The following is a 71,455-nucleotide window of genomic DNA, read 5'->3' on the forward strand; positions in this document are numbered from 1 at the left end:
AAAATCATTTAATTTTCTAAATCGATGTCATTTAGAGCAGAGTCTATATAAATAGCTAAAGTTGATCAAATGAATATCATCTGAATTATTTTCACATTTAAAATTTTTAAATGAAAGTTAGTAAAAAGGACATTCCAGCTTATCAAAGGAATGTTGTCTAATTTAATTTCACGTTTAAAACATATTTTATGTAAAATAAATACAAATTGTTTGTAAAAACTTACTTTTTTGTAATATATAAAAACATATTTTGTTTTATTAAAAAAAATTAGAAAAATATGTTTTTTGTAATTTTTTATTATTATTTATGTTTTAACGATTTTTTATAATATAAATGAGTTTAGAAAAATATAAACCAAGTGAACGGTCACCTCGGTCATTCTCCTTTTATTTTCTTGCCAATTTTTCTATTTTTAAAATTAGTTATAAAAATGGTTCTTGTGATTTATCAAATATCACGTATTCGTTCTATTTTATACCTAAAAATACCAAATTACCTTCACATCTTAGGCACATGATATATCCTAACGATTGAATGGACGGTGTGAGTAAAAATAACACTCCTTGCAAGTTTTGCAACCCACAACAACCATTTGCATAAAAAAAAATTAACAAGGACTTTGTTTGTAACCTTAGTAAACCATTTTGACCATTTATGTAATTTTTTCAAAATCTAACAATGAAAATCAATTTTACCAAATATCATGTTCTCATTAAATTTGACATATGTCATTTTCTAAGAGCTTTTGAATTATTTCTTTTTCACTTGTCATTTTCTTAAATTTTTTATTTTTCTTAAATTTAAAATCAACATTTTAATACGATTTATATATGTGAAATAGATTATTCTATTAAATTTCATAATAAATGCACTACAACCTTTATTACTTGTTTTACTTATTATATTCTTTGTATTTATTTAAAATTATTATTTTAAAAAAATATTTAATGCTTATAGTTTTATATTAAAATTTTTTATAAACTCGTATAATACACTGGTCTCACACCTAGTTATGTATTCAACAAAAAATTAGTACAAATCATTCTTATATTTATCATTTAAATTTTAACACAAAAAAACCTTATACATAAAACACATCATTCACATTTTAATATAAGAAAATTATGCATTCACGGCTTAATATTGACCTTAAACTTATACATTTCACATATTAATATAAGTATACATTCATAACTTAATATTGACCTTAAAATTATATATTTCGCATAGTATTGACAATTTAATATAAGAGCATTATACATATACAACATAATACTTACCCCCATTCCATTGAGACATTTATCAAACACTTTGTAACACCGTAAAAATTTAAAACAATTTTTCGCATTTTCAAACACATTTTTTACAAACTCATTCATTCATAAAATGTCATAATATCATGTCTTTGTTTCACAAAACACCTCCCAAGATCGAAATACATAAAATCTCATGTGTGTGTATGAATCAAGCCGGCGCCTTCCCGCGATCATCACTGGTACCTGAAACACATAACACATAACACTGTAAGCATAAGCTTAGTGAGTTCCCCAAAATACCACTCTAACATATATTAGCCACTCGAGGCTATAACTCTGTTGACCCTCAGGTCAATGTGTCTCAGTGGGGCCCTCCAGCCCCAACTCTCTATGGGCCCTCTGGCCCTAACTCTATGGACCCGAAGGTCCTAACTCTATGGACCCACCGGTCCTACTCTGTAATCTCTGAATCATGCATATCACATACAATAAATCACAACACATAAATAACATGCAAATACACTAGCACATAACTTTAAAATACACTCTCACATAACTCTGTTACCACACTAGGTAAAGTATAGTGAGAAGACTCACCTCAGACGTCTCAGTAAATCTCTGACTCGGTAGAAATATTGCCTAGTCTCCGCCTATTCACATAAAGTAAATACTCTTATAAATATAACTCTCGAGACTAGACTCGACCTGCCATTGGCACCCTTAGAAGGGTAAAAGACTATTTTACCCCCCTCCCGACACAAGTACTCCATTGTTGACCAAAACCTAAAAGTCAATAAAACTCAACGGTCATACTTTGACCTTACTCGCCGAGTGCACCCTGGTGACTCGGCGAGTTCACACATGTTCTCTAACACTTGGTCCCGCTTGGCACGCTGAGTCCCTCCCTATGCTCCACGAGTCATACCAGGCATGAATCGCGGGGCCACCCCGACTCAACTCGCCGAGTCTCAAGAACAACTTGGTGAGTACCGCCTTGAACTCCAGACCTCTAACCCCCTTCTAGCTCACTAGGTCATCCCCCAACTCGGCAAGTCTACTCATTGAGCAATTTACGTGAAACCCTAATCCTACTCGTCGAGTCCCAAGAACAACTCGGCGAGTTCATGCCATGCACAAACTCTACTGACCTCCTGAGGTAAGATCTGTTTCCCTAAACCATAGATCTGGCCTCCCCAAGCATGAATGTCACGTAAAGTCCAAAACTTGATGCTTATATAACAACAACAAGGCATCAAAAGGAGATTTAGTCCCAAAAATGGCAACCTAAGTCCAATAACCCCAAACTGATCCATAAAGCTCCAAGGGTTAAGGTCTCTGGACCTCTTTGAGTCTAGATCCAAGGCACAAACTCGAAGAGGGACCATTTGCTCCACATAATCACTCTCCAAAGGGGTTAGAAAACCCTAACTTTAATGATCAACACCAAAACTGAAGGAGGTTCGAACTATTACCTCAAAATGAAGTCTCTGAACTCTGGGACTGCTAGAATCGCACCTCCTCTTTGCTCTTGGCCACCTCCTTCTTGCTAAACCAAAGGTACAAGGGTCAAAAGTGATTTCTTCTTCCTCACAACGATTTGGCTCACTTAGAGTTCTCTCAAGGGACTGGTAGCCGCAATGGGAGGCTATAAGTGCCCTTAAATAGGCTCCAAACCCGGGGGATTAGGGTTTCATTAAACAGCGTGGACTCGCCGAGTCCGGACGTGAACCCGGATGAACATCCGCAACCCTACTCGGCGAGTCTTGGCTCCAACTCGCCGAGTTCCTCCACAAACTCCAAAATAATTAAATAAAATAATATACATGGAAATTCGGATGTTACACACTTTCTGTACATACTTATGGAGGCTGACGGGAGAAACAAAAATAACAACGGTGCTCAAATATGTTTGAATGATTGTAGTTTGCATGAGGCTGTTGGCGGTTGTAGGGCAAATCTAAGATGTCATTATCCTTGACTTCATATCGATAAGACCACACACATCATATCTGATCAGATTCGAGTTAAAATTCGAATATTGACAGAATTCGAGGGGCCACCGGTTAAGACCAACGACAATGGAGGATATTGACAACGGTAAGGCAGTGAAAGTTGAGCAATGTTACGGGGGTAGGATATCGATTGTGCAGGTTTGGATTCAGAAAATAGATTTAGATATAGAGCTAAAGTGGTGGTAAGGCAACGAGGATGTGTGTGTGTGTTTGTGTGTGTATTAAACCATTCAAAGTTTCTTGTAACATATATAACCTCAAGTAATTATTTTATTAACTTTAATTTGATAAATTTCTGAATACAACAAGTGCTACAGTTACATGAATATGCTTCAATAATTAGAGTATTAAGCATTTTTTAAATACTTAGAGCTCCCTAGTATTTATATATTTTTGTATTTTTTTTCTATTCATAATGTGGAAATTGTTATATATATTAGGCATAAAAAAAATAATTATACCACCCCTAAAAGTTTTAGGTCTTGGGCAATAGCCCATGTTGTATCCCACCTAAGTGTTGGAAATATGTTTACTAACATAACAATTTTTACAATCCAAATGTTATATAAGCTTATATATTGAGTTGCATAAAAAGTATAGTCTATGTATAAATTGTCAATGATTAATAAATAGAGACTAGTTTATTGTTCTATCATTAATATGATAGTTTAATTAGAAACTAAAATAATAAAAAGACTAGTTTATTATTCGTCATTTATATCATTTAATTAAAAACTAAAATAATAAATGGACTAGTTTAGTTTTTTTGAAACCGGCAAATATATATTATAAAAAAGCCCAACTAGCAAGGTGCTATAGGGGAAAAAGATAGAAATTTACATGAAGGGGTAGCAGAAGAACAAGAAACAATTTACAAAGAAGCAGGAAAAAAGAACATCTCAACATACACCAAAAATGTAATCTCCAGGTTTTTAGAATTCTTGCCGGATTCCCCCCCTCAACAGAAGGTATATATGTTCCAATCGACCCATTTAATGAGGTAATTTGAACTTCTATGTTTAAGCCAAATGAACACCATGCCCTGTATATTGACAGCTGTCTTAGTGGGCGGTATCTTGATTTGTTTGAAAGATCTTTCGCACCTTGCTTTCCATAACCACCAAATTATGCCATAGCATATACTCACAAGTATTTTCCTTTTCTTTGGGCAATGTCCCCACGATCTAGTAAATTTTATGATATCCTCCACTGATTCGCAATGGGGGAACTTGATCTTACACCACCTCATAATACACTCCCAAACTGTATTTGCATATGGACATTTAAAGAACATGTGAGACACCGTTTCTTCAGTATCAGAACATTGACCACAGTTAACATCTACCATTTGTACACCTCTTTTTGATAGGCCAATTGTAGTGGGGATTCTCTCCATAGTTGCCCTCCAGACGAAACATATCACCTTGATAGGAATTTCAGGGATCCAATCTATAAGTACAGTGTTGCATAGATTTGGATTGGTGTCCATATTTTATCTAATAATGCCAACATGAAAGTCGTCGTCAGGGGAAGACGTACAGATCCACTTGTCGGGCCTGTTGTTCATTCGAAAATCACCTATCCAGGATTTGATAGTTGTTAACTCCCTGCTTTGGTCTACATTATTGGGTTTTGATTTCCAGCCCCATTTTAATTCGTCACTTCCAATTCTATCCGCAACCATACAACTTTTTTTCTTTTCCAATGCATATAGTGCAGGGAATGACGATTTGAAAATTCCTTTACCACTCCAATCTTCCAACCAAAAGAACGTGTTTTTCCCATCATTGACTTGTTTTTTCATCACAATCTCCAGTGGATTACCCCTTTTCTCCAATTCTTCCTTGATGTTGTCAATGTTTTTCCATACACCACATATCGACTTTTTTGCAATACAGTCAATCGATTTGTGTTTTAGATTATGGATTCCACGTATAATATGACTCCACATGGAATTGGGATCAATTCTATACCTCCACCACCATTTCATGATTAAGGATATATTGAAAGTCCTTACTGATCCTACTTCGAGCCCACCCGCGTGTTTTGGTGCTATAATCTTTTCCCAGGATACCCAATTGATTCTTTTTTGAGCCCTTGTCTCTCCCCATAGGAATTTTCGCCTTAATTTTTCGAGAGTATGTACAACCCCAATTGGTGCTACAAAAATAGAGAAAAGTAAGTGGGAAGATTACCCAGAACTGCTTTGATCAAAGTAACTCTTCCACCGAGTGACAAGCTTTTGGCATTCCAGCAATTAAGCTTAGTTTGGAACCGCTCAATCACTGGCTGCCAGTTCTTCTTGAGGTTCATGTTGGCTCCCACAGGTACACCAAGATAATTGAATGGGAGTGAAGAAGGTTCACATCCAAGAGGAAGGGCCCATCTAGTTGTTTCCTGTATCGAGACTCCGACTCCAAATACTTTTGACTTATTAAAGTTCACCTTGAGACCAGATGCTATATGGAAGCATCTAAGAATCCTGGCCAAATTTTTTATGTTATTCTTTGTCCAATCTCCCATGAATAAAGCGTCATCTGCGTAAAAAAATGTGAAACAAGAACGTTAGATTGCGGTATCTTAATTCCATGAAAAATCCCTTCTTCACATGCTGACTTCATGGCCACGTTTAATCCTTCCATGGCAATAATGAAGAGAAAGGGAGATAATGGGTCCCCTTTCCTAACTCCCTTCTTCATTGTAAACTCTTTTGTTGGGGAACCATTTTTCACTAAGAATGATAATCTCACAAAGAGATTAACGTATGCACAAAGCGGCTATTAGGGTTTATGAAAACGCACGCAATATTACAAACTGATACAAAAGATTATATACTACTATTCTAGACAATCCCTATAAATCAGGGATATGCCAGCTAACTAATCTACGCTAACTATGGAAACAAGATAAATACAAAAACTGTTACAACGTGCTAAATAAAGATATATATTGATCAACTGAGATGCTGATGTTGATGCTGACGCTGAGTAATGCGCTGACGCTGATAGACTAATTTCAAACATCATCATATTTCAAGGTTTGACCTTACAATCTCCCCCAATATGATGATGTTCAAAACCAACTAGATTAGAACACCTCTGGACAAGAATTCTTCATACTCAGCTTCAGCTTCTACTTGTTTCTCAGACACGTGCACAGGCTGTGGTGGCTCGGTCTGTTTCAGCACGTTCCCCTCAGATACATTCTTAACAGAATCAGTTTCTCCCCCTTTTTGAGCATCATCATCATTTGGGCCAGGGGTAGGAGTTGACAGAATAAATCCTTTCAGTTGTTGAACATCAGCTTCAATACGAAGGAGACGCTGACTCATGTCTCGAGTCAGTGTAAGAAGCTCATTAAAGGCTAAGGATGGGATTTGGATGAACTGAGTACCTGAAAGCTTTTGTGATTGATGCTGCTCCCCCTGAGAAGGGTGCTCCCCCTGAGATGGTTGCTCCCTCTGAGCAGATGGCTCCCCATGAGCAGATGGTTCCCCATGAGCAGATGGTTCCCCATGAACCGAGTGAAGTTTTTCAGTGACAGAGATGGTATGGTGAGAAAGTTGAGGAGAGATTTGACCATCTCTTGGACTAGGATCATCTGGAATGTCAGCATTAGTGTCGTTTATATCATCAGCTCCTTCGTCAGTGTCAACGTTCAATGATGGAACTGTATAAGGATGTGCGATCCACTCTCGCATTCGATCATAAATGTTGATGTCATTGGCTAGAGGATCATCTTGGTACATTCGAACTGACATTCGTGGACATGGGATGGGGTTTCCAGAGTGTGAGTAATAGGCCTCAGCGAAAAATTTGTCCAGAACAAGAGCAATCCAACGAGGAAATGGAACATGATTAGCTCTTACATTGGCACGAAGAAGTTGAACAAGCTAATCAAAGAAGAAGGCCCCATAATCAAGACGTTTGTTGAGAAGAAGAGAACATACCACTTGTTGCTCAAAAGCACTCAGTTGATCACCACTATGAGATTTGTGGCCCACGCACTTGCAAAGTGCTCCAGTGAAGAACTTCCATCCCGGAGTCATACACTGACGCAGAATGAGATTTGATCGAGTACCAGCTTTGGAGCAGGGATTACTCTTCGTGAAGTGGATGAGAAGGTAAATAGGGTTGCCGCCATTGAAGAAGGTTTAGATTCTAGGGTTTTGAAAAGAAACGAAGGAAATTTGGATAATGGAAGGAAGGTTTGAAAGAGAAGGGAAAGAGGTTTAAATAGGGGACAAAACGGGTTTGAAAAGGTAATGATTATCTTCTTTAAAAATAATTGCGTATCGTAACAAACTGTCAAATCAGAAAAATAGCCGTTGGGTAAAAAGAGTCGTTGAACTGAAGATGAAACGACAATCAGTGTCTGCGGAAGCGCTGAGATCAGTGTTACAAAAGTTTCATGCTGAAAGATGGTTTACCGTCAATTCAAGGTACAACTTGCTTGTTTAAGGTTAGCAAGGTGGTTGGTGCGTGTGATAGATACTAGTTTGATTATCTAACCATCGGCACAGAGTGTTGTGTCTTTATCAGTGAGTGGTTCGTCTTATTGAATCATTAGACACTGAGTGAGAAGAAGGTGAAGAGAGGATTGCTGCGTGTGATAGACCTTGGTGTTTTGGTCTAACCATCGGCAAAGACTGTTAGACTCTCATCAGCGTGTGTTTTGTCACACTGAATCACAGAATCAGTGTAAGATTGGTAAGAAAGGATAGTTGCGTGTGATAGACCTTGGTGCTTTAGTCTAACCATTGGCAAAGAGTTTCAAGTTGTTATCAGTGTATGGTTTAATACAGTGAATCATTCAACTTTAGTTTAGAAGATTTGTAGAAGAGAGAGATAAGAGATCAAACCAAGTACTCAGCATGAGAATATCATCAGAATATCATCATCAGCAGCAAAATATACATCAGCTTATAAGACAATAGCAAACATTAGCAAAATTAATTACAAAGTAATCATTCCAAGTTCTCCAATAATGTGAGCAGTTGTTTGAGTGTCCAGGGCCTTGGTGAAAATATCAGCTAGTTGATCTGAAGTCTTGACATGTTCAAGAACAACCTTGCCCTTCTCAACATTATCCCTAATGAAGTGATGTCTGATCTCGATATGCTTTGTCTTTGAGTGCTGAACAGGGTTCTGTGTGATTTGAATGGCACTGGTGTTATCACAGTAAATGGGAGTCTTAGTGAATTTGATCCCATAGTCTAGAAGCTGATTCTGAATCCATAAGAGTTGAGCACAACATCTTCCAGCTGCAACATACTCAGCTTCTGCAGAATTACTCCCAAGAATTTTCTCACGAGAGTGTGGTATTTGAGCAGAAATAATATAATTAGCATTTTTTGTGAGATTTAGCCCAAATTTGTAGCACAGTTTGTTCTTTGTTCAAGAGATCTTTAACATTATCAATTTCAGCAGACAAAGATGAGTTTGAGAAACTAGTGATTCTAATATTTTCCGGAGTAGAATCAATAATGTTATTTTTCATGGATAATTCAGTTTTAAGAAGATCAATTTGATTTTGCAAATCCCTTATTGTTTGATTCTTCTTAGAATTAAGAACACCCAAATACTCAAACATTTTGATTTTTGCATTCATTGAATAGGAAACAAAGTTTTTAACCTGATACATTGAAGGAGAATCAGTGTTGTGCTTCCTGGAATTTTCAACCGCATCAGATATATCAGCATCAAATGAACTTGTGTTGTCTTCACATTCATCAGCATCTTCTGTTTTAGCCATCAGACATTTAACTTCATCATCTGATGACTCCTCATCAGTCTTCCACTTTTCTTCTTCAGCAACAAGAACTTTATGTTCCAAGTTCTCTGCTTTCAGCTTTTCAACCAATTTGTTGTACTTCTGCTTCCAGTATTCGTCCGAGCTTTGGGTTCTTTGCTTGCATTCTTTTGCAAAATGGTCAGTGCTACCACAGTTAAAGCACTGAGCTTTCCTTTTCTTTTCAGTAGCAGGTTTCTTGTCAGCATCTGACCTTTTGAAGGATTTCCCTTTCATCTTCTTCTGAAACTTTGAGAAATTATGGCCTGATTTCTCAAAAGTCTTCACAATGAACGCCGCACTAGCAACAACCTTTTCCAGACTATCAGTATCACTTTTAGTAGAATCAGTTTCTGAAAAGGATTCAGTGTCTGGCTCGGATTCTTGCCTTTTGGTTGAAAACAGTGCCACTGATGACTCATGCTGAGCATCTTTCATCAGCTCCTTTCTTTGGAGCTTTGATTCCTCATAGTATCGAAGATTTCCATAAAGACTTTGTAAATCCATTGTGCTGATTTTCTCACTATTTTTCAGCACATCAACATGATTTTCCCAACCTGCACCCAAAGAATCCAAAAACTTCTGCACTAGAACAGTTCGATGCTTTAACTGATCTAGTCTTCGCAAATCATTAACAAGAGTATTAAATCTGTTAAAGGTTTGAGTCAGGGTTTCACCTTTCTTAGCAAAAAAATGTTCATACCTTTTGTTTAGATCATTTATCTGGGTAGCCTTGACTTCCTCGGTACCTTCAAAAGACACAGTCAGTGTGTCTATCATTTCTTTTGCTAATATGCAGTTTTGAACCAGCCCAAAGATATTGTATGGCAAAGCATAGCTGATTGCTGCCCGAGCACGAACATCAAGCCCATTCTTTCTTTTATCATCAGATGTCCAGTTTTCTTTAGGTGTTTTCTTCATGATACCATCAGGAGCATTGTTTTTCAGAGGCTGATACATCAGAACATATGGACCATTATTGACAATGTCCAACATGTCTTCATCTACAGATTCTAAAGCATACAAAGCTTTGATTTTCCACATAGCAAAATTGTTTTCATCAAATGGAGGAATTTTAGTAGAAGAATGATTTGAAGAGTTTATAGAAGATGATGATGAAGCCATCTGTTTGATAAGAGAACACTGCTTTGATACCAATTGAACGACCCAAAGATCAAACAAGTTATCAAACAATGACAGAAAATAAGAACAATAAAGATTCACAAAGAAAAACTTTTCACTAAGAATGATAATCTCACAAAGAGATTAACGTATGCACAAAGCGGCTATTAGGGTTTATGAAAACGCACGCAATATTACAAACTGATACAAAAGATTATATACTACTATTCTCGACAATCCCTATAAATCAGGGATATGCCAGCTAACTAATTTACGCTAACTATGGAAACAAGATAAATACAAAAACTGTTACAATGTGTTGAATAAAGATATATATTGATCAACTGAGATGCTGATGTTGATGCTGACGCTGAGTCATGCGCTGACGCTGATAGACTAATTTCAAACATCATCATATTTCAAGGTTTGACCTTACAATTCTTTTTTGAGCCCTTGTCTCTCCCCATAGGAATTGTCGCCTTAATTTTTCGAGAGTATGTACAACCCCAATTGGTGCTACAAAAATAAAGAAAAGTAAGTGGGAAGATTACCCAGAACTGCTTTGATCAAAGTAACTCTTCCACCGAGTGACAAGGTTTTGGCTTTCCAGCAATTAAGCTTAGTTTGGAACCGCTCAATCACTGGATGTCAGTTCTTCTTGAGGTTCATTTTGGCTCCCACAGGTACACCAAGATAATTGAATGGGAGTGAAGAAGGTTCACATCCAAGAGGAAGGGCCCATCTAGCTGTTTCCTGTATCGAGACTCCGACTCCAAATACTTTTGACTTATTAAAGTTCACCTTGAGACCAGATGCTATATGGAAGCATCTAAGAATCCTGGCCAAATTTTTTATGTTATTCTTTGTCCAATCTCCCATGAATAAAGCGTCATCTGCGTAAAAAAATATGAAACAAGAACGTTAGAGTGCGGTATCTTAATTCCATGAAAAATCCCTTCTTCACATGTTGACTTCATGGCCACGTTTAATCCTTCCATGGCAATAATGAAGAGAAAGGGAGATAATGGGTCCCCTTTCCTAACTCCCTTCTTCATTGTAAACTCTTTTGTTGGGGAACCGTTGACCAATACGGAGGCTTTGGAAGAGGACAGACACCCATATATCCAGCTTCTCCACTTATCACCATATCCCATTTGCATCATCACAGAGTCCAAGTATTCCTAATTAACGGAATCAAATGCTTTGTCAAAATCTACCTTGAAGAGCAATAGTTTCTTTTTTCTTTCTTGGCCCAAGAGCAAATTTCATTGACTAGTAGAGGCCCGTCGAGAATGTTACGTCCCTCAACGAAGGCTGTTTGAACCTTATCAATGTTATATCTCACTACCCCTTTTAGTTTATTAGCAAGGAGCTTAGTTAGAATCTTGTACATGCATCCAATTAGGCTAATCGGACGATAATCAGAAAGGGTGAGAGGATCAGGGACTTTTGGGACCATGGTTATGAATGATGAGTTACATCCTTGAGCAATTCTCCCCCATCTTTCGAAATGCTTAACGTAATTGAATATGTCATCTTTCAAAGACTCCCACTGATGTTTTATAAATTTAAATGTGAACCCATCCGTGCCCAGAGCTCCCCCACATGCCCAAACTGCATTTTTTATTTCTTCCATAGTAAATGGTGCTTCTAATTCCAAACTGGTTGATTCTGGGAGGACACAGAATTTATTACTGATAAGTTTGGGTCGTGATGGCCATTTCTCCTGAAATTTGTTCCTGTAGAATATATACACTTCTTCTTTGATATCATTCACCTCCGTATTCCAACAACCATTAATCATGAGGCCATGGATGTTGTTTTTCCTGTTCTTATTTTTCATGTACCCATGGAAAAAACGGATGTTTTCATCCCCGTCAACCGCCCATCTAATTCGGGATTTCTGTTTTAGATATAGGATTGCAAATTTCTCCAACTCCATAATTTTTTGTTGGCCATTCTTCCTTTCATCTATTTCAGATGTGGTGAGACTTCTGGATTCAACTATAGTATCTATATTATCCATTCTGTCTTTGAGTTGTTTAAGTTCAGCTTCTTCTTTAGGGATATTCAAATTCCTCCATTTTTTGATCTCGTTTTTCATGTGTTTAAACTTCGCCGCAAGGTAATAATCAGGTGGTCCATACCCTTTAAATTTACTCCAAGAGTTTAGCACAAATGAATCAAACCCATCTCTGTGTATCCAATCATTGAAGAACTGAAACGGACAAGGCCCAAAGTCTAGATGAGAAGTTGATAGAAGGATAGGGAAATGATCTGATAACTCACGAGGAAGGGCGGTAATAAAGGTCGAGGGGAATGCGTTCACAAAATTTGAGCATACCAGGAACCGATCCAGCTTGCTAAGTTTTAGATCAGATTGCCTGAAGCAAGTGAATCGATGGCCTCCCATTCGAAGGTCCACTAAATTCATATCCCGTATGAACTTGTTGAATTCCCGTGCACTTGAGGGGCAGAATTGCGAATTAAATCTTTCTTCACGACTCCTGACTGCGTTAAAATCTCCAAATACAATCCATGTACCTTGTTTCCCCATTTTTATTTCAATCAATTCTTCCCATACCTTTTTCTTCTCCGTCAAGGTCTGTGGCCCATATACGTTTGCAATAACTGTTACGCCTTGAATTCCTTTCCAGTACCCGATGTTCATAAGGTAGTGTCTTGATTTAATTGCTTCAATGTTGTTGAAGATTTTGCAGTCCTAAATGTTAAGGAGGCCGCCTGATCTCCCAGTCGCGTTGGCCATATCACAGCCATGATCAGGGTCACCCCAACAACCTACCACGTCAATGTTATCGGAGTCAACTAGTTGTGTCTCTTGTACCCTAAGGAAGGAGATTTGGTGTTTGTTTTTCAATCTTCGAACCCAGGCAACCTTAGGTTCCTCCTCGATTCCTCTTATATTTAGAGACATTAAATTCATAGGTTGATGTTTGTGGCACCTGTTTCTCCAAGGACTTCATTCAAAATCGGAAGACCTACCGTGATTTCGAACCCCAATTCTTGCCCAATTTGCACTGTTCTTTCAACCTCCATTGAAGAAGTTGTGCTACTTTCACATTGGTCTGCCCTGATTATAATGTCTCCATTGTTGGGTTCAACTCTATTGAGGTCGATAGAAGTATCTTCATCTCTGGAAGGCATCTGGGGATTACTCTCAAGCGGTTGCACCGAACCAACCAGCATATCGAGATCGGCCATCGGTTGAATGTGTTGTGTGGAGAACCTTAATGAATCGCAGTCTGTCCGTCGCCTTTTTAGTGATGCTCTACCAGTGAAGATACCATAGTCCTTCGGGCCTTGATTTGGAGTTGGGCTGGGGGGTCCAGTAGATGTGAATGGACCAAAGCATCCATTAAGCATCAGCCCAATAGGTTGATTCGTTTTGTTGATTAATGCACAAGATTTATTAGGGGTGTTTTCTAGAGTCAAGTTATCGTTAGGATTAATTGCTTCCATGTCTCGAGGAGACCTTTCATCTTCATATCCAGCGCGTGGTGACCTTTCACCTTCTATACCACCAGAATTATTTTCCGACCGTGATTAGGTTCCCGGCAACTGACAAGTGTTTTCTGGTTCAGTCTCCATTGTTTTGTTGACTCCTTCTAAGTACCGCTTATCCTGCTTTAAATCATTGGCTTGTTCATTAAGGTTCTTTATTTCTCCTTCTTCAAGGTCATAGTCATCACCTTGGACCCATGTGTCTGAGATACCATCATCATCATCTTCTCCATCTTCTTCTTTACTTGAAGTTTTTTCAGTCTCAAATGGGTTCTTAACATTGTCAAATTGGAAAGGAAACCACTCCTCATCGAACTCGGTAATTTCGATCTTGATTGTGTGCCCCCCAATTGATACCACAATTTCTTCATTAATTCTACTCCCGGTCTCTGTTAGAATGCCAATTTTTTCATGTGACAAATCGACACGATTAGATATATCGTCATATGGGGCGATTGTCTTCCCAAACGTTCCAGCAATGTCTTCAAGGTTCTTCTTTCCCCAGTATTGAATTGGAAGACCTACTATTCTGATCCATGCCACCCTTTCGAAAGTCAGACATTGGTTTTGATCCCATGGTCTGACCCAACTTAAGTATTCTTCCCATCTGTCTCTCTTTTCAAGGAATGACTTGGCACCCACAGAATGTTCGAATACCAACAGAACTTTCAACCCTCCAATATACTTAATCTCGAAATGTATTGTCTCTTTCAACGCGAAAAGCACAAGAAGATGACCCAAATGGGTTAGAGAGAGAGCCTCCCCAACCAATGAAATTTTCTCATCTTGTTATTTATCTCTATGTATGGATGAAGCGCTAGGATTGGCTTTGTGGTTTTTGCCAGAACATCATGAGGAATGTGATCTGTCTTGCCTATCCTCACAACCTCTGCAAAGGTTCTTCTTTCTCGAGTTCCGACTGGTGGGATAGTGCTCCTGTTTGTCATAGATGTTGGTCTCGATGTATTCGATCTGTGCACTGTAGCCGCCACCCTTGTTGGGGGTGCTTTTCGCGAATACTTCACCAGGTTAACTGATAACTCCTCTGTTGATTCTTTTTTCTAGTTCGTATTTGTTCTCCACTCCTTTGAATCTGACGAAGAGAAAGTATTGACCGTTTTTCCCTTACTTTCCTGGGTAGAACACATCAGATACAGCTCCATAGCTTTGAAAAGTACTCCAGATCTCCTCTCGCCTGACGTCTTTAGGAACGTTGGAAACGAAGTATGTAATCTCATCATTATCCTTGATGATCGCCGATTTCTTCTTGTGTCGAACCTCCGTCCATCTTCCGTCCATGGTGGTCGTTGAACGTGTTTTTAAATGGACTAGTTTAGTATTCATCATTTATACAATGGCTTTACTAGAAACCAAAATAATAAATAAACTAGTTTAGTATTCGTTATTTATATGATGGTTTAATTAGAAGATAAAATAAATGTCGAAATTGACTTGTAATTAAGCATAGTTTGTATTATGAAAGGTTGTTATTTAAAGAAGTGATTTGTATATAACAATTTTTCTCCATATATAATAATTTATATTTTATAGAGTTCTAAAATATAATATTTTAAAGCATAAAGTATTGTGTGGTGAATAAAAATTATTGTCTACAAGTCCGCTACTTATTATCTATGGTACTCATCTTATAATCAATTAACTTTGTTGGCAAGTCAATCACAAAGTATACTATTAATACCTATAAGCTATAATAATTTTATTCATATAACAACGAAGTTATAAAGCCTAAAACTCTTCCATGACTTCTAAATATACAATCAAACTTCATCTCTTTCCTTTAGGGGCAGTAATTGTAGATTGTCACCGTTAGTTTCTATATCTGTACTTTTGCTTCCCGGCTCTAAACGGTCAGTATTTGGGACAAGAAATATGAAACTCAACGTTGCAATCCTCAAAAAGTTTCTAATAAGAATCACGAGCCATAAGTTTGCAAAGTCAGTTCTCGTGACATGAAACACATGGAGAATTATCGCGCCTCCCCACTTGGAAGACAATGAACCGAGGCTATCAATGCTCATTAACAATGCAAAAAAGGTGCCCTCGATACCTATTGGGCATAAAGTTGTGCTCAATACGATCATTGGCATCCATCTGACTCTGCTCACTATCTGGGAAACACATTCTTCCAAGACCACAAATAGGTAGTCGGGAAGCCCAATAGCAAGGTTCCACCGTAAGATGAACATGAGGTCAAGCATCCCTGAGAGGCCGTATACCAATTGAGCAAAAAAGAGTAGGTTTCGAAATGAGTAGTCTTTGAGGAGCTTGTGATAGATCAAAACTCCAACAATAGAAGCCAATGCTCCAATTGCATGTACCATTCCAACCAATTCCTGCATTCAAATAGATAAAATTAGAAAAAATATATATATGTTTGTGTAATGATGATGCAATAAAATTTAAAAGAGAGTACCTGAGAGAATGCAGGGCCAGCTTTAGGGTCAGTGTACCAATAAAACTGGCCTTCGTGTGTACTAAAACTAAGAGCCAAGGAAAGGTACATGTAAAGAGATGGCTTCCACACTTGTGGGAATTGTATGGTTTCATACATGCCTTTTAGTGCTCCTCCTAAATTCTCTATTATTGCCTGTGTGAAACAAAAAGATCCTTCAGTAGACTTGAATTCACAATATTCACCCGATTAAATAAACTATTACGATATCTACATATAGTATGAAAACATATGTGAAGATTCTCAAACTCTAACCTGTTTTTTATTTGCAGAAGAGTCATCAAATGTCTTCTTTTCATAGATCACAAATCCCAAAAATATCTGTGATGCTGCTGGAATTGCCAGAAGTCCTAAAGCAATCTTTACACGATTACAAAGAAACCATATGTTAGTATTTTTGTTCCGTGTAAAGTTTCATTAAAAGTTACATCTAAATTAAAGATCTAGTTTTTGATAAGTTTTTTTTTTAGAATAACAGTCACTGTAAAAAATCATGATATTAATTATCAATTGATCTTTTTTTTATGTATACATGTACATCCAATAAGTTTTTATCAAAATTTATAAGTTTTGTCCTGTGACTAACTTTTTTATGTTTTTAATTACCAATTAAATATTTTATTAAACTATATGCAAAATAAAGTACCGTGTTTTTAAGTGAAATAAAATAATGCAGTAGCATTTCGTCAAACTTCATTTTAAAATTTTATATTATTCAACAGCTCACACTTGTTGAATTATTTATTACGTTCAATATATTATTTAATGGAAATATTTATATGCGTATATATTTAGTATAAATCCAAGCATGGGCGCCACTGTCTTTTAACAAAACCATAACAAAATAAAAATGTAATTTTCAACTAAAATTAATGTTACTATCATACTCACGTATTTCATGATTTGATAAACAAAATAAAGTAAAACACACTTGGGAACTATCAAAAAGTTATATTTTCACTAAAGTTTGTAATAATATTAAAAAGTTAAGAGCTATCGGTATGTAATAATAATAATAATAATAAATAAATAAATAAAAATTGTACATTAAAATGAATACTTTTGTTTTTCTTGTTTTTTTTTTGGTTAACTTTTTTTTCTATTATAGAAACTAACCTAACCTGAGGGCCAAGATGATGAACAAAGAAGCCACTGGTGGAGTAACCAACGAGGGCACCGACCGACGAGCACACCCCACAGAGGCTCTGCATATCCGGAGCCAATGCCTTCATCTCTATACTATTTCTCGCTATGCAAGCATCTATGGTCACATCCGCCATCGCCATTCCCGCTGCAATCGCTATCAAACACCACAACGCCGCACCTACTCCCACCCTGTGCCACCATGGTTGCTGCCACCACCCCTACCACTCCCGCCACAATGAAGTATGGCCGTCTCTTGTACCCCATCACCGGAAAGACATCGGTCATGAGACCCCATATGGGCTTCATGACCCATGGAATATGGTACAATCCTATGAAGACTTGTACCTTCGAGGGTTGTACTTTCTGAACGTCTTTCCAGTAGTAGTCGGTGACAACTTTGAAGAAGGAGGCTGAGAAGCCTTGGCTGAGGCCATAAACGAGGAAGATTCCGAGGATGAATGATGGGTTGAGTTCTGAAGATAGCATTTTTAGCCATTGTAATGGTTGGAGTATGAGTGATGTTATTGGGCGGAGTAACTTTGAGTTGGTGGATGGTGGTGGTCGTGGGTGATGCTGGAAGGCGGCGACGGTGGTGGCTGAAGAATGGTTAGATGAGTCGATGAGATGTTGGGTCTCTAAGTTGGACATTTTGAGATCTGATCCCAAATATTATGACTTGGGAGGTCTTCAATAGATTAGGAAGGATAATTTAATTTAATTAAATTGGAGAATTTTTAATTTAAAGAATTTGGAATCAGGCAATCAATTTTGATTGTGTTAGATTAAAAATTTGTAATGTGAATATAATTCATGTGGCATGATTCATAAAGGTCATTTGAATTAATCAAAATGACCTTCACATCTTATGAAATGAGAAGATTGTAAGTGATAACTCGGATGCTCTTTTGTGTATGTAAGGATGTTTGTTTAAATATATTAATTTGATATCCGATAATAAAGATAAAACGTGAACAATTTCAAATAACTCACAAATAAATCAAGAAATAAATCAAGTACGAAAAAAAGTTCGGAAATTAAATATGAACAAAATTAAAAATTTGTTACTCTTTTAAATTATTATACGATCACCTTGAATAGCAATGATGGAGATGATCAACTTTATATTTTTAGCATTCACAAGTTTCAATTTTTAGTTTAAATCCATAAGGGTGGTGGGTGTGGACAACATGTTAAGACATGTTATCATACCTAAATTTTGCCAACTCATATGTCATGTTATTTTTAACACCATTTGATTTATGTAGGAAATGGTGTTCAAATGTTATAACATGTTAAGAGATACAAAGAGAGAGAGAGAGAGAGTGAGATAATGGCTTTTGATTGATTGATTCTCGCGTTACTTCCCGTAGTCATGGTAACATTTCTTAACATAACACCAAATAACATTAGAGGGGGCGGTGTTCCGGTGTTATGGCGTCGTTATGAGAGATACCGAATAGACTAAACAAGTTAATATTTGTGAATACGTGAAGGGCTTAAGGCTTTTTATTTAGGCTAGACCTAGTAATATGATAAAAAAGACTTATGATAAATTAATATATAATTCAAGATATATACTAAAATTAAAAAATATATTAGTAAACTATAAATATATAAATATGAAGTTATTTGGTTCTTATTTTTGTAACCAGAACCAATAAAAAAAAAATAGGTTTTAAAAAAATAAATAATAATTTATTTTTAATCAAAACCCATCTCAAAATCCAAATAGTCAAACAATATAATGTAATCTAAATTGTCCAACAAAATTAATGTCATTAATCCGATCTCAATACAAAATTGGCTGGTTCAAGTAGACATCACCAATATGTGTTTGAACAATTTGCTATGTCTCGAAAAGCTTTAAGTGTTTATTGATGGTGATAATTTTGAAAAAACCAAACTTTTAATCAAAAGAGATTAATATACAGTCAATTAATAAAAAAAAGCTAAAAAAGAAGGAGAAGATAAACTAAATTAATAAATATATAATATTATATTTAGTTACTCTAAACTTATAATTATTAAATTTAGAAACTTGAAAAGGATGAGATGAAATGAAAGTGATGAAACACAAATGGCTTTGCCTTATTTAGTAAAAGATTTAAGTTATTGGCATTGTTTTAGCAGGCCAAATTACTTTACTCTTCCACTTTTAGGACACTTTTGTTGATGAAAGCAATGACGTGTTATTGCTTTGTATTATATTTATTTATTTATTTATAAATTATAGAGAAAATCACAAAATGGTTTCCTTGTTTAATTTAAAATTATCACTTTAGTCTAAAAACTTTTGGAATCATCATGGGTCCAAAACTTTGATTTTGTTGCGACTTTGGTTCAATATATTTTAAGCTTCTTTATAACGATGATTTCTCTCTTTTTTTACTTTCTAATTGTTCACATAAACAAACTAAGAGGATCCATAATTGGTAGTTTAATAGAACAGTTGAATGAGGTGTCATGCCTACTTGTCATTCAATAGATACAACTCCACCATTGTTAAATGCTACATTGGCATTCAATGAATTTTGAGTTCAATGGTCATTGAACTCTTCAATGGGAAAAATAAAAGTATTTAAATCTTTAAATAAATATTTTTTTTAATGTGTTCGATTGAATTTGTAGAGTTTAATGCATTGTGAGATGAAAATGAATAGAGTTGTATAGAATAGTGAATGATGATGTGACACTCCATTAAACTTTATAGAGTTCAATGCATTGTGGATGCCCTAACACAACCACCATCATTTATCGGAAAAAAATATGAACAACCACTACCACCACTTGTGGGAAATAACCGCCACCAACCAAAAAACACCGCTATTAACCGAAAACCACTGCTACCAACCGTAAACCATCGCCACCAATTCAACACTACCACCAGCATCATTTTTCCAGCAATGACCAGCTGGTCCTCCATCGATTTTCATAGATCTGAAAACTAAATTATGATGCCAAATTTGCTTGTGCCACCAAATATGTTCATCATCGGCGTCTGTGGTCGAGTCTAGCGATGGTCGTCCTTCTTCGGCTTGATCTATAGTCGAACGACCACCGAAGCCGTCACCTTTTTTCCTCGGCCGTCCTTCTTGTTTAAGCTTGCAAACCCTTCATCAGAGCCATTATCTTCCCCAACAAACCCTCGTTTTAGATCTGGAACAACAACATCGTCTTCGTCAAGTTACGATGTCTCTATCGAGTTACCAGACGACTCAACTGATGCGAAGGGAGAGGTGGTGCTGCTCAGACACCCTCTTTTTCGGAACCCTCAATCGTCGGATCTTTCGCATCTTCGTCTTTCATTCTTCTGAAAATCAGATGAGATATAGGGTTTATGAAGAGAGAGGGAGAGAGGGGGGGGGGAGAGAGAGAGAGAGAGAGAGAGAGAGAGAGAGAGAGAGAGAGGAATAGGTGGAGGTAGGGATATGGATTTTCCCGTCGACGCATTGTTCTAGATCTCCGACGAATTCTCTGGCAATGCTCCGATAGTGGAGGGGACATATAATGTGAAGTGGGCATAAGGTGTTAAGGATAAGAGTTAAGTAAGTGCATAGGGGTGGAATGTTTCTTTTTGTATTTTTTTTTATTAGAAAAATGTTAAAATAAATATTAAAAAAAAATAGAAAAAGAAACACCAAGGGCAAATTCATGATTTTAAATATTTCTAAAATATCTTATACCAACCTCGCAAAAAAAATCAAAGTTTTTGACCAATGGTATTAATTTAAAATTTTTTGAATCAAAATAGCAATTTTTAGCTAACCACACGAATCATTTTTGTAATTTTATCTAAATTAGAACATAAAAACCACTATATATTTTGTCATAATTCAAATAACAAGAAAATTATTATATATTTTGTCATTTTTTCCGATTTCACAGCCTAATTTTAATTTGTACTAAAAAGCCACTAATTTTTTATAAAAGTTCTATCACAACCATTATGAAGTGCTAATGTGTGCCGTGCTTTCCAAGATCCGTGGCGTATAGATCAAAAGACTAGACTAGATGGTGATTTTTTGGACTTGTTTGCTTGGCCCACAAGCAATCCAAAATTTTGTAATTATAAATGGATTTTCATGTACAAATTATAAGCAGAAAGTGTATGTATGTATGTGTGATGATTGTGTATTTTTTTTCTTCGTCTAATAAAATTCCCTATGATTTGCCGATAGAGTAACACTAGTAACATAGTTACTTTGATTGTATGAGTCATGTTAAATCTTTGTCGTCTTAATTTTATTTCACATATTTATTATTCGGTTTAACGTATCTTTATACTTAACATTTGGTATTCAATCCATTGCCACGAAAGCAACCATGGAGTTAAGGCATATATTCACCCCACTTTTTAACTTTTCTTGGACACCCTTTACACATTTTGGGTTGAGAGGTTTCTTGGATAGGCTACAAGAGTTAATTTGGACAAAAAAAAAAAGTTGAAGTTGAATCTATTTTGCGTCATGTGTGTTATTTGCATATTGCAACAACCAGTCATCTTTTCAACTCTTGTCATGTAGCTTTCTTAATTTGATCTAAAAAAATTTATGGCGAGATATTACTAACCCTTACCAAAACAAGATTCATGAATTAATTAGGTGGTTGAATGCTTCGGGTCTTAACAAGAATCAAATAATATGTCTTGATGCGTTGGTTCTTACTATACATCAATATGAGGGATTTAAATTTACTAAAATGATGTGGTGTTTTGATCTACAATATCAAGAAAAGGATAGACAAAATTGTTTATTAATCTTATTTTTTGGTTGTTCATATGAAACCTAAGTTTATAAATTAATAATATTGGTTCGTCACAAATCATCATCATTGTTATTTCTTATTTGTAATGTTGAATTTTTTACAAATTAAATTTGATTAACACAAACACCCTCTCAAGATCTAAGAACACAAACACCCTCTCAACATCTAAGAAGTGATCATGTAATAGATAGGAAATTGTTTAGGAATAGCTATCCAAGTAGATCTGATTTCACAAGTAGAATTTATTTTGGTCTGATCTCAAATCCTTGAATGATAAGCCCTGTAAGTTGCTCCCGTTCGTTAAAGGTAAATTCAAATGCTAAGTTGAGAGAAGTAGGAGTATCTGCTTTAAATTGAGATATCTCAACTTCCATCCACCCATCTTTCCTTAGTCTCGGGAGGCTGTCTATTTTGGGTCTATACAATGGGTTCTTGTTTTGTCTTTGATTACTATCTTGATCACCATCTGTCAGCATGATGAACAGGATTGTTGGGCTGGTTAAATAGATCAAACCAACTTCACTGAAATTCGGAGAGTCTCTGTTGATATCCCTTACATCTACAGGACACTCAAGTGTCCCCTGTCTAACGTCTGGCAATTTGTACACAAGGTAAGTTGCGTAGGGCGTGTTTAATGATACCATATGGAAGTTGATATGGCAGTTTATACGTAAAACCCTGCCTGATTCACATTCAGCCACCTTCTCGAATCTGCAAATATATTTAATTAATTAATGTTTTCATTTGCAAGTTTCATATATAACCAAAATCAATTATGTAGCTACATACCTTGATTCATGTACAGATATCCAACGAAGACACGCAAGCTGTGAGAACCTTCTGGATTCCTCATCGCAGTCTTCTAAAACTGCTCTTGCTGATGCCATACAGCATTTGATTCCATCTTTATCAAGAGAAAACAACTGTAGGAACGATTTCAACAATCAAATACAGTGTTTGCGACAAATTAACCTTTCCTTTGTTACTCTTTAAAATTTAAATTAAGAACGAAATAAAAAAGATTATTATTTACCATTTGGCCTCTGTTGGTAAGAATCCCGTTTGAAAGAAGCATGTAGATTTCCTTGTTAGTAATGTTGTATGGAACACGATCCTTTGCTGATTTGATTATGTACTGATAGTCGGTTGGTAGTTTTTGTTCCCAGTTTGTATTTGAATTGTCTGCTACTACTACTACTGGTTCTTCTTCTATAGCCTGTAAATGAAAGTAAAATTTAGTTTTATGCAAAATGCCGTAATCTTGATCATGTTATGATCGATGATGATGATGCTTAAAAACTACCTGCATCTCGACAGGCAAGAACTGGATGCCTTCGAGTAACATGATGTTATAACTAGGAATTCCTTCGAGCAAAAGCTCAAGCTTTGCGACTTTTCCATAACTAACAAACTGGCACAGTTCAATCATCATCCACCCATTTTCGGTCCAGTCTGCAAAGTGGGAGAATGATGATTCATCTGCGTCTTTAAATTTGTATTGTAAACCAACAAATGTCGGTTGAGAAGACGTGATCTCTGATGATTCGTTTAAATGTGAAACATCATTAAATCTATGAAAAAATTTGAACACCAAGTATGCTGCGTATGTGATTCCTGGTGACAATAAAATCGTTTCTATATCAACCTCTATCTGCAAATTATGTGTTCCTTCAATCTTAGCTACCTCAGAAAACCTGCGTGGGAGAGAGGAGTTATGCATCATATATAATATTGATCTATGTATTTGTGTGTGTATACAGAGCTGATCATGAGTCATGAGAGAACCTCGATGCAGAGTAAGGAATCCACTCCACAGTTCCAGGATCTTGGAACGAGAACTCTGATGCAGAAATCATCTCACAGTTGTGTTCGTTCTTGCTCAAGGAAAACCACTAGACATTTAGAAATATCTCAAATTAGTACCAAACGAATTTATTATTATTTGTTGCTAATTCAGTTGGTAAATTAATTATACATTTATCAATTATGGTCATCAAAACTTTAAAGAAACAGAGCAGTAAATTACCCTTCTACCCCAATCAACACGAACTCCTGAAGATAGAAGCAATTTTGAGTTCTCTTTTATTTGTGTAGACTAAGGATTGTTCTCTATCAGCCATCTCGATTATTTCTTCATACTCCATGGGTTGTCCACTTTGAAAACTTTCCTGCAAAACAAAATGTCAATTATTAATTAGCATCTTATGATTAGGAAAACGGATAAAGGATAACTACTACTATACTTGCCTGATATTCAAGTGCAAGCTCAAGTTCTTCAAGGACTTGAGCCATGGTCGGGCGTTCTTCACGCTCTCTTTTCAGACAACGATATGCAATTGAAGAAAAGGTTTTTAAAGAATTTGGTTCCATTTGTTCCTGTAGACCATTAAAGATAATATCTTCTAGTGTCCCTTGTTCATAGCTCTGTTGTGCGAGTTTTGTCAATAATCGATGCTTATCATCGGGTCTCCCAATGCACAACCTCCCACAAAGGACTTCAAACAATACTGCCCCAAACGAGTACACATCCGACTCCTTTGTCAGAATATTTGTCTCTGCATACAACGGATCACAATACCCAAATGTTCCAACTGCATTGGAGACAAGAAAGGTGTACTCTTGATTTGCAGGGCCCATTTTGGACAACCCAAAATCGGCTATTTTAGCTTCCCAAAACTGATCTAAGAGAACATTCGCGCTTTTCACATCTCGATGCAAGACTCTTTGTTGTGTCCCAAGTGGGTTGTGAAGGTACTCCAGTCCACGAGCTGCCCCAATGCATATCTTCAGGCGTTGAGCCCATGTGAGAGTGGTGCTGCTAAGGTACTTTTCGAGGCTACCATTAAACTCATACTCATAAACAAGAATCTTTTCCTCCCCTTCGTCACAGAAACCTAAGAGAGAGACTAGGTTTTTGTGTCGATAACGAGAGAGCATCATTATCTCCATTAGGAACTCATGTTCACCTTGTCCATGTCGTGTGTCTAACCTCTTTATTGCGACGGTTTTTGTTAGCCCATCAGTGGAAGTTATCTCTGCTTTGTAGACCTTGCCGAATCCACCCACCCCGATAAAATTCTCAGGTCCAAAGTTATTAGTGGCCAATTTTATGACATCAAATGAGATTTTGAGGTGTTCCAACTGTTTCAGCAGCGCCATAATCGATTTCAGAAAGGGGAGGGGAGTATGAAATAAAGGTATGGCTTAATTGGCTCCCAGAGGTATTTATTTTAAACTTCTTATCTCTTGAAAAGTTTCCGCGTCCAGATCTAGCTAATAAGCTATGGGAAGGAAGAAAAATCGTTTACGTTTTTATTCAATGTGCATCGACAAAATACTTTGAATTCTCTTCTATTAATTTGCATACAAAAACCGTTTACTTTGACTTTTATTTTTATGGAAGAAAATGAAACCATTTACTTTGACTTTCAGTATCTTCTTATCCGGATATCTAAATTTTAGTCCAACTATTAAAAAGTAGACATTCTGGTTTCACTAGTTTCCAAAACCTATACCAATTGTATTTGGACGGTTGAATCGAACAATTTAGAGCATCACATGTGAGTTTTTTGCTAAACATCTCATCTCAACAAAATAATAAAAAGCTCAAAATATCACTACAATAAAAAATAAAAACTTTTTTATTAATGTTTTTTATGAATAAAAGATAATTAATATTACATTACATATAGACCCCATAAAAAATTACTAAACAAGCAATTAATTAAGTTTTCTATTGGTTGAAAGCGACGAGTCCCATACACTCCAATTTTTTTAGATCCATTTATGACATTTTCTTGAGTTCTTGTGACAACTTTGCTTTTAATGCTCAAAATCGTCAAAATGCAAAACATATTATTAATTTTTATTTTTCAGAATTTGCAAGGGTATTTGGAATTTATCTTATTATTATATTATTTCAAACACCATATTTTTTTCCCGCAGATGTTATCAAAGGCTTTAGCAGGATTTATCTTATTAATTGTCATATTACTTTTAGGCCAATGGTTACTTTCTTCCCTCGTCTTTATGTTTTTGTTTATGTGTATGGTATATTTATGTATGTTTGAGTTACTATATTTGGGGCAAGGTTGTCAAGATCGAGATCCTACCTAGGATTGTTTATGGGTTTGCAAGATCGGGATCGAGATCCTAAGATCCCACAAAATATAATATAATTTTAATTTATATTATTTAATCATGAAAAATATTTAAACAATTTAATTTTTCGTTCAAAAATCATAAAAACTTCAAAATATTAGTCATAAGTCACAATAAAAAATGATAATGATAGAATGGTAAAGGGTAAAAGAAATAAAGTGGTAAAAAAAAATTCATTTACAAAATAATAATAATAATAATAATAATAATAAATCAAAGGAAGGTAGGATCGGATCGGATCTCGATCCTACGATCTTACGATCCTACCTGCGATCCTACCCCAAATACGATCCTTTTACGATCTGGATCGTCTTTCATACCTAGGATCGTAAGATCGTACGATCCTATGATCAGGATCGCGATTTTGATAACCATGATTTGGGGTTTAGAATTTGTTCTTGTTCTGGCTTCTCTCGTTGCCTTTTCTTGTAGTCTTGAGGTTGTTTTGGCCCATAATGCGTCTCGTACGTAGGGGTCATTCTTCCGCCGTGCTATTTTTTATTTTTTCTATTAGGAGGTGTTTGGCATAGGGAAATAAGAGAAGAGAAATGGAATTGATTCCATTTCTCTTGTTTGTTTTGCACTAAAATATAGAGAAAAGAGAAAAAATTAAATTCCATTTCCATTCTATCAATTCTTTTTTTCATAAAGAAATCGGGAGAATAGTCTATTTAATAAAATTTAATAGAGGTACCCCCACCCCTCCTTTGTGTTTATCAAAAAAAATACATTGAAAACCCATCTCTCGTACCAAATAATGGATTTTAAAAGTATATCCAAAGGCCCACTCAATCTTTAAAAACTTGGATAAAAAAAATTAAGAACCACCACCAATTCGGGGAGTAATCTTTGATTTTCTTTAAACGCCCACACATCCCTGTTAACAACTAGTAGATCTCATTTCACAAGCACAATTTATTTGGGTCTGAGCTCAATCCCTTGCACAATGAGCCCGATAAGCTCCTCCTCGTTGTCACAAAGGCTCAATTCAACATTTATGTTTATAGTACGAGTAGTAGCATCTGTTGTAAAGTCCCATATCTGAGCCTCCATCCATCCATCTTTTCGTTGCCTCGGAGTGCCCTCGATTTTAGGTCTATGCAACGGGTTCTTATTTGGCCTTTGATTATGATCTTGGTCACTCTTTGCCATCATGATTAATGGGATTTTCGGACTGGATAAGAAGACAAACTGCACCTTTTCATCTTCCGAAGAATATCCATCGGAATCCTTTACTTGCAGAGGACATTCAAATTTCCCATCGCTTACTTCTGGCAATTTGTACACAAGGTAAGTTGCATAGTTTGTGTTTGGTGACATCATGTGGGAGTTGATACGACAATTGATATTTAATTCACTGCCTGATTTACATTCGGCCGCTTTCTTGAATCTGCATCACTTACATGTTGTAAAAAACACACCAAAACGATATGCATCAATCTTGTAAGAAGGGTACGTACATCGATTCATGTAGAGATATCCAACGAAAGCTCGTGTCTTCGTTGTCTTCGTTGTCTTCTAGAACTACTCTTGCTGCCACCATACAACATTTGATTCCATCTTTATTAAGAGAAAAGAACTGTACATCAATGATTTCAACAATAAGCGTTAACAACCCAGAAGAATACAATTTGTTATCAATAAATATTTCCTTTGTAATTAGAAATTAAGTAGGATTAGTTATATATGTACCATTCGGCCTCTATTCGTAAGGATCCCATTGATGAATAGCATGTAGATTTCCTTGTTAGTGATGTTGTATGGCACATGATCCTTTGCCGTTTTGATTATGTATTGATAGTCACGTGGTAGTTTTTGTTCCCAATTTGTATCTATCATCGTATTAGAATTGTCTACTGTTACTGGCTCTTCTTCTATAGCCTGTAAATGAAAATTAAATGGATTAATTCAAGGAGTCATAATCTCATGGAGTATTTATGATGAAAGGATGTATGATTGATGTTTACCAACTCCACAGGCAAGAACTGGATGCCTTCAATTAAGATGCTATCACGAACATGAATGCTATCGAATGAAACCTCAAGCTTTGCGGCTTTCTTATGACTAATGAATTGGCACAGTTCAATCAACATCCATCCATTATCTATCTGCTCTGCAAGGTAAGAGACTGAAAATTCACCTGCATCTTTAAATTTATATTGTAAACCCACATATAGTGGTTCAAATAACATCTCGGATTTGACTGTATGTGAATCATCAGAATCATGATCAGAGTTATGATCAGAATCGTCAGAATTATCCTCATCAAAATTTTTGAAGACAAGGTATGCAGCGTATGTGATCCCCGGTGTCAAGAAAATCGTCTCTATATCAACCTCTATATTCATATCCTCTGCTCTTTCAATTTTTGCTACCTCTGAAAACCTGCACATGAGGGACAAATTAAGGAGTTAGCCAATCATATACATATGTATCTATGTATGTGTCTATATGTGTAACATGGATAAAGAGAGAAAGAGAACCTTGAGTTTTGGTCAGGAACCCATTCGATAATTTTTGGATCTTTGAATGAAAACTCAGATGCAGAAATCATCTCACAGTTGTGTTCGTTCTTGCTCAAGGAAAACCACTAAACATTTAGAAATATCTCAAATTAGTACCAGCGCACATGAATCTAACTTTGTTTATTGCACTTAACCAAATTAAAAAGTACTGTTTTATTACATTCCTTGATAATTCAGTTGGTAAAATGCACATTTACAAATTATATATGGTCTTTAGTAATATACTAATATTTCATTAGTGTTAGCAAATTTTATAGGAATGCATGAAGTTTCTAACAGAGTTCATCATAAGTTTAAGAAAAATTAAATTACTCTTCTTCCCCAATCGACAAGAATTCCTGAAGATAGAAGCAATTTGAGTTCCCCTTTATTTGTGTAGACTAAAGGATGCTCCCTATCAGCCATCTGGATTATTTCTTCATACTCCATGGGTTTCCCACTTTGAAAACTTTCCTATAAAACAAAAAAAAAATGTCAGATTTAGCATCTGCAGATCGAATTTGTTAACTATGATTAAGAAAACAGATAAAGGAGAAGCACTACTATACTTGCCTGATATTCAAGTGCAAGCTCAAGTTCTTCAAGCACTTGAGCCATGGTTGGGCGTTCTTCACGCTCTCTTTTCAAACAACGATAAGCAACTGAAGAAAAGGTTTTTAAAGAATCTGGTTCCATTTGTTCCCGTAGACCATTGAAGATAATATCTTCTATTGCTCCTTGTTCATAGCTGCGTTTTGCCATTTCTGTTAACAAGCGAGGCTCCTCATCAGGTTTCCCAATGCAAAGCCTCCCACAAAGGACTTCAAACAAAACCACCCCAAACGAATATACATCCGACTCCTTTGTCAGAATATTTGTCTCCATGTAAAGCGGATCACAATACCCAAATGTCCCGACTGCATTGGAGACAAGAAAGGTGAACTCTTGATTTGCTGGGCCCATTTTGGACAATCCGAAGTCGGCTATTTTAGCTTCCCAAAACTGATCTAAAAGAACATTCGCACTCTTCACATCTCGATGCAAGACTCTTTGTTGTGTCCCAAGTGGGTTGTGAAGGTACTCCAGTCCACGAGCTGCCCCAATGCATATCTTGAGTCGTTGAGCCCATGTGAGAGTGTTGCTACTAAGGTACTTTTCAAGACTACCATTAAACTCATACTCATAAACAAGAATCTTTTCCTCCTCTTCGTCACAAAAACCTAAGAGAGAGACTAGGTTCTTGTGTCGATAACGGGAGAGCATCATTATCTCCATCAGAAACTCATGCTCACCTTGACCATGGCGTCTGTCTAATCTCTTAAATGCAACGACTTTTGCTAGCCCCCCGTCTGTGTCTGTGTCTGTGGTTGTGGTTGTGGTTATAATCTCTCCTTTGTAGACTTTGCCGAACCCACCAACCCCGACAAAGTAGTCATCGTGGAAGCTGTTGGTGGCCAGTTTTATGGCATCTAATGAGATTTTTAGGTGCTCCAACTCTTTCAGCATCGCCATAATTAGTTTGATATGACAATCGCACGATTTCGGAAATATAGGAATGAAATAAAGGTATAACTCAAAAGGTTTTTACGTTGCTTGTTATGGAAAACAGGAAAAGTCTCTAATTATATTTGTACCGATGATTGGAAAAGCCGTTTACTTTGACTTTGCATTTTGTTCTTATTGTTTAGTCAAAGTCTATGTCGACATGATAACGTGAGTAGAAGGCATGTACAAACCTTTTTATGTATTTAGAATTCTATAGATTTAAATAGATCTTAATATTATCCATTAAACATTTATATAACACCACCCACAATTCGTTAAACACATATTTAATCTTAATTATAATTTTATTTTTTCTATTGAATCATTTAATGATCATTCAACTATATTTCATTTCATTATTCACATTTCATTCAACTTTTATTCACTCCTAGTTATGACCATATTCAACTCTTATACTCGTTGCATTATGGATGCTCTTGGTATATTGTTATATAACCTAGTTGCGTTTGACAAAAAGAAATCGGAAAAATGACAAAAGTGTGTATTTGGGATCCTTAAAACAATTGGAAAATGATTTTAGGACAAAACTAATTCAGCCAAAACAGATACAAATATTTAATTTCAACCAAAAACACATAAACTCAAACATGAACACATAAAACTAGTGATCATTCTTGCATATGCAACCTAAGGAACTCCATTTTCATTGTCACTCCTTGGAGCCATAAAATTTTGAACTATAATTATAAATAAAAATACTTTTTTATTTTTAAAAAAATACAAAAAGAAAAATAATTGAAGTTTTGAAAATTTTATAAAGATTAATACTATTGAAAACTAAATGAATAAAAGTAATTTATAATTATAAATATATACTACTTCATTCCCGGAAGGAGTAAAAAAAATCCTACCATGGAATGAAAATCAAATGAGAAGGAATAATTATAAATAAATATCATTCCATTCCCGGAAAAAATGGATTAAAAAAAACTTCTCATAATAGAATGAAAATCAATCCTCAATCTAGAAGGAATCACATTCCATAAGAAATAAATCAAAAACAGACCGGAACTTTTTGGATTAGACCGGTCATACCAGATAATCCTCATGAGTTTTTTCAGACGAGATTTTCAAAATCCTTGAGGCTGGACCAGATTTTTTTGTCTGAATTGACTGGGCTGCATTATGCAACTCTAATAACATGGCACTGGGTTTCCATGTCATTTGTCACGTCACATCATACTCTATCTCACTTCGTCATCACAAAACCCAATTAGAGCACCTCCATCGGTTCTTACAAATCAAATTTGAAATGCCACATAAACATAATATCTTGCCACATCATACAAGATCTTTCACAACTTGAAAGTCTTTCAAACGAATCTATGGACCCCATTTCATATAAATTATACATGTGTTATTTATAAGTATTTCTAAAATGAGCAATATATATATATATATATATATATATATATATATATATATATATATATATATATATATATATATATATATATATATATATATATATATGTTTTAACCGGTTTATGAGACTTGTAAAGTTGAATTTCACTTTGCCCATTAAAAAAGACAACACATTTCTAAAGAAAAATTAAACATTTTCAAAGTGTCCACAACTCGAAGATGGATACATACCACTGTCAGATATATGAAATCTTCTAAGTTGAATCGGTGGTCAAACCGATTGTACCAACGGTTGAACCGGCTGAACCTACAATCGAACCGGAAACCAATCAGCAGACCGGTTCAACTAAAAAATCATTTTTTAAAACATCGATATATATTATTTTAAATGTATTTTAAAATTTATAAATTAGTGATGTGTTAATAGTGTCCACTTTGAAAGATAGTTGATATTGCATGTGAGATGTGGCACAATTAAAAGATTAGTGGCATTGCATTGATATGGATAACCTTAGAATCACCCTCGTTTTTCTCCAAAAATTCTTGTCCCCTTGTAACTTTCCCAATGCATATAGACCATGCCCTAAAAACTAATAATGAGGTAATTGTTGATTTCTAGAAATTGTAACCACCCCCCCCCCCCCCCCCCCAAAAAAAAAAAAAAAAAAAAAAAAATCTTGTCCCCTTGTAACTTTTTGAAAATTAATGTTTCAAAAATTGGAAACTTGAGCATTTTCTTAACAAAAGTTAGTGGTTGGATAAAAGATGAAGTGCCAGACAGAATGATTAGGATTGCAAAATAATGATATTTCCTACCAAAACAAAACAAAAACCAATAGAACCATCAAAGACTTTTGGTGCCTTTCTTCATATCAAAAGTCAAAAACAACACTCTTAAAAGCACCACCATATGCATATTAACATTCTCGTATGTATGTCTTATAAAAACCCTAAATGAACCCTATTTAACCACCATGCTATAATTGTATACCAGCAGCTGTTGATTCTGTTAATGAATTCATAGCACTCTCCCCAACTTCACTCTTACAAAGAGGACACGAAGCATTAATCTTTAACCATTTGTCCACACAATCTTTGTGAAAGAAGTGACTACATAGCAGCTGCCTCAGTTCATCATTGTTTGCATACTTTGCCAAACAAATACAGCACACCTATTACGTAAAATAAATGTATAATTATAAGAAAAAAAATTGATAATAAGAACCAGAAGGGCAATAACGTCTTTTGCATAGACAATAAATCAAGAGCAAATCCCTGTCCCACCTTTTTGGATGAGACAAGGAAAAGCAATTTTTGTCTAAGTCCAATGCAGTACAACCTGTTATGTCATGTCTTGTACTGTGTCAGTGTCATTACTTACCGCGTCTTCTCCTGAAAGGACACATTCATGTTCTGTTCCTGCAGCCACAATCCCACCTTCAGTTGTACTTTCATGGGACCCTCTGTTACTCCCGTGTTTATGTTTCTTGATTTTAAATTTGTAAGTAGGCAAAGAATTAATCGATTCAGAAGTGGCTCCTCTATTTTGTGAAAGATCTTCCCTGATACCCATGACTGAAATAATACATGGAAGGCAGCAACAGATTGTGGCACACAAGATGAAAGGCATTGCATACCCAATACAGCTAAAGGCAAGAAACACTAAACATAACCTGTCAAAAACCAATAAAAATAAATAAATTATAAGCTATAAGGGCAACCATAAAAACGATAGAATGATAAGAATGACACCTGTACAAGTTGGGTGCATCAGAAAGAGAAGAATGACCTCCAAAGATCCACACATTCCCAACAACAAACCAGACTGCGAAAAAACAATCCAACCCCATTTTGAAGTATTCAACAAGTACTTTCAGTCTGCAACACAAAATGAAATCTATAAAACAGATGTTGCAAATGGAACGTTGTTGACAACTACATACTACATACCTTGCATTCAGCAATACCCTTACAGGTCTTGTTGTACCAGTGGCATTATTAGTGTCACCTACAGAAGACCTTGCATTTGAAGAAGTTAAAGAGGTGGCCATGGCAGAAAGGAAATTTGGGGAAGAATTTTGGCGAGGCTGAGCTGGATCTTGTTCTGATGTTTCATTGCGATAATAAAAACGCCAAAAGAGAAGAGGAAGTGTTGCAACACATCCAGATGCATAACCGATAACCCATGTAAATAAAGGAGCACGAGGGTGCTCATGTCTGGACATGGACAGAACCACAATGGCTGCTATTATTTGGCTCATTGTTATAACCAATTCAAAACATATCCAATATCCAGAATTCAATGGACTCCTACGACGACCATTTGTCCCATTTGCCCTCCTAGCAAATGGTGTATTTCTTGGATTTGTCACATTGGTAGTAGAGAAAGAATGCTGAAAAACAGGATCGCTTACACTGGTTGAAGGGAGGTTTTCATTCTGCTGTGCGTTTGACCTGTTCACTTGTCTATCTTGTGTTGAGGTAGAGGAAGAAGAAGGTTCAGTTGTTATATCAATCACATGCCCATTGTCCTCCCTGGTTTCTGCTCGCTCCATTACGTCTTGTTCCTTCTTTGTTTCAACTTTACAATGTAGTCCCAACACACAAACGCCCATCTACCAACTACAACTTAGCAGAGAAATTTTCAGATGAACATTCTCCTAATGTAAACCCTAATCAACACGCAAAACCTAGCTTCGGAATTCTGATCTTTCTAATACGTATTCAGAGAAAACGACCAAGTAAGTAAACAACGGATCAATGAAACAACTGGTGTCATCAGAACTCACAATTGAAAAACCCTAGTAGTGCAAAACATCAACTTCTTGCGTATTTGAGCTGATTTTATGGGAAGAATCATACGCGAACAAAGAGGAAAGACTAACCAGTGAGTATGCGATTAAACTAGCAAAGAATCGGAGGGATTTGCGGCGAAGTTGTGAAGATCAATCGTTCAATTGAATAACAAACAAACACCCACACACATAGTCATTAATCGTTTCTTTCTCTTTTTCTTTTTCTTTTTCTTGGGCCGATAGATACAGAAATTATAATATCGTGTCAACTTTGACTTTTCCGTATTGCTCGATATGACTTTGGATATTCTTCGGTTTTAATATGCGTCAGGATCGATGTACAGCTAACAATGCACAAGGTATAATAATTTTTAGGATCATTTATGATTTTATCTCTTTGGCAAACATCATCTCCATTTTCGTCCACATTTATTCCAACATAAAACGCAATAATCCATAAAACACTGATATTTTATCAAAATCAATAAATACTTTAAATAAAAATATTTTTTAATGACTTTATATCGTATATTGAAATATCAATGTTAAATCTCATATAAATTTAAAAGTAAAAATTAAATAAACTGTCCATATGATTTGTTTCAATCGACATGTTTATCTAATTTTTTTACTCATGCGGTCTCTTTGGTTCGATTTTTGGTTTGATTTTGATCTTTGATCAAATTAAAATGAGTATTTTCTTCTTAAAACCATTTTATATGTGAAGTTTGTTTAATTACTATTTAATATATTACATAATAAGGACTCAACGGCCTACAACAAACTTGTCCGAAGACCCATCTTATGGGGTGTACCTACATCAAGGAGCAATGACATTATCATGTTTTTTGAACAGTAGACCTTTATGAAAATCTGTACCTGAGCCACTAAACTTTTATGGTGAAGACAACAATGTTATACATCATGATGCATGTGATAAATATGTTCCAAGATAATTGTTTTTATTTTGAATATTTGGTACTAAGTAAATTGGTCAAATGTGAGAAGGATGTTAAACTAAATTTGTTAAATTGTTAAATCTACTTTCCATAGATATTTTTGTTTCCAAATATACTTCAAAAATTACATAAAAAATGTTATTTTTCATGTAACATAACATCACACAATATGTTTGATCCATCATAACTGCAACATTACAATACACTTGTAGAAATTCCATAGTTGATTACAACATGTGGTTAATTAATAATCACCACTTACAACAAGCACCAAACGTTGCATCCAAACTAAGATGATAAATTATCCAAAACAGGAAATACAAAAACTCCCAGAAAATCCCGGCACATAATTCATCACATTTTACAACACCAATTTCACAGGTTTTCTGGAAGTTAACGTTGCAACACTTTTATACTGACAAAACAAAATTAAATTACTGTTATTGATGATTTATATTAATTATTTAATTTTAGTTAAAAATAGGTGTTTAGTGTTTACCTTCTGTTGCTTGTACTTTTGGCGTATAGCATGGAGAGGGGCTGCATTGTTAAGTTGCAAATCTTGAAGGGCCAGAACTGTAATTTCTAGCTCGGATGCCTTGTAACCGGTATAATGTTCTAAAGTACCATTCTGCAAAACAACAGAGAATAAATCAATTTTATAGTACAATAATTAATAACCAAAGATTTATATTCTGCAAACAGTAAACTGACCCATGGATATTCATCATGATCAAGTGTCCATTTGGCTAAAAACACGGCTGAAGCAGCAATGAGGGATGGTAGAAACTTTAGGAAACTATACTCGATTAGAGTCAACTCTGCTAAATAATTTGCCAGATATTCCAGTTCTATAATAGGCGCCTGTAAATAAATAAATGCAGTTTGTTACACTTTTGTTTGTAAATTCAATTTAATGGAATATAGAGTTTGTATTAACGTACCTTATAAGAACTTTGTGCTGCTAGAAGAAACCTCCTGAAAAATAAAATAAAACAAGTCAGTTTCATTGTATTTCTTATTTCCATTTTGTGGGCCCCATACAAAATACATAGAAAAGAAGATTGAAACAATGAGTGTTAGTTACTTATTACCTAAGGAACTTCTTTGTAGTTGGAAGAGATAGCTGAAAGCTTATTACATCCAGTATTTCTTGCTCCATCTCCAATACCTGCAAGATTTAACCTCGGTCATTATACACAGTATACTACAAGACATGACATGATATGACAGTATTCACTTTATCATCTGATACACAGAGTCTGTAAAGTACAATCTTACAGACTCTGTGTATAACAGATGATAGAATATATCTTTGATAGGACAAGTTGACATACCTCTCCTTTTGTGTAGGTGCTATCAGTGATAAAACAGAACTCTTCAACACGTGGGGCAGAAATTTCTTCATACTTTCTTAAACCAGTAATTAAAGGATAAATATGATTAGATTACCATTTGATGAATGTATTTATTATTTAAATAAAAGCAATGAAAAGTGAACTTACGAGGCAATAAGCATGCTGGTTATACCAACCAATTGGAGTCTTCTTTTTCCAATGTTTTTCTTGGAAAGATAGTGATCGATGAGAGCAACTGTTAGGTAGAATGTTTCTGAAGCTAGTCCATACTCTTCACAAACCTAAAATTCAAACACCAATATAACAAATGTTAGAAAATGGAATTTCTGAAATGCAGAAATTTCAAAAGCTAACCTCCACAAGCCAATCAATTAGAATACTCCGCATTTCTTGTGTGATTTCCAGCTGCACTGTTTTCATGTAATCAACAGAATGCCTCCACTTCAGCTGTGAAAAAAAAAAGGTACTTTAGAATAGCATAAGAAAAATATTTTCTTTTTTGGGAAACAAAGCACATGTAGTGGTTATTGGTTAATTGAAGTTTTGTTGATTGTTTTAGTCTTTTAGATATAAAAAAAACATAGACAAAGGAGGTTATTAACCGATGAAGGGAGGTCAACAGCTATTCAGACCTCTGCTGTGCGTAAATTGCTATACACTTCTGTAGCATACAAGCTGCACATTTGTGGACCCTTGTGTTTGGAATCAATGTCAATAATGGATTCATCATTTAAGGCTTCTGTTGTTGTTTTTCCCTGAGGGCCCACACAAACAGATGATGCCACTGCCACTGCCATCATCACCCTATCATTCTTCTTAGAAGTACATCTTTTGACCTCATTGCTAATCTGATAACAAAAAACATTATGTTCTTTAATATGTTCTATGGTTTGTCAAAATTTGATAGAAATATCGAATATGTACCTGAAGTCTAATTCCATCAGTGAGTTTTATGCTGGAATGATTAAAGGGATTGTTAGTGATCTCTTTGAGAACAGCTCTTCTTTTGGATTGGACAATAGGGACAACATCAGTAGATGCAGACTTGTTGTTATCTGATGATGCTCTTTTGGTTTTTGGTTGAAGGATCTGTTTGTGTTCTTGTTTCACTTTCACCACAGGATGTAGTGGTGGCAAAAGCAAAACCCCTGATGTTCCTAAAGCTTTAGCACGTGCTCTAGTGACACGTGATGTGGTGCATTGGGTATTAGCAACAGGAATATTTTCTTTATTCATGTCACTTAGACTTAAAGAAGAGTAGTTCATGATGTTATATTGACTTGCTTCCTATGAATTCTGCATCTAAAGCGTTCGTATTTATGTTAGCAACCCTTATTGACGCGTCTCTATTTGATAAATAAATGTAAAATTATTGTAAATCAAATCAACAGCCACATCTTTGTAGATAAACTGCAGCGCAGTTTGAGAGTATATAATCAAAACCCTTTTCAGAGCAACATAAGGGGTAGAGTAGATCTCAAGATCCTAAGATAATAAGAAGGCTCAAGTTTTTAATCAGAATTAACCAAACAATAAAAGAACAAATTCAGATGCATATTAAATACATTTAAAAGATAATCCCCTTGTTGACTGCTGTTTTGTTGGTATAAACATCAAGCTTCTTAAAACTAGAATCAGAATAGAACAAAACTGGCGGCTTAATATCTCAACAAAAGTCTAAATTACTATCATAAATATATATATAAATTTGTACTGCTCAAATAGTATTTAAAAACTAAAGAAGTACAAAACAAAATGGAAAGACACCACGTTTACCCAAAAAAAAATTTGACAAGGAACTGTCAGGACTCTACCTATTGCTCTACAGTAGTTTACAAGTATATCAGCGGATAATACAACAACAGATGCATCAAATTGGTATGCCAAACAATATATGGTCTATTCAGCTTGAAAAATCGATTCAACACTCAGAAAGTCAAAAACGTTAAATCAATCGATTCACGATATTTTTTTCTTAATAAAACAGAAGAGAAAAGATATACGCATAGATGTAAGGTAAATCACAACCAAGGAAATGTAGAAACGTAAACAATAAACGTATAACATCGTAGATCTGCGCAGATGAAAACACACAATGCAGTTCGAACGGATTTAATTCATGGACTAATAATATGCTTTTTTTAAGCTGAAGCTTCAAATTGCGTGTGCGTTTGAGAGAGAGAGAGAGAGAGAGAGAGAGAGAGAGAGAGAGAGAGATGTATGAGCTCACTCTGCATTTCGAGGGTTCAATCAGATGCCAAGACCAACAATGGCGTCTGGAGAGAACAACAAAACTAGGGCTCCATTGAAATGCATTATGCAGACACCATAGAGATTTTAGAGACACTGATACAGTAAGTATGAGAAAGACATATGTATATGTAGAGAGAGAAAGAAATAGAAAGAAGGGGAGCGTGAGAGCGGGATAGAGGTAGAGTTCAAACTTCCAAAATCTTTCACTACAACCAAAAAAAATTGATATTTGTCACTCCCTCTTACAAAATAAGCTGGCAATTTTTTAATTAAATTGATGGTAATGGGTTTTTTTAAATGGAAGGCCATTTTACGAGAACAAGTCAAGTATTTATAATTAATTAAACAATTTTTTTTAAATATAAACTATTTTATTTTATTTTTTAATATATTTGACATATCATTTTTTATTAAATAAATGATGTCAAGAAACTAGTATTCTATTTTTCATTACTTTGAGATTCATAATGTTATATATAAATTTTAAGTTGTATTATTCAATAAAAAAATTGATCAGTCTTTTTATATTCTAAGGTCTTTCCATAAAATAGCCAAGAAAAAAATGTTTAAAATAGGCATAAATTTTTGCAGGCACATTTGCGAAAAATCAATATGGGTTGTGATATTTTTTATAAATTTTCACATGCCACCATTTGCAAAAATCTTGGTGACCTAAGAATTTTATATTAAATTTTTTTTGCAAGTTATTGACAGAACTCAAATAGTATATGATTGTTATAAAATTTTTATGCGAAAGTTTTGAAGTTTTTTTATAATTTTCATTGTATAACTTATTTTGTATCTAAACATTTTGACTTTCAGACATCCAAATTCATAGTGTAATATGTCCATGAAAAACCTTGTTACAAAAAACACAATGGAAAAAAAATAGCTCAAGTGGAGTTCATATGCGAAATTTGTGTAAGATCAAAGTTGAATTTTTTTTATTTTTCATCAACTAGCCTATTTTGAAGTTCAAATATATAACTTTCTAATATCCAAATTTGGAGTGTAAAATATGTTCATGAAAACCTTATTATAAATAACATATGGAAAAAAATCAACTCAAATCGAGTTCATATAAAATAGTTATGAAACTCGAAGTTTGTAAAAAATTAAATAAAAAAAATATATGATTTTCGTAAGTTGCCTCCCAATGAAAATTGTGTTTATTTTAGAAATTTTTTATTTTTTTGTCATTTTATGGAAAACCTTAGAAAAAAAAAACTATTATTTTTATTCTCTCATTATTCGATTACAAGAAACATTGACCAAATAGTCTTTATGCAATGTGGATGAACTATATAGTTAAAAATAGAGTAATATGTCATATTATCATAGATGGTGCTTTAGTGTTCTAATAAAAACTAACAAAAGTGATTGATATAATTTGTCCATTAAATAAAAATTTCATTTAAGTGTATAATTTTATATACGAAACGTGTAAGAATCCGAACCTTTTTCCGTTAACGTTAGCCCGATTCCGTCAAATAAAATTTGAAAATTCCTTTGGTTTGGAAAATCATTTAAGTTATATAATTGAAATTTTATATATGAGTCGGAACCAAAATCGCGCGAAAACCTGAGTTTCCTTCGAAAAATCAACAGATTTCGGTCTGACTGGTGCTCACGACCGTGAACCTGATCACGGCCGTAAACTCGTTCACGGCTGGTGGCACCACCACCGACCATGAAAACCCCCTATATATGTGCTCCTACCCCTCATTTGCACTTTTCTGGCCGCGAACACCCTTTCTCTCTCTAAAAATCATCACCCGAAAACACAAGATTTCTCTTCATCTATCACTCTACCCACCTTGGAACTCATTTTGGAGCATCAAATCATCCGTTTTTCATCAAATCAAACATTGTTGTTCTTGAATTCACGGTCGTGAACCCTTCATATCTTCATATCTCACCGAGAACAGGCTGTGAACCCTTCAAACCTTCAAAGGTCGTAAACCCTTCAAGGACAGTAAACTGTTCACGGCCGAGAACAGTTCACGCCCAAGAACAGTTCACGATTGGAAACCCTTCACGACCGCAAACCTCCCCAAGTCATGAACTTGGCTGAAAACCCGCTTTTTCCGATTCAATCAAGTCTCGGTAACGTTCCTAAACCAAAAGCAAGTGTTTTTTCAACACTATAAATAATGGTTTCGCTAATAATATGTGTATATGTATTTAATTATTATTAGGATCTCATTAAGTGTCGCATATATCAACTTGAGGGTCTTCGTTTCCAGTCTCGTTGTCCGGCACATTCACGCAACTAACTGTGAGTTCATACCCCTATGCTTATACTGTTTTAACGTTTTCAAAGGGAGGAATACAAGTCAAACACAAATGATCTTGTGAATTTATACAAAAGGATTTCAACACGCTTAAAACTGATGCAATTGATACAACCATATTGTTTCCGCATTTTTATAAAATATTTAGATATTTGATCCATCTTGTAACATGCCGAGCATAAGGGACGTTTTCAACTTACAAGCATAATTGCATAGTTTTCAAATCAATACACAAACCAAATTCATAACATACATACAAACTATAATAGGTGTAATTTAGGATTTCAATACACGGTTTTACATATACATGCATATAACCTATGACAAACTTAGTTTACGATATACATTACTATCTATTGGATAACAAGAATACATTACTAAATAATTATGTAAGTATAATTATTTATACTCGTACACTTAGATTTAAGTATATGAGAATATAACGCTACACGTAAACTAGTTAATACATGATTGTGAGACACTACTTCAAATTGTACCCTTCAAGGTACTAAACTAAATCCTATCATAGTGTAACGACCGAAAAGTACAACCAATTTTAACTTTTTCAAAAAAAACATCTTGATTCCATTAAATCTTTACAAAAAGGTTTTCAATACAAAACATTTTAACGTGTTCCCAGAATCACAATACTACAAAATCACGAGGAGCGGTACGATCACGCCTTCGCCTTGCCACAGTCTCCTGAAGAACCTGAAAAACATGAAACCACAACTGTAAGCTCGAAAGCTTAGTGAGATATCCCCAAAATACCAACCACAAATACCATACACACATAACATGCCATAACATATCCGATCACAGAACAGCCATGCACCTCGGGTCTACTGTGTGACTGGTCCGCCGCACCGGCCTACAGTCCACCTGGTCCACCCTCCGAGTCTATCCACATACATCGAGTCTGCAGTGTGATTGGTTCGCCCGTTCCCGGGCCTTCAATCCACCTGGTCCACTCTCTGAGTCTACAGTATGACTGGTCCGCCCGCACCGGGCCTTCAGTCTCTCTAGTCCACTCTCCGAGCCTTCGGCACGTCTGGTCCGCCCTTTCGGGGCCTACAGCCTATCCGGGCCGCTCGCTGGGCCTTCGGGACAACCGGTCCTCCCTGGGTATCTTGGCCTACCGCACACAGCAGGACCCGCCTCAACCCAACTCCAGTCCAAACAACCATGTGCACATATACATAAAATCATATAGCAATTCACAGTCAACAAGCAGATCAAACAGATCACATAGCATATCATCCCCCCTCTAACCAGGATACCGACCTAACAGGTCACTAGCATAGCATCACCCTATCTCTCAGGATACCGATCTCAAACAGGTCTCTATATACCATCCTAGCTCTCAGGATGCAAACATAACATAGCAACAACATAACAACAACTACCCGGATCTCAATCCGATAAGGGCCGGCCTTGGTGCCTTAGACCCTGTTAATATAGTGAGGATAACTCACCTCGAAACTGCCGACTGAACAGATAACCCGAACTGCTCCGATCACTGATACAATCTCTACCACTGGACAACCGCCAATGCACTGAACTCAAAACAACAAACAACAATTACCAAAATGCCCCTGGAAACCACTGGTCAACCCTTGGTCAAAGACAAGGTCAAAGTCAACCCCTGACTGACCCTACTCGCCGAGTCAACCCTATGACTCGCCGAGTTCCCATAATCAGAACTTCACTCAATCCGCGACCTAACTCGCCGAGTCACCCCGAGACTCGTCGAGTTCAACAACTCTGAGTCTACTCGCACACAACTCACCGAGTCATCCCTTGACTCACCGATTCTCGACTCGACCAGAAAATATTGGGACTCTTCGACAAGACTCGCCGAGCCCAAGAACAGACTCGCCGAGTCTAAGGCTATCCTCAACCTACTCACCGAGTTGTTCATACAACTCGCCGAGTTCCAGGCAATCTTCCTCCTACTCGTCGAGTTGTTCATACAACTCGCTGAGTTCCAGGCCATCTTCAAGCAACTCATCGAGTCCACCCATGTGACTCGCCCAGTACCACCGGTCTGAATCCATACAGAAGCACTCCAGGCCATGCAATTGCTCCAAAACATAGATCTAGCCTCCTACCACTCATCCATCACGTAAAGTGGCAAACTTTACGTGAATCCAAAGAGATCTATGCATTTTGCACATTAGGGATAAGGTTTGGGACAAGATAACTTCATCCAACACTCAACACAGGGACTTTCAAGCATTCTAACTCTTCTCCATCCCAGATCTGAGGTAGCAACCTCAGATCTAGCCTCTAAACTCCAATACATCCAAAGGATATGATCTCAACACCCCCAAAATGAAGAATCTAGACAATAGCAGCTCAAACAATGGAAAGATACCTCAAAAGGAAGCTCCAGGAAAAGATTATCCCGAATCCTTGCAAAGCCCTTTAATCCAAGCCTCTTCTCCTTTGGAATTTCTTCAATAACCACCTCTTCAAGCTCCAAATTGCTCAACAATGGTGCTTCTCCACGATTTTAGGGTTTCTCGAACTCAAGGGGGGAACAAAGAGGCTGGGAGGAAAACATAATGATCTTTATATAGGGCTCAACCCCGAGAATTAGGGTTTTCTCCACTCAGCGCCTACTCGCCGAGTCCATCTTACTGACTCGCCGAGTCGGCTACTTAACACGCGACCCAGTCGCGACTCTACTCGCCGAGTCCACCCATGGACTCGCCGAGTCACTCTTTCCCAATTTACTCTTTTAGCCCTTCTACTCTACTCTTGATATTTCGGGATGTTACACATAGTATAACCAGAGTCTGCTGGAGGGAGAGCATGAGATTTGTGAATAGATCTATTTGGGACTGACAATCCCACACCCGAACTACTAACTATAGTTAGGCAGGCATGCCCGGGGTGACAAATGTCATATATCTGACACTTGAAGAACGTCGTAAAGGTCACTAGGTCATATCAAGCTTGGTTATACGACTCACAATAGTATAAAGTAATCTTTTGTTTACGGGATTTCAATCTTCATTAGTTTTATTTTAATTAATAGAACTTATATACATTATACTGGAGGACTCTAGGGGATAAAATACAAGGTTTTATTTTATGTAATGAAACTACTATGCATACTGGTGGTAACCAGGGTTTTTCCAACAGAACATTCTATACATACTGGTGATAGCTAGGGTTTTCTTACTTTATGGAACACTGTAACAAACTTATATGTTAGAAAATATTGGATTTTCTTGGAAACATACAAAAATTTTCACTGATTCGTTAACAGGTTTTCATTAAAAAAAAACATGCTTATGAACTCACCGGTTTAATGTCGATACTCTTTTCAAAACCGCTTGTATTCTTAGGAAATCAGTAGACAGGTACTCTTGTAGCTTTTGAGAAGACGGAGCATACATGGTCACGTCTTTATATTTTGTTATACTTTTGATGTATATAAATATGAAACAAACAAATGTAATTACCTTTATTAAATTCAATGTAATGGTTGTGTTTACTTTGATTATTATGATGAACGTGTTGTGATACTACGCATGACGTCATCCACCCCGAAACCGCTTATATTCTTAGGAAATCAATAGACAGGTACTCTTGTAGCTTTTGAGAAAACGGAGCATACATGGTCACGTCTTTATATTTTGTTATACTTTTGATATATATAAATATGAAACAAACAGATGTAATTACCTTTATTAAATTCAATGTAATGGTTGTGTTTACTTTGATTATTATGATGCACTTGTTGTGATACTACGCATGACGTCATCCACCCCGAACGTTTCCGCTGTTTCGGTTTGGGGGTGTGACAGATTGGTATCATAGTTATTGTTTATGGTGAACTAAGTATACCAAATCTGTAACATCCCCCTCTGGCACGTATCACAATATTGTCCACTTTGGGCCACTCGGCACGAGGACTTCCCAGGGGGTCACCCATCCTGGTACTACTCCCGCCCGAGCACGCTTAACTGCAAGTTCTTATGGGATCTGTTGCCCTCACGGCTTTAAAACGCGTTGTGATAGGGAAGGTATCCACACCCGTTATAAGGAATGTTTAGTTCTCCTTCCCAGCCGATGTGTGGGTTAGATCTGATCCCACATCGGCTGGGAAGGAGAACTAAACATTCCTTATAACGGGTGTGGATACCTTCCCTATCACAACGCGTTTTAAAGCCGTGAGGGCAACAGATCCCATAAGAACTCTGCAGTTAAGCGTGCTCGGGCGGGAGTAGTACCAGGATGGGTGACCCCCTGGGAAGTTCTCGTGCCGAGTGGCCCAAAGCAGACAATATTGTGATACGTGCCAGAGGGGGATGTTACAAATGGTATTAGAGCCAGGGCACGGGTCGATGTGTTCGACGGGGACGTCGAACCCTATAATGGGGGGTGAAAGTGGGTTAGATCTGATCCCACACAGTTGGGTGCAAATGAATCTTCAAGAAGAAGACCGACATGGATGGTAATGTAAACACGTATAAGGCGCGACTGGTTGCAAAGCACTTTTCTTAAACTTCGGGAGTTGATTATGATTAGACCTTTTCACCAGTAGCCAAGATTATATCTATTAGGGTATTGTTAGCCATTGCTGCATTTCATGACTATGAAATATGGAAAATGGATGTCAAAACTGCTTTCCTTAATGGAAAGTTGGTTGAGAATGTTTACATGAATCAGCCAGAGGGTTTTGTCAGCACAAAGTACCCTAATAGAGTGTGTAAGCTTGAGAAATCTATCTACAGGTTAAAGCAAGCACCTCGCAGATGGAATCTTTGCTTCGATGAGAAAGTCAAAGAATTTGGCTTTTCGAGGAGTGAAGATGAATCTTGTGTATAAGTAAAGGCTAGTGGGGGTATAGTTAGCTTTTTGGTACTGTATATGGATGACATACTACTCATAGGAAATAACATCCCAACCTTGCAGGAAGTAAAGTCCTGGCTTGGGAAGTGTTTCGCTATGAAGGACCTTGGAGAAGCTGCTTATATCCTAAGGATAAGGATTATGAGAGACCGGAGTAAAAGACTAATTGGAGTTAGTCATAGTACATACTTGGATAAGGTGTTGAAGAGGTTTAGCATGCAAGATTCCAAGAAAGGAGAGTTACCCATCAAGAGTAACGCTAGACTGAGTAAGACTTAGAGCCCGAGTACCGAGGTTGAGATAGCAGAGATGAGTCGAGTAGCTTATGCTTCTACAGTAGGCTCGATCATGTATGATATGACCTGCACTCGTCCTGATGTAGCCTTTGCTTCAAGCATAGTTAGCAGGTATCAGGGGAACCTTGGTAAGGATCACTGGACAGCGGTAAAGAACATTCTCAAGTACATGCGGAGGACTATGGACTGGGTCCTTACCCTTGGTGGGAATTATGACTTGAGAGTTGTATGGTATAATGATGCTAGCTTCTAGACTGATAGGGATAATTTACGCTCTCAGTCGGGCTGGGTCTTTACCTTAAATGGAGGAGCAATCTCTTGGAAAAGTTCCAAGCAGGAGACAGTGGCTGATTCAACTTGAGAACCAGAGTATATAGCGGCAAGCGAGGCAGAAAAGAAGGCAATATGGATGAAGAACTTCATTGGAGACCTTGGAGTTGTACCAGCTATAAAGGAGCCTATGGAAATCTTCTATGATAGTGAAAGTGCAGTTGCCTTAGCGAAGGAACCAAGGGATCACAGGAGATCCAGACACATTAGCAGAAAATACCATTTCATCAGACATCGAATAGAAGAAGGACTCCTCATGGCAAAGATGGTATCATCGGATGAGAACCCGGCAGATCCCCTCACGAAGGGACTGGGTAGGGTTAAGCATCTCCAGCATGCAAGGAACATAGGGCTGAAGGATGATATTAGTTTTAGTAGTTAGACAACTTTGAAAATTGTAAAGTGTAATTGACATTTGATGATGAATAAAAGTTGTGTTTATTTCTGAGTAATGTGTTGCTATCTTTTGTCAATCGTTTACTATTATCTCTTTTGCATGTTTTGACTTCCAGAATATTTATGTTGTGTTTTACATATTATTCAAATTATCCACAGTCGGTCATATGTTGGAAGTAGATATGAATTAAGACTGTCATGAGTTGGTTGTAAAGGTTTAAGATGTTGGACATGGCCTCAACACTCATGAGTGCTCATAAGTTCTAAGTATTGGATTCAACCCACGCTCGCTGGTATCACTTCATGGAATTTATCTCGAGTGATTGTGAGACGGTAATATCATGTAAGCCTTCAAACCTAGAGATATGTCTTGTGGCCTATGAGTTGGTTATGCATTGATCGTATGAATCCACATTGGTAACTCGATGTTATAAAACGTACATTTGTGTGTGATTTAACAAGTAGTAGAACAAGCATATGAGTCGAAGTTTATCTGTTCCTTATTGGATTAGAAGTGATATCTGGGCCCCTCAATGATTTTGTTTTGACCTATGTACCGGGCCCGGTTAGAACTAAATTGATGTGTTCAATTAAGTTCTATGTCAAACAAATCGAAAATCGAGAAACAAACTGTTGGACAATAACTAAGAGATTGTTCCATGTATTTTTCCGGCTGATATCTAGAACAGAGGATTATATGATCACTTATCTTAAATGGTGTATCATCATCTTCTCAGTTCCAAGAGACCTTGAAAAGAGCTACGATTGCTGATCGGTTCCTGAAGTCATACTTGCAGTTATACTTATCAGACTTATCAAAGTGGGAGACTGTTGGATAAGGTGTCTAAGTCCATAACTATATCTGGTATGTACTTGACCCGACCCGACATGGTCCATTTGGGTTGCATGACATCATGCATTTGGATAGACTAAATGAGAGAAATAACACTTGTGGTTTATTAATATATTATAAGTTCTAATATATTAATAGTATTATTTAATTAGTATTGATCAAGAATTAATTTGGAATTAATTAAGTGATCAAAAGAAGACTAATTAAATATATAGGTTGATTATGTAAATCAACCATAACTTGTATAGTGGGCTAAAGGCTCCATGGGTTATCAAGATGGGCTAAGGTCCATAGGATGCTCCATGGATGCTCCATGGGAGTTACAAACCCATAGGTCGTGGAAATGAAGAGCCATGTTACATTAAGGTTTACATGGTGTAACCCTAAGTGTAACACACTATATAAAGATCTTAATATCCACCAAAATCAGCTACACTAGAAAGAAAGAAGGCTAGGTCGATTTTTAGAAGTGTTCTACATTCTCTCAAAGTCATTCCAAAGCACTTGGTGTTGTGTGAAACAATTGAGGCATCACACTTGGGGTGCTAGGATCTCAAGGTTTTCAAGGAATCAAATCAACTACAAGGTATGTAATTCTAGCCATCTTTTATATTTAAAGTTCCCCATGTATGCTAGATAGGGTTATGAACCTTGGAAAAAGTATTTTGCATGTATTTTAGACAAACATAGATCCAAGGTTTCCTAGGGTTGCATGCACACTTAGGAGTGTTAATTTGCTCAAAACCCATCAGAAACAACAAACAGTGGCAATCCACGTTGCTACTACTCCTGCTGCTGTTCCAACCGCCCAAGCACCTGCCAGTAGATATATTGGTACTATTCCAAGGTGCGACAAGTGCAACTTTCATCATCACGGACCCTAACGTGATTTGCAATGCAACAGATGTGGCAAGAAGGGGCACACAACTCGATTTTGCAAGACACCAGCCCAACCCACCAATCAGACTCCTGGAGCGGGTGTTGGTCAGGCCTGTTATGGCTGTGGGGAGACCGACACTTCAAGAGGAATTGTCCCAAAGAAACAACAGCTGGCAACATAAGGAGAGTGATAGCGATGGGCCAGGAGGAGGCGGTTGCTGATCCCACCGTTGTTACGGGTACGTTCCTCCTCGACAACTTTTATGCATACATTCTTTTCGATAGTGGTGCGGATAGGAGTTTTGTTAGTCATGCATTTAATCATCTTATCAATCATAAATCCCAACCTTTAACCGAAACATTTACCGTCAAGATGGCTAACGGAAAGAAAGAGAGCACTAACGACGTATTCATCGTTGTACCCTTACCTTAAACGACCATTCTTTTCCAATCGACCTTATGCCAATTTCCATAAAAAGCTTTGATTTCATCATCGGCATGGATTGGTTGAGCCTCAATCGTGTTGATATCCTTTGTTATGAAAAAGTCATTCACCTCAATCTGCCATCTGGCGAAGCCTTCATTATCTACGGTGATAAACTCTGTTCAAACCTTCGTATCATTTCATGCATCAAAGCCCATAAATATCTGCGAAAGGAGTGCCATGCATTCCCAGCCCATGACGTTAATGAGAAACAAGAAGTTAAAGACCTCGAGAGCATCCCCGAAGTCTGCAACTTTTCTGATGTTTTCCCCGAAGATCTTCCCGGAATTCCTCCCGAGCGCCAAGTCGAGTTCCGAATCAACTTAATCCCCAAAGCTACTTCCGTAGCCAAACACCAAATCAAGTTGGAGAATGATAGATAGAGGAATGGAGGCTCAAAATCGGCTGGAACTCTTCTAGGGTTTCAAGTGACCGATTTCACTATCCCAAGGGGTCCTTATATAGCTGTAAAATTAGGGTTTCAGTTAAATCCCTAACCTGGTTGCTTAAGCCCTAAGCAGCCCATAGGAATCTTCCAGAATCAATCCCTTGGACGAAATCTTATGGGCTATCCATAAGGATTTCATCTACCCTTACTTAAGGGATCCACATCCCAAATTACAATTATCTTAAAATTACAATTTCAGTCCCTTTAATTCATTTAACCTCTTTTGACCACAAAATTAATTCTTGATAAATGTTAATTAAATAAATATGATTTTTCGTTTAATATATTATTCATATAATATATTAATAAGCTATAATAACCTCTTTCTCTATTATTCTTCCAGTCAAGTTGCTTCGGTGAAGGCAACCCAAAAGGGCCATGCTACAATCGGGTTAAGTATATACCAAATATACTTATGGGCTTAGACACTAATCCAACAACAAGACCCTACCAGTCTGGCATACCAAGACACCAAGTGTCCTAAACTGTATATACATACAAAGGAGTTATCATGGACATTGGCATACTTGTACTATAACGGTACTTATTTCCTACTATGCATAGGATATATAGTGGGATACGTGGAACAGTAAGAAACTCACCTGAATCGCAAAACCAAAGAAGCACAGTAGCACTCTAACTCCTTGCACTGATCAATCCCTTGAACCGATTAACACCTAGACAAATAAATCCTCAATCAACAACCTAAATCCTCCAAGTTTGGCCCCAAGTCAAACTGGCTAAAACTCAACGGTCAAGGGTCCACAAAGTCAACGGTCAACTTGGTCAAAGTCAACTACACTCATGGACCCTTCTTAGCCATGTCGTGGGAACGCAAGGACAAAACAATCACATATCTAAACTTCACCACATCGTGGCTATCCATTAGACACATCGTGGTCACTGGCAGAATGCCATTTCTCTCATTAAGAGCTTAATCCGTACAAATCAAGGCTCATACATTCAAATCTACTTCTTCTCAATGACTTAATGGATGAATTTTCAAACTTAATCCATTAGGACTCACTCCAAGGCAAGATCTTAAAACCTAAGTCCATTAAGCTCTTAATATGACCAAAACTTGAACATTGGACCAAAAACACTCAAAAACTTTTTACTCTTGAGAAAATTTTGTAAATTTTATTTTGAAAATCTTCCAAATCCTCATTTTGAGTTCAGATACGCCCGAAGGTGTACCTGAATCCCTCAAACCAAGGCTCTGATACCAACTTGTAACACCCAAATTTTCAAAATAATTTTTCACATTTTATAAAACACATTTCATTCATAATCGTTATAAAACACCATTGTATCACATAGTCAAAACATATCATCACATCCCAAGATCAAAATATAAAAACTCTTTGTGTGTGTAACGATCAAGTTGGCGCCTTCCCGTGATCCTCACTGGTACCTGAAACACATAACACAACACTGTAAGCATAAATGCTTAGTGAGTTCCCTAAAATACCACACATAACACATAACCACTCGAGGCTATAACTCTGTTTGACCCTCTGGTCAATGTGTCTCAGTGGGACCCACCAGTCCCATAACTCTGTGGGCCCTCTGGCCCTAACTCTGTGGACCTTCCGGTCCTAACTCTGTAAACTCTGTAACATACATAGCATAAAGCACATAGAAATCACATCATGCAATAACATACAAATACTCTGTCTCATAACTCTAATTACCACTCTAGGTAGAGTATAGTGAGAAGACTCACCTCGGGTAACTCGGTGAAATCTCGAACTCTGTAAAATCCGATCTAGCCTCCGCCTAATCATATGAAATAAACACTCTAAATCAATATATCTCTCAAGGCTAGTCTATTCCTTCTCTTAGTACTCTCAGAAGGGTAAAAGACCATTTTACCCCTCTCATGTCTCAAAGACCCTAAAGTTGACCAAACCCTAAAAGTCAACAAAAGTCAACTCCCCGGGTTACGCTGGGCGTACCCGGTGTCTTCACAGAAACCGGGGTGCGCGACCCCTTACGTCGCGCGTACTGGGATTACGCCCAGCGTAACTCCCAGTTTCAGACTCTAAGCATTTTGGTGTCTTAATCCGTTAAGACCCACGTCCAACTTCTAGATATGACCACTTATAATCCTCTTAATCCATAAAGTCGGCGACTTTAAGCCTTTGCATGGCTGGACAAGTCACTAACACCCATAATACTCCACTTCCATACACTAGAAAACTCAATACTCATGCATAACCTCATATCCACAACCAAGATGGAAACTTTATGGATTTATAACACAAATAACACTGAAATGGGACAGATCTAGGTCCATGGAGCACATTACACTCATAAAGTCTCCACCTTTGGGACTTTTAACCCTAAAATGGTCCATGAAATCATCTAACCAAAAAGAAGAGGAAAGTTTTGAACTTTATACCTCCAAATGCAGCTCCTTCCTCTGTAGATCTCAGATCCAACCTTGCACTTCAAGCTCTAGCCTCCACAAGCTCCTCTCCTTCTTCTTCACACACATACACCAAGGCACTTTTATCTCCAAAACACTCACTCTCAAGCTAAGGACGACTGGGAGGCTCTCTTAGGGTTATACTCACTGATATGGAGGCTGAGAAATGAGCCTTAGCATCCATTATATAGTGCACAAGTCAAATATTAGGGTTTGCATCTGGACCCATTACGCCCAGCGTAACCCTGGGTACGCCCAGCGTACCCAGGCGAGTCCGCGTCCATATTAAGCGCATGAGTATGTGCAGCGTACTCCCCAGTACGCCCAACGTACTCATTTGCTACAATAATTCTCACAAGGACCACTTTTGACAAATTGACAAAATGGAAGGACATAATAGCTTTACCTGGATTTCGGGATGTTACAAAATAGATCACAAAGTCAGCCGAAGTGGTTTGCTAATTTCTTTCCTTTCACCCCCATAAACCTTCTTTTACTTGGCAAGTTTTACCCCCGAAGTCCCGGTATCATCCCGACACCCGAAGCAAGTCCCGAAGCCCCGAAGATCCCGCAAAATAGAGTTGTCGAGCCGAAATTATGCCCACGAGAAGCCCGGTTTTTGTGAAGATCTCCCGGCTTCATCGAAGAATATTATTTTAAGAACCGTAGTGCTGTCCGATCATCATCTTATCAAGTGAGTGTATATTCCTTTTCTTCTAACACATAGATACAAAGAATTCTCTACAAAATACGTGTTATGTGTTTGTATATTAATTGCTTATTTGAAATAATTGTTGAATGAATGATTTGTACAAGTTTTAAGCTGTATATAAATGTATATATTTTTATCTACTAATATGTTAGGTAGAACATGGGTAGACAGTTGTTGTGTGATGAAATAAAATGATGAGAGGCCTCGATGTTTTTGTTGATCTAGTCATCTAGCGGAGTATTGATGACAACCACATACTCTTTCTAGACTGTCATGTGGAACGCTGGCAGGTTCATAACCTATAGGTGTTGTGAACGATGTGTTCACCGGTGTACTATATCCCCCTCATGGTTGCCTTTAGGACATCTATTGTCAAGGAAACCCCTTTGTAGTAATGTCCATCCCGATGAAAAATCTTAGACTAGGTCCCTTGTGATAGTTTTTGTCTAGGGACATAAAGTGAGGATAACGGGAATAGGTAATCGGGTTATTGTTGGTTGGTGAAATTAAATATAATTATTTATCGTGGGTTGAAAACCCTATATGCTCACCAGGCTCCCAAGCCTGACCCACTCAGTTTTATTTGTATTATAGGTAGTGGCGCGAGAGCATAAGATGGATGCATCATCAAGTTATTTTGTATATAGGCCAGTAGTTGTATATAACTGTTGTAAGGCTTATAATGTGCCATTTATGCTTTTGGTATGTATCGGAACATGACATCCCGAGTTTTGTTATATATGAAAATACATTTCTTTAAGGAATGCTTTGATAAACCTTATTTTATCATGTATTGTTTTGGGGACAAATTCCGCAACTCTTTTAAATCAATGGATTTACTCTGAAATTATTTTAAAAACATAAATGAAACCGGTATTTTCTGGCCGCGAATTTGGGGATGTCACACCAAAACACACATTCTTCATCTTGCATGCCACATCGTGACACTCTATGCGCCACAGAAGGGCATATGGTTTTCCTCAAAAACCATGTCTTAGACTCCTTATATCACCCACGGATCCATTCTAGGAAATGGGTGTTACAATTCACTAACCTTCCATACCATCCACAATTCTACCAATAACAACAACCACAACAATTCACTCAACCCCAACTCCAAGCTTTTTAACAACAACTTTCTCAACAGTTTTAATCCCAACCTTCTCAACCACAACAATTCCAAACACAACCATCTTAAGTCCCATTATATCAATCCCAAACTATAAACCTTGACAATGAGGACGACGAAAGGGTTCATGAAACACAACAACCATCTTGAAGAAGGCAACCAAAAGGAAAAGGTAAAAAAAAAAAAGCTACGGGTTGGAGCAAATAAGAGGAGGAAACTTTGGCGAAAGCTTGGATTTTCATATCCTGTGACTCGATAAGAGGCAACGCACAATCAAGATCATTTTTTTGGAATCATGTTTTGGAGCACTTTCACACGCTATTAAGAAGGAAAACGGAATGGGCCTACGACACACTCAACAAAAAAATGTGTGACCTACGAGCGGCTTGCACCAAGTTTAATAGCATATTTGAATCGAGGGATGAGCATTAGAATCGCCGGCACCGGAACCGGAACCGAAACTGGTAATAAGGTCCGGTTACCGGTTCTCCATTTTTATGATAACCGGTCCTGGTTCTAAAAACCGAAACCGGTTTGACTTTTTTCTTGTTTTTTAAAATGTGAATAACTCACTCATATGAAGTTAGAATTACTTGATTTTTTTTCTACATGTTATTTGGAGTTTGTAATTCTTTTTTGACTGTACAAACATATATTTTGGTTAGATACTGAATCAGACACGTGTCCCGAAAGAAAGAATAACCATGTTGTGTTTTTTATATTTCAATACTTTTTTTTCTTTCTAAATTTGTCCTGCATTTTTAAATGTGCATAACTTATTCATACGACGTCGAAATTACTTCATTTTTTTCCAACATGTAATTTGGTGTTTGTACTTCATTTTAGACTATACCAACACATATTTTGGTTAGATACTGAATCAGTTATAGATCTCGGAAGACAACATATCAATGTTGCATATTTTCTGTTTCAACATTTTGTTTTTATTTTTTGGAATCTGTCCCGCTTTTAAAATGCGCATAATTTACTCATATGAAGTCGGAATTATTTAATTTTTTTTCATCATGTAATTTAGTGTTTGTACTTCAATTTAGAATGTAAAGTCATAATTTGGTTAAATATTAAATCATTTATAGGTTCCGAAAGATAACACATCAACTACAACATTTTAACCAGTTACCATTTGAAAAATAACCAAAAAACCAGGACCGAAACCGGAACCGGTGCTAGAACCGGCGGTCCGCGGTTCCCGGTTCTTATAATATAGGGAAATCGGTTCCGGTTCCGAACTGGTCCGGTTCTAAAGCTCATCACTATTTGAATCAATGGAGGAAACTCGTCGCCGGAAAATAGCAATTACCGATCTTCAAATTATAAACACAGAGCACCAACCGAATCTCGACCCACGAAATCTAATGACGTTTCAGAAAATTCAACAAGTCCGCGAAAAATATGGAAATTTGGTTTTAAGGTTTTTTGATATTTATATTTAATTTAATTTTCTATGTTTTTCTAGTAATTTAGGTTTAAATTCCTATGTTTTTTTAGTTATTTAGGTTTAATATTTTTATGTTTTTATGTGTTTTTAGTAATTTAGGTTTATGCAATGAGTTTTTTTTATGTAATGTAAAATATTTATTTATGCTTATTAATTATGCTATTTATTTATCCTAATGTCATATATATATATATATATATATATATATATATATATATATATATATATATATATATATATATATATATATATATATATATATATATATATATATATATATATATATATATATATATATATGAAGTGATAACTATTTTCAAAGGCTAGTGGTTTGGTAGGGATCATGTAATAGAGATGATGTGATACATAGGTGAGAACATTTTTCTAATGGATTAGTGGTGATCATACATGTTTTACTTAAAGAATAAAAATATTGATTTTCGGATATATGCCTAGTTATATGAATATGTATCCTTACTTTGAATATCTTAATATTTCGGATAATACGCAATTGGACTCTCGAACCAAAAAAGTTGATACTTCGATAGTTGGTAGTTGGTATTATTATTATTTGTTTTTGTGGTACATTTATTTTTATGATAATATTTGTATTTGTTATCAAAACATAAAAATTTATTTTCCTTTTTTTATAAAGAGTAGGACGCTTTCATTCAATGTTTTAAAATTGGATCGACCCACTTGGTCAATCGGTTGGACCGCAACTTGGTGAAGAAAATGGGACATACATGAACATATGTTTGTCTATGTGTGATTAAGATTGAATTGGATGAGTTTACAAAAACTTAGTCGAATCATTGACTCGGAACCTGGGTTAACCCAAACGATTATGCTTTTTAAAATGTTTAGACTTCTAAATTACTAAATTTCCAGCAAAAATTTTGTCACTCAAAACACCACTAGAAGCATCTAGGCATATAGTCGAGGCGAATAACAACTCAAATACTTTGAAAAAACAAATATATATATATATATATATATATATATATATATATATATATATATATATATATATATATATTTTAATATATGTAGGTATGTATAAAATGTATGAAAATTTTGAAAATCGGATCCAATTGTTGAACCGGTTGACCCGTGTGTCAGCTAAAAAAATTTGGTTTTAAAACAATGATATTATTGAATTGAAATACACTCCTTTTCCATATTAAAAATGCGACAACAAAAAAATTTAGCAACAAGCACCTTGGACTCCCACCTTTGAATATTGGACAATATAAATTAAAGGATTAAAATCACATTTGGTCATTTGATTTAGTGGTCATTTTGATCTCAATAAATTTGTTTTAAGTTTTAAAATGTCATTTTTAATTTTTATAAAGGTGATTATTATGATCAACAAAAAAAATTATATAAGGTGATTGAACTTCTTTTTTTTATTTATTTAAGATACAAGAACTTCTCTTATGCTAATTATTAATCATTAAATTTTTTAAATTGTGCTCATTCATTTTTTTTTTACATGTTATTTTTATTGTATTTTTACATGCTTTTATCACAATTTGTCTTTTATAACTTTATTTTTTATTATTTTTTTTATGTTTTTTTCACAATCTATTTTTACAACTTCACTATTTTACTTCGTTTTCATGATTTTTTCGCAAATCATGATTTTTTTCTTTGTTTTTATATGTTTTCCACAATCTGTTTTATAACTTTAAATACTTAGTTCGCCAATAGGGGTCAATTAATCGACTACAATCTTAAATTTATCAATTTTCCAGACATCCAATAGCGTTGCATAATTAGCAGTTTTTTCATCGGATGGTTTACCTATTACACTAGTACCAATATCATTTCTAGTCACCGAGTTTGATAATAGACTGAAGAAAATAATCTTTTGGATCAACAATACCAATAATCAAGCAAAACATATGATCTAATACGAAGATAAAACCAACAACAAAAAAGAGAACAAATAAATAGACAAACGATGACAACAACAAAAATGAAATACTAATAACTACTTGTAATATCATAATCTATAGGCCACCCTCAAGTTTTTTTTTTTTTTTTTTTTTTTTTTTTTTTTTTTTTTTTTTTTTTTGCTAATAATTAGAAGGGTAACAATCCGTGTGATGCATGGATGAGGATCATAAAGTGACTTATACATAATACTTTTATCTATATATATAACAATTTATGTTTCAAAGAGGTTGTACAACATGCATGAAAAACATATCATTGTTTTGCATGGATAAAAAATGGTATGAATGCAAATTACTTTGGAATCACATGTTGCAATAATGGGAACATTATTGTTGCTAATTTTCGAAAAAATTGATATTGCAGGACACAATCATCTTGTTTTCTCTTTTGAAACAAAGTGGTTACAAAGATTGATTCTTATTGATAATAATCTGATAGGAATATACTACCTAATAAACTTAATGATTTGGCTAATTTATAGAAATATGTCTGAAACTCAAACATTCACGTTAAACTTAAATAAATACCAACATAGGGAATAAAGGTCCATGTCAATATGGCAAAAGCCCATCTTCCATAACAGGGTGAAAGATTTATGGATTTTTTCATAGAGTCCTACAGCGGATGCTTGCTTTTATTGTGTTAACGACATGACAAATGCTTATATGACATTGAAGATGCTTGAAGTCTAATGCATGATACTAATTATTGCAAGAGAGAAAAAACATGAGTAGGGTGAATTGCTGGAAATAGTTGTAACGTCTAAGTATAAGCAAACAAGTAATTTCAAAAGCTAAAAAGAAAGTCCTCCGGGAACACTCAAGCATACTTACTCATTATCGAATCCTAATCTCATTCCAGTAAGTTTGTAATTCCACGAAAAGATCAGTCTCATTCTCATTAACCTTCCAATAACGATAAAACAAACGAAGTTGATCCTGCTCAGAAAAGTCACTGGGGTGGATCTGAAAACACTCAAGCTTTCCACACATCTTCTTGAGATCACCATTCAACTTCACATTCCAACACCCACGAATGTCAAGATGCGTAAGCGACTTGCATTTGGTAAGGATTTCAGAAAGACCCCAATCACTAAAACTACCAAAACAGAGTTCAATACGCTGTAGGTTTGGCATGGTGTCGGCTATGGTTTTTGCTTCGGAATTATCAACAGGCCAATAACGTTGTGGAGGAAGGTTTCTTTTCAAGTGAAGTAAAGACTTGCATTGGTTACCGAATGCTGCAAGGCCTTTGGCACTGATCTTGGAGCAATAGTTGATATTCAAAACTCTGAGATTTGGCAGTGGTTTTAGATGATTCAGTACCAGAGTGTCAGTGAATCGACTCAATGGGACTTCAAGCACTTTCAGACATGGACTGCAAGAAAAAGGGGCAAATTAATCATACACCTTACGTACATACACAAAATTGAAATGGTGCGAAAACGTACCAGTTAACCACAGACAAGAATCCGGATGATCCCATACGGTAGACAAACAGTCGTTCAACCGTAAAATTGCTCCGTCGTATCAGCTTATTCACCGCCCGGTTAACCGCACGTAAACTGCGATTGCAACGCCGACACCAGGCCTGAATATCGATATCGATCCAACAGTATGGGCCCGACGCTACTTCCATCCACGGCTTGCACACCAGCGGAACACACCTCGATATTTCTTCCACTGCCAATCTCAAGAAAATCGATGCCAATATATCCGGGTGCAACCCCTCCCACGTCCGCCACTCCGACGGTTTTTCATCAATCGATACCACAACCCCCTTCTTGCTCATCTCTTTCTCTCCGGAAAACTCCATATGCTACTTGAAACAAAAAAATTATGCTTTAAGTGTGTAAGACAGTGTATTTGCACAACTTTCGTGTAAATAAGCAAGCTTTAATACAAGCCTTAAAGTAACTGAAAACCTAAAATGGTGTTAGACCAACAGGAGTAAAACAACTACGCTAGCTGTCATTTACGACTAAGTCATGACTGAATCGTCTTAGAATCATTCTTCGATATATAGATAACTATATAGTCTTCCAGTCCCAAAATTATTATGGTAGACAAAAAAACAAAAAGATTAAAGTAATATTAATTATCATTAATTTTAAATAATAAAATAACAGTTTTTTTTTTACTTTGCATTTAATGTTCAATCAAATGTTTAGTTTGTTAAATAATAATGAGAGGATCTGTCGCCAAACCGCCCCGATTCAGGATGTGAGGATGTGCTACTCCTGTCATCAGGTTGGTCACGTGAAGACCAACTATCCACAGCTCGCTGCCAGGACAAAACAGACCCTAGCGCCGGCTACACTGAGGATTACTGACGGGAGTCAGGGTAGAGCAACGCCCCCTTTAGCAACTTGACATGATGACTTTTGGAGAGAGAGGTTGAATTTATTATTTGAAATAATAAATTGATTTATTGATGTATTATGAAAAGAATATATTAATTAGAAATCATGTTATTTAATTAGTATTTAATCAGAAATTAATTTGGAATTAATTTTGAAATTAAAGAAACTGATTAAAAGAACATATGTTGTTTTGCAAATCATGGATAGTTGTGAAACTGGGCTGGTGAACTCCTTAGAATGGAGTGGACGGAAATCTATAGGTAGGCCCTAGCAGCCCTCAGCTATATAAAAACCTCATAGGCTTAGGATTTTCGGCCAATGCTTGCATCTAGAGAACCCTAGCCGAAAGTCTTAGTGCATTCCTCCTCTCTCCTCTCATCCATTTGCTAGTGGTGTTTGTAAGCCATTAGATAAAACATCCCAAAAATACGACCCGGAAATTTCATTTTAAATATAACAAAAATCATAAAACTGAGTATCACATAATAAAATCATGCATTGCGTATCCCAAAACCATACTAAAATACTGTGAGAAAAACTGTGTCACAACTGTATCAAACATATCTAAGAAACTGAATCAACTCCCAGGACAAAAACTGAAGCTGTGGTGTGTGCGATGTCATCACCCCGAGCTCTTCCCTTTACTTGCGGAAGTACCTGAAACCAAAAACTGAAACCGTAAGCACGAAGCTTAGTGAGCTCCCCCAAACTACCACATACCACACAATAACAAATAAAGCACATATTGGGCCTTGCCCACTGCATCGGACCGAAGTCCGGATCTGACTGCATCTGACCGAAGTCCGGAACTAACTGCATCGGACCGAAGTCCGGAACTGACTGCATCGGACCGAAGTCCGGAACTGACTGGGACCTTGTCCCCTGCATCGGACCGGAGTCCGGAACTAACTGCATCGGACCAAAGTCCGGAACTGTCTGAACATAGCATAACATAAACACGTATTTGCTAACATAACACACATACTGCATCGGACCGAAGTCCGGAACACATAGCACAAAACATGCTTGAATCACAAAGACATCAAGCACTCTAACTACTGCATCGGACTGAAGTCCGGAACTACTGTTAACTAAACGGGCCGGCATTGTGGCCGTAGACCCGTTCTTACTGGAAGGGAACTCACCTCGTGAACTGGCTGCTGTGTGTATGGCTCTGGAAGCTATCTGCTGCTGCTCTGGTATCTCCCCGGCTACAATTCCATAAACACACTCAATCAAATACTAATCATTGCATTGGGGTAAACTGACTCTTTTACCCCTGCTCAAAGTCAACTCTCCCGGTCAAAGTCAACCTACAGTTGACCTGACTCGCCGAGTTGGGCCGCCAACTCGCCTAGTCTCTATTCTCACTTCTCAACCCTACTCGCTGCTACTCGTCGAGTATGGCATCGACTCGACGAGTTCCCTTTCGATTCAAAAACTCAGGCAATCTGCATCTGACTCGCCGAGTCGTATAAACAACTCGACGAGTTGTTCTTGAGCTAAGAAGATTGCCTTGGACTCGCCGAGTTGTATGAACAACTCGTCGAGTCCCTCCATCACTGAGTCTGACCTTCAACTCACTGAGTCCACTCTACTACTCACTGGTCCCCACTCGTCATCACTCAAAAGGGGAAAATCGGGGACTTGCGACTCGACTCGCCGAGTCGCATGCATGCAGCTACTCTAAACTCGATTCTGCTTGAATCCAGTGTTTAAAACTTATAGATCTGGGCTCCCTTAGCTCGATTAACACGTAAAGATTCTATCTTTACGTGCCCATAAGCATCCATGAAGATTATAAGGCTCAAAAAGCATAATAAAGGCTAGATCTAGGGTTCTCATGCAAAGCAACTTCAAAAAGGCAATAGATCCGGGCTCTACAACTCCTAAATGAACAGATCTAGGGATATCTCGACCTATTAAGGCATCCATACAACTATAAGGTTTGGAAAATACATCAAACTAGCCCTAGAAATGTTCTAATGGATGTTTAAAGCATAAACAGAAGGAATCCGAGAAATACCTCAATGAACTCTGATTTTGATCTTTGATCTTTGCTCTACACCTCTTCTCTTTGGTCCTTTCTTCTTTTTCTTCTTCAAGCCTTCAATAATTCACACAAAAACACTTTAATCAATCAAGGGATGGGTTAAGGGTTCCTCACAGCTCTCTGAGGGTGAAGGAGGCGAGTTTGGGGCACATAACACTGCTTAAATAGTGAGCAAACCCGGGGATTTAGGGTTTCTTCCTGGCAGGCAGACTCGCCGAGTCCCGAATATGGACTCGCCGAGTCGCCGACTTACACGTGCTCGAAATCCCGTCCCTACTCGACGAGTTAGGCTATAGACTCGCCGAGTCCCTCTTGAAAACTTCAAAATAAATACCATGGAAGCAACATACCAGAGACGGGTCGTTACAATTCTCCCCCACTTGTCTCAGACTTCGTCCTCGAAGTCTGCTACGGCTGAATCTGCAAATAACTCCGGGTAGTGCTCTCTCATCTCCTCCTCAGCCTCCCACGTCCATTCAGACCCCTTCCGGTGCTGCTACTGCACCTTCACTAACTGAATTACCTTGTTCCTCAAGGTCTTTGTCTTCCAGTCCAGAATCGTGACCGGCCTCTCAGTATAATTCAGGCTGCTATCAACCTGAATATCTTCTAAGGGAACAACTACTGACTCATTGGTGGTTGTCGAGGCCAACACAAATAATAACCCTAAATATTACACACTAAAATAGTGTATAGTGGTAAAGGGATCGAATCCACGGAGATTGGTTCAATTTATAACTCTATGAAAAATCTCTTTGTAAAAGTACTTGTAAAATGACAATAAAAATAAAATGGGGGGTTTTGGTGTTTTGAAATACTTGAAACAAACTAGAATCAACTATGATTTAAATAGACAAATGCAACAAAAATAAGAGTTTGATGTAAAATCAATAAGGGAGAGATGGTTGACTTAAAGTTTCCTCACTTTGACTTTTGATGAACATATCATTAGAATCCAATGGTGCAATACTTTGATTTAAATCCTTAATTTGGCTATAGTAATCCAAGGAGCTTGAGATTACCTAGACTTTTCTTAATTGTTGAAATGGCTAGAGAAGCTCATAACAATTTCCTTAGTCAAAGTCACTAATTCCAAATAGCATGTAATTAGTGAAAGTCAACTAGCATTAAGAACCAAAAAGTCACCAAATCCAAGAGGGGTCAAATGCTTTCACCACCATGTTGGAGGAAATGTTTTTATGATTGTGTGAAGCAAAAACAACACAAAAATCATTTGTTGCTTGCTAATTTGAAGATCCTTTACTTAATCAAGAAATTAGCCAACTAATCACCACAAACATATTTAAACTCATGAACTAAAACATACAAGTAGTGATAAGATGTTAAAACACAAAACATTCCCATAAAGATTTAAGAACATGTTCATGGATTCTTCAACATTCAACAAAAGTTCAAAGGATTAACCAAAAGTCAACCAAGATTAGTTTAGCCAAACATGGCTAAACCCAAAGAAACAAAGTTAGAGAAAATTGTACCAAACATTAAGCAAGAATCAAGAGGTAAAAATATGATGTTCTTCAAGTGTTCTTGGCCTTCAAAAGTCTTCAAAACTCCAGAGAGAATCTCCAAAAATCGGATGTTCAAAAGTATGCAAAAGATGGGCACCAACCTTCCTCAAATAGCTCAAAAGAAGGATTCCCGAAATTGCCCCTGCAGGGCCTTGCGCGACCCGCGTGCTACTGCGCGGGTGGGTTGCGCGGGTGGTACCTGACATGGGCTCCTTTGAGATTTTGGGCCTCTAAAGCATATCCCACTAGCCCAGATCGAATCCAATCACCTCCTAGCCCATTTTCTTCAAGTTTTTCTTCATTTAAAGCCCAATTTGACCTCTCTAAATCCTCCAATGCTCGTGAACTCGTCCGATTAATAATTTTCATACGCTTGAATGTTCCCCCGCATCTTTCAAATTTAAAGCTCAATTCTTCCAAGCCTTCAAGCAATTGACAAGTCCACCCCATGAATCACCTTCATAGCCATCAAGCATGAAACCTCCAATTCCCTTCAAGCCCAATCGCCTCGCAAAAGTGCCGCCCCGCTAGTTTCCAAGAAAATCTGCAATAATGCTCAAGAAACTAGAAAGTACCCCGAAATGGTCATAAAAATAACAAAAAGGGAAAATATGCATGAAAGTTAACTAAAATGCGAATGAAATGTACTAAAATAAACTATAAAAATAAGTAAATAAAATGAAGCTATCAAATCACCCCAAGCTTAAACCTTACTTGTCCTCAAGTAAGACAAAACTAAATGAACTTGGGATGAACTACCCTAGAAATAAAAAGAATGGATAGAACCATGGAACCTGTTCGACGTTAGTCAACATGGTCAGAATTGATTTCGCTGCTATCTCACAACTTTTTCATCCGATGACAATGGTACCATAAACCACAGCCAGGATAACTCCTTTAGGTGAGTAAGGAGGGATGAGCAGTCGCAGCCTCAATGGAACATGCATACAATGAAGAATATCTGTAGTAGGGAGAAAGCAGCTGGATGGGCTCGGGTGGAGCTCTTCTTTAAGTGTACACTCTGATCTCACGTTTACCGGTTTCTCTCATGTGTAACTTGGTTTAATCGCTCAGGTACCGTTGTAGGAATCGGTTCACTTGGTGTTGGCCCAAACCTCCCGTAGTATCCGACTCGACAGTCTCCCTAACATCACCAATTTGCGAAAAACAACTCGATCTATATACAATAAAACATTCCTAAATAAATGAATATCAAACGTCGGGTGACCAAAATGTTGGAAGATTTAGTTCAATAATTGAACCGGCCACCCTTCTCAGATTTCTGCAGCTGGGAATTTGCCTGCCCCCTTTTTTTTTGATTTTTTTTTTTTTTTTGATTTTATTTTATTTTATTTTTTTTTATTTTTTTTTTTTTTAAGATAATGTAATAACAACCCTTTGACTCAAAATTTGGTTCCTAAAGTGTGTAAGTGGAACCGAAAGGGTAGTAATATAATCCGAATGGTCTAAGCGAGAAAATGACCATGTGTGGAGCATAAATATATAATGCAAGCTCCTCTTCAAATTTGTGAATTTTTTTTTTTTTTTTTTTCAACAAATAATGAAAATGTCCACATGCGGACTAAAAGACTTCTCTAAAATCCTAAGAAAATCGCAAAAAGATATGGTGATGCAAAGAGACCGGATATGGATTCTACTCGGGGACAAGCACTAGTGCTTCATCCTAACGGTTCAAACGTGATCAAGTGTGATCCTCTCGGCGGTAGTGACCGCAAGGCTAAGACATCCATTGCTATAGTATATCCTACAGTCATTAGTATTGTATGCATAGTTCTTCATGAAAACTACCTGTCCATGATCACTTACCCCTTTAAGCTACCAGCATCTGATCCCAAGTATGAGATCCCAAACTGCAGCTAATGGTCCCGGTTCGATGGGTGAGATAGCAACAAGATCCTGGACCAATAATGATACAATAACTATGAACCTGTTCCATGGCATCCAAGAGAGGTGGGAATAAACAGACAACAAAAATGCATGAATGCTAATGTCTTAAGCTAAATGTTATGCAGAAATAAAAAGTAGAAAAGAAGAAAATAAAATCCTTTTTTTTTTTAAAAATTTAATAAAATAAAAAAATGAATGCAAATTAACTTAAACTAATATGTTATGCAACCTAACTAAAAATGCATGAAAAAGAGTAAGAAAAAAAAGGAAATGCCCCACCCCAAGCTTAAGAACAAGCATTGTCCTCAATGCTTAAGGAAAGGGCAGAAAGGACCTAGATCGGGGGGTCGGGCGGCGGGAAATGCCCGTGGCGATGGTGGTAGTCCCATATATCCTGGAGCTGGTGGGAAGTGTGAGAGGAGGACTGCTCCAATCGATCAACACGGCTTGCCACATCTAGAATGGCTCTCGAATTCTCTTGCGTTTGGGCGTCGATACGCTGCACCGTGGAGAACATTGTGGCAAATTGGTCAAAGAACGTGGGAGGGAAATATGGTGGGACTTCATGTCCCTCCTGCTGATGCGCCTGGTCAAAATGATGTGGAGGGGCCTGGAATTGATTATGCTGAAACATCGGCTGCTGCATCGAAGGCTGGTCAAAATGGTCCTCAGCTTCGGGCATCTCATCGTCCTCTTCTTCATCTTCTTCCTCTTGTTCATCTGCATCGTCACCCTCATCATCACCGAATTCTGGGAATACACCTGCTTGGGTCAACTGATCTGGAGGAAGCCAAGTGTCGGGGTCGTCTGTATCGAATGAAGAACCGATCCAACTTGGCAGGATGTAAACCGGGGCTTTGTCAGAGTCTAACCAATTGTACGTGCGTGCTCCCCGATCGAGCAACATCTCCATCCGGATGAGAGTATCACAATCTAGCAGGAAGTTTGGTGGGGTGTCGACAGGTATGTACTCGGGGGCCGGGAAGTCTAGGCCGACGGCTCGACCTATGATCGTGATGAGTCCCCCGATGAAAATTTCCCCTGAGGAACGTTGGCGTATGGAGTCACATTTGTCTAAAAAGAAGCCTGAAAAACTGAGGGAGAGTGCATGCCTCATGCTTCGGAGGAAAAATAGCTCACATCTGTTGATTTGACCGGGCTCGAGACGCCCGAAGATACTCGTCGTAAGGACTCGGTGAGCAATTCGCCAACAGGGGTGAACGATGTGCTTGGCTCGCTGTCGGCTTGGGTTGAAGGTTGGGAGACCGGAAATTTGCATCCAGAAGTTTGCATCAGGGCAACGCAGAAAATCTTGGTACTCTTGACTTTGGGGGCTGATGCGGAACGGATCGTCTATACCCATGATAGAATCAAGCTCTGCGTATGTGAGTCTATGATGCTCCCCTTTCAACTGGAATGTGAGGACTTCCGTGTCATCATCTCGTGCATATGTGCTAAGAAATTCCATTGTGGGTTCCTCGTAAGTTCTGTCACAAAGTCGAAGAAAACCACGCCAACCGAGTTTTATGAACAAATGGTATACACCATCATGCACCCCAAGCTTTTTCATGGACTTTTTATGGTAGAATTTTGTCGGCCGGATTGCGCGACCCCGAAGATTGGAGCGATAAGTTTTGATCTCAGCATTTGTAAGGGAAGGATCGCTTCCCTCTTCTCCTCTTTTTCTCCGTTTACCGGCTGCTTTGCGTGATGGACCGGCGGTATCTTTTTGCGGGTTAGGATCGGTCGATGATCCATGGGTGCGTGTCCGAGCCGTGGTTTTGCCCATTTTCGAAACCTACAATATCAAAAACAACTTCACCAACGTAATCCCTCACCTCACTACTCTCAAATTAATGCAACTATCTTTAGACTGAACACAAAAAAAAAATCCAAGAAATAATGACACCCAACTTTTGACAATGTAAAATTGTTCCAACAACAACACTCGGTTAATTTGATAATCCCAACAAAAATTCGGCAGCAATACGAGACAAAATGAGGAAATCCCAACCAAAGTTTAAACAATTTTTGAACAAATTTCCAAACAAATTAACCAATCTCAACCTTTTTCAAATCAATGTTTCCAAATAATCCGGGCAACAACTAACGATCTTAGGCAATTTCCAAAGCATAATTGAATGCAATTACTGAATTGAAACAATGCAAGATAATAAAAACCAAGGAAAGAGAATACCCGTTTTATCCCAAAATTGAACTTGAACCCGGAATCCGCTACCGTGCACCCCAAGCTTTGGTTATTCATGGGTGCCTAAATGCAAGACTTGTTCATTGAACGGATATTTTCAACTTGATTTGAGTGAAAAATCCGGCGGCGGCTCGTGGTGGCTCAAAAATTATGGAAAATTTTTTCGTGAGATTTTGAGGTTTTGTTTGGTTAGATGTAAAGATCCCCGAAAAAGAAACACTTTGGTGGTGTCGGAATTGCGAGAGGTGGTAGGAGTTGGCCGGAAAATGGTCGGAAAGTGGCGAGGTGGGTGGTGGTGGCGCCCCTAAACCCGGCGATGGATCGGAGTAAACTTCAGGTGGGGTTTGTAGAGCACGGAAAATGGTGAAGAATGGTGGTGGTCTCGTCGAATTCCGACCGGTGGAACTCCGGGAAATCAAATTTTTGTGAAAAGTGGGTGTATGTGTTCTTGAGAGTTTGAGAGAGAATGAGAGGGTTTTGAGAGAATGAAATGAAGAAGGAGAGTTGCTGGAGGTTTTCAATCCATATTCAAGTGTGGTCAACACCCGGTCAATGTTGGTCAACTCATTAAACCACCTGGTCAACGAAAGTCAAAGCTGGTCAACAAATTAAGGGATGATCGTCAAGGTAGCACGCGGGTCGCGCAGAGGGGGCGCGCGGGTCGCGCACATGTTGCAGCTTGGGATTTGATCTTGTTGCGAATTGAAGACCGGCCGCGCACACCAGCCGCGTACCCATGCGCGGGTCGCGCACATGTTGCAGTCCCGGTTTGCGATTTTTTTCGTTTTCTTCACTAGTTCTTGATTCGGAAGGCCCCAAACACCTAGAAACTCTTGGATTCTTCAAAAATGACTTCAAAAATTGCATCAAAACATTTTCAAAACTTCTTTATTCGAACGTAGAAATATGAAAGCATAAAGCTTTCCAAAAATGCCCCTCTTTAACGTCTTAGGCGAGACGTCCTTCTAGCTTGGTTCAACACACCGGGACATCCAAGTGGATGATTTCAATAACACTTGCATTAAAACCTTCATAGAATGGCTTTAATCGGTGCCCATTGACTTTGAAAATTTGTCCCGTTTCTTCACTTTGGATTTCCACCGCTCCATGGTCAAAAGTCTTTATTACAACAAATGGGCCGATCCACCTTGATCTTAATTTGCCCGGGAATAGCTTCAACCGTGAATGGTAAAGTAAGACCCTATGTCCCGGTTCAAAATTCTTCCGGGTGATGGACTTGTCGTGGAAAAGCTTCGTTTTCTCCTTATAAATCCTTGCGTTTTCATAGGATTCGTTTCTCAATTCTTCTAGCTCTTGGAGTTGAAGTTTCCTATGCCTTCCCGCCTCGTCTACGTCGAAGTTGCATTTCTTGACCGCCCAAAATGCTCGGTGCTCTAACTCGACGGGAAGATGACAAGATTTTCCAAAAACCAATCTGAAGGGCGACATTCCAATCGGGGTCTTATAAGCGGTCCGATACGCCCATAAGGCATCGTCAAGTCTCAAACTCCAATCCTTCCTTGTCGGGTTCACCGTTTTTTCTAGAATAGACTTCACTTCACGATTCGAGACCTCCGCTTGACCATTCATTTGAGGGTGATAGGCAGTAGAGACACGATGAGTCACGTGATACTTCTTCAATAGAGCCTCCATCATTTTGTTGCAAAAGTGCGTCCCTCTATCACTAATCAAAGCCCTAGGCACACCAAATCTCGCAAAAACATTAGACTTTAAAAACTCGATAACCGTTTTGGCATCGTCCGATCTTGTGGCTTTGGCTTCAACCCATTTAGAAACATAGTCAACCGCGAGTAAAATATAAACGTTGCCAAATGACACGGGAAATGGGCCCATAAAATCAATCCCCCATACGTCAAAAATTTCACAAACAAGGATTGGATTTTGGGGCATTTGGTTCTTTTGCGAAATGTTTCCCGTTCTTTGGCACCGCTCACAACTTTTGCAAAACATATAACAATCGCGTGACATGGTTGGCCAAAATAATCCACATTCAAGGACTTTTCTCAAAGTCCGGCTAGGTCCGAAGTGTCCCCCACAAGCAAATTCATGACAAAATTGCAAAATGGATTGGTGCTCTTGTTGGGGTACACATCGCCTAATGATTTGATCGGGACAATGTTTCCACAAATAAGGTTCATCCCACACATAGTATTTTGCATCACTTTTCAACTTGTCTTTTTGAGCACGTGTGAATGTGTCGGGATACCTTTTTGTGACTAAAAAGTTAACAATATCGGCATACCAAGGAATAGATTGAGTAAGGGAAAAGAGATGCTCATCCGGAAACTCGTCCCGCAATGGGAGAGGAGTTTCATTTGAAATGATCCGGCTTAGATGATCGGCAACGAGGTTCTCGCATCCACTCTTGTCTCGGATTTCCAAGTCAAATTCTTGTAACAGTAGGATCCACCGGATGAGTCTCGGCTTTGCATCTTTCTTCGTCATCAAGTACTTAAGTGCTGCGTGATCCGAATACACTATGACCTTGGTACCAAGTAGGTATTGTCTAAATTTCTCCAAGGCTAACACTATGGCCAATAGCTCCTTCTCCGTGGTAGAGTAGTTGCTTTGAGCATTGTCTAGTGTCCTTGATGCATAATAGATCACGTGGGAGGCCCTCCCATTCTTTTGACCCAAAACGGCGCCTATCGCATAGTTGCTTGCATCACACATGATCTCAAAGGGGAGATCCCAATTTGGTGCTTGCATGATGGGAGCGGATGTAAGCAACTCTTTGAGCTTGTCAAAAGCTTCTTTGCACGCCTCATTGAACTCGAAGTCGACCTCCTTTTGCAAGAGTTGGCACATTGGTCTTGTTATCTTTGAAAAATCCTTGATGAACCTTCGGTAGAAACCTGCATGGACCAAAAAAGAACGAACTTCCCGAACACAAGTCGGATAAGGTAAGCTTTGAATAACATCAATTTTTGCCTTGTCTACCTCAATTCCTTTTTTAGACACAATGTGACCCAAAATGAGACCTTGACTCACCATGAAATGACATTTCTCAAAATTCAAAACCAAGTTTGTTTCGATGCATCTTTTTAAAATTTTTGTGAGGTTAGTCAAACATTCTTGAAAGGAGTTGCCATATACCGTGAAATCATCCATAAAAACCTCAATTATGTTTTCAACATATTCCGAAAAGATACTAACCATACAACGTTGGAAAGTGGCCGGGGCGTTACACAATCCAAATGGCATTCTCCGGTAGGCAAAAGTACCAAATGGACATGTAAATGTCGTCTTTTCTTGGTCTTCCGGTGCCACCGGGATTTGGTGAAAACCGGAATACCCGTCGAGACAACAATAATGAGATTTCCCGGCCAACCTTTCTAACATTTGGTCAATGAAAGGCAATGGGAAATGATCTTTTCTTGTGCTTGCATTGAGTTTGCGGTAGTCAATACATACTCTCCACCCGTTTTGCACACGAGTGGGGACCATCATACCTTTGTCGTTCTCGACCACCGTGATTCCCGTCTTCTTTGGAACGACTTGCACCGGGCTCACCCACTTGCTATCCGAGATTGGATAGATCATCCCCGCATCAAGAAGCTTTAATATCTCTTTCTTCACAACTTCCATCATTGGCGGATTTAACCTTCTTTGCGCGTCTCTACTTGGCTTGCATTCATCCTCCATTAAGATCTTGTGCGTACAAGTGGAGGGGCTCAAACCCTTGATATCCGCAATCGTCCAACCCATGGCTTCTTTATGCTCCTTCAACACCTTGAGGAGTTGCTCTTCTTCGAATTCGGTTAAATGAGTTGAAATGATAACC

General features: G+C 37.3%; 7 protein-coding genes and 1 pseudogene across 11 annotated transcripts; 1 reads left to right on the forward strand and 7 right to left on the reverse strand.

Annotated features, from left to right (window-relative positions):
* Positions 1–10,829: 10,829 nt before the first annotated feature.
* On the reverse strand, positions 10,830–11,335 carry LOC128132736 (uncharacterized). Its single transcript, XM_052769658.1, has 2 exons — positions 11,146–11,335; positions 10,830–11,074 (listed from the first exon to the last, which is right to left on the reverse strand). The coding sequence occupies exons 1-2, from the start codon at positions 11,333–11,335 to the stop codon at positions 10,830–10,832; spliced, it is 435 nt and encodes a 144-aa protein (XP_052625618.1).
* Positions 11,336–15,349: 4,014 nt separating this feature from the next.
* Positions 15,350–18,112, reverse strand: LOC111917131 (probable folate-biopterin transporter 6). The gene is given in 5 exon segments (XM_023912789.3): positions 15,350–16,057; positions 16,138–16,311; positions 16,432–16,536; positions 17,298–17,514; positions 17,516–18,112. Coding segments are annotated over 5 exon segments (1,527 nt in total). The 5' UTR covers positions 17,971–18,112; the 3' UTR covers positions 15,350–15,481.
* A 4,020-nt stretch (positions 18,113–22,132) lies between these two features.
* Positions 22,133–25,378, reverse strand: LOC111917189 (F-box protein SKIP3). Of its 2 annotated transcripts, XM_023912849.3 has the most exons (6): positions 24,113–24,252; positions 23,872–23,978; positions 23,390–23,780; positions 23,120–23,302; positions 22,876–23,009; positions 22,133–22,797 (listed from the first exon to the last, which is right to left on the reverse strand). In XM_023912849.3, the coding sequence occupies exons 2-6, from the start codon at positions 23,940–23,942 to the stop codon at positions 22,329–22,331; spliced, it is 1,248 nt and encodes a 415-aa protein (XP_023768617.1). In that variant the 5' UTR covers positions 23,943–23,978; positions 24,113–24,252; the 3' UTR covers positions 22,133–22,328. The 2 variants fall into 2 exon arrangements, 1 of the variants encoding a protein (XP_023768617.1); XR_006189047.2 differs by lacking the exons at positions 22,133–22,797; positions 22,876–23,009; positions 23,120–23,302 and adding an exon at positions 24,334–25,378 and having other exon boundaries at positions 23,749–23,780; positions 24,113–24,254.
* Positions 25,379–26,838: 1,460 nt separating this feature from the next.
* On the reverse strand, positions 26,839–30,263 carry LOC111917188 (uncharacterized). The gene is made up of 7 exons (XM_023912848.3): positions 29,325–30,263; positions 29,085–29,225; positions 28,731–28,837; positions 28,215–28,632; positions 27,940–28,128; positions 27,708–27,826; positions 26,839–27,637 (listed from the first exon to the last, which is right to left on the reverse strand). Exons 1-7 carry the CDS (start codon positions 30,261–30,263, stop codon positions 27,163–27,165), a joined length of 2,388 nt encoding a protein of 795 aa, XP_023768616.1. The 3' UTR covers positions 26,839–27,162.
* Positions 30,264–32,518: 2,255 nt separating this feature from the next.
* Positions 32,519–34,774, reverse strand: LOC111917186 (E3 ubiquitin-protein ligase At1g63170). 3 transcript variants are annotated; one of them, XM_023912845.3, is made up of 5 exons: positions 34,568–34,774; positions 33,633–34,304; positions 33,435–33,560; positions 33,064–33,355; positions 32,519–32,854 (listed from the first exon to the last, which is right to left on the reverse strand). In XM_023912845.3, the coding sequence occupies exons 2-5, from the start codon at positions 34,295–34,297 to the stop codon at positions 32,660–32,662; spliced, it is 1,278 nt and encodes a 425-aa protein (XP_023768613.2). In that variant the 5' UTR covers positions 34,298–34,304; positions 34,568–34,774; the 3' UTR covers positions 32,519–32,659. The 3 variants fall into 3 exon arrangements, with proteins under 3 accessions (XP_023768613.2, XP_023768612.2, XP_023768610.2); XM_023912844.3 differs by having other exon boundaries at positions 33,633–34,310; XM_023912842.3 differs by having other exon boundaries at positions 33,633–34,774.
* Positions 34,775–35,596: 822 nt separating this feature from the next.
* Positions 35,597–39,257, reverse strand: LOC111917187 (cyclin-A2-1). 2 transcript variants are annotated; one of them, XM_023912847.3, is made up of 11 exons: positions 39,025–39,257; positions 37,719–38,090; positions 37,427–37,642; positions 37,149–37,241; positions 36,942–37,075; positions 36,774–36,849; positions 36,531–36,607; positions 36,381–36,414; positions 36,151–36,300; positions 35,936–36,067; positions 35,597–35,851 (listed from the first exon to the last, which is right to left on the reverse strand). In XM_023912847.3, the coding sequence occupies exons 2-11, from the start codon at positions 38,058–38,060 to the stop codon at positions 35,798–35,800; spliced, it is 1,308 nt and encodes a 435-aa protein (XP_023768615.1). In that variant the 5' UTR covers positions 38,061–38,090; positions 39,025–39,257; the 3' UTR covers positions 35,597–35,797. The 2 variants fall into 2 exon arrangements, with proteins under 2 accessions (XP_023768615.1, XP_023768614.1); XM_023912846.3 differs by having other exon boundaries at positions 37,719–38,096.
* Positions 39,258–45,508: 6,251 nt separating this feature from the next.
* LOC128133131 (5S ribosomal RNA) lies at positions 45,509–45,626 on the forward strand (annotated as a pseudogene).
* Positions 45,627–58,270: 12,644 nt separating this feature from the next.
* Positions 58,271–59,645, reverse strand: LOC111917185 (F-box protein FBW2). The gene is made up of 2 exons (XM_023912841.3): positions 59,040–59,645; positions 58,271–58,966 (listed from the first exon to the last, which is right to left on the reverse strand). The coding sequence occupies exons 1-2, from the start codon at positions 59,402–59,404 to the stop codon at positions 58,426–58,428; spliced, it is 906 nt and encodes a 301-aa protein (XP_023768609.1). The 5' UTR covers positions 59,405–59,645; the 3' UTR covers positions 58,271–58,425.
* Between the last annotated feature and the right edge of the window lie 11,810 nt (positions 59,646–71,455).

Source organism: Lactuca sativa, chromosome 3 (assembly GCF_002870075.4).
Source record: "Lactuca sativa cultivar Salinas chromosome 3, Lsat_Salinas_v11, whole genome shotgun sequence".
Classification (NCBI taxonomy): domain Eukaryota; kingdom Viridiplantae; phylum Streptophyta; class Magnoliopsida; order Asterales; family Asteraceae; genus Lactuca; species Lactuca sativa.

Coding starts and splice junctions, on each gene's coding strand:
- LOC128132736 (XM_052769658.1), bottom strand. CDS start 11,335: ATGGGATATGGTGATAAGTGGAGAAGCTGGATATATGGGTGTCTGTCC. Junction 11,075..11,145: donor CGTGGCCATGAAGTCAACAT/GTGAAGAAGGGA, acceptor TTTTTTACGCAG/ATGACGCTTTATTCATGGGA.
- LOC111917189 (XM_023912849.3), bottom strand. CDS start 23,942: ATGATTTCTGCATCAGAGTTCTCGTTCCAAGATCCTGGAACTGTGGAG. Junction 23,781..23,871: donor ATTCCTTACTCTGCATCGAG/GTTCTCTCATGA, acceptor TCTCCCACGCAG/GTTTTCTGAGGTAGCTAAGA. Junction 23,010..23,119: donor TTACCAACAGAGGCCAAATG/GTAAATAATAAT, acceptor TCGTTCCTACAG/TTGTTTTCTCTTGATAAAGA.
- LOC111917188 (XM_023912848.3), bottom strand. CDS start 30,263: ATGGCGATGCTGAAAGAGTTGGAGCACCTAAAAATCTCATTAGATGCC. Junction 27,827..27,939: donor TTACGAATAGAGGCCGAATG/GTACATATATAA, acceptor ATTGATGTACAG/TTCTTTTCTCTTAATAAAGA. Junction 27,638..27,707: donor ATATCTCTACATGAATCGAT/GTACGTACCCTT, acceptor TAAGTGATGCAG/ATTCAAGAAAGCGGCCGAAT.
- LOC111917186 (XM_023912845.3), bottom strand. CDS start 34,297: ATGGGCGTTTGTGTGTTGGGACTACATTGTAAAGTTGAAACAAAGAAG. Junction 33,561..33,632: donor AGGGTATTGCTGAATGCAAG/GTATGTAGTATG, acceptor TTTGTGTTGCAG/ACTGAAAGTACTTGTTGAAT. Junction 33,356..33,434: donor GATGCACCCAACTTGTACAG/GTGTCATTCTTA, acceptor GGTTTTTGACAG/GTTATGTTTAGTGTTTCTTG.
- LOC111917187 (XM_023912847.3), bottom strand. CDS start 38,060: ATGAACTACTCTTCTTTAAGTCTAAGTGACATGAATAAAGAAAATATT. Junction 36,608..36,773: donor GCACCTACACAAAAGGAGAG/GTATGTCAACTT, acceptor TAAATCTTGCAG/GTATTGGAGATGGAGCAAGA. Junction 36,068..36,150: donor ATCATGATGAATATCCATGG/GTCAGTTTACTG, acceptor GTTGTTTTGCAG/AATGGTACTTTAGAACATTA.
- LOC111917185 (XM_023912841.3), bottom strand. CDS start 59,404: ATGGAGTTTTCCGGAGAGAAAGAGATGAGCAAGAAGGGGGTTGTGGTA. Junction 58,967..59,039: donor TTCTTGTCTGTGGTTAACTG/GTACGTTTTCGC, acceptor TTTTTCTTGCAG/TCCATGTCTGAAAGTGCTTG.